This window comes from Microcebus murinus, chromosome 31 (genome assembly GCF_040939455.1).
Source record: "Microcebus murinus isolate Inina chromosome 31, M.murinus_Inina_mat1.0, whole genome shotgun sequence".
NCBI classification, from domain to species: domain Eukaryota; kingdom Metazoa; phylum Chordata; class Mammalia; order Primates; family Cheirogaleidae; genus Microcebus; species Microcebus murinus.
This window is the reverse complement of record NC_134134.1, coordinates 372513-444601: the sequence shown is the minus strand read 5'-3', so window position 1 is coordinate 444601 and position 72089 is coordinate 372513. Positions and strand designations below refer to the sequence as shown.

At 40.5% G+C, this 72089-nt stretch overlaps 1 protein-coding gene and 1 pseudogene across 1 annotated transcript; one reads left to right on the top strand and one right to left on the bottom strand.

Moving 5' to 3' along the window:
- Positions 1–11634: 11634 nt before the first annotated feature.
- LOC142865672 (uncharacterized) lies at positions 11635–13200 on the bottom strand (annotated as a pseudogene).
- Positions 13201–63274: 50074 nt separating this feature from the next.
- Positions 63275–70759, top strand: LOC142865709 (KRAB domain-containing protein 5-like). Its single transcript, XM_075998900.1, has 3 exons — positions 63275–63424; positions 70025–70151; positions 70650–70759. The coding sequence occupies exons 1-3, from the start codon at positions 63422–63424 to the stop codon at positions 70757–70759; spliced, it is 240 nt and encodes a 79-aa protein (XP_075855015.1). The 5' UTR covers positions 63275–63421.
- Positions 70760–72089: the final 1330 nt, after the last annotated feature.

Here is a 72089-nt window from a genome sequence, read left to right as displayed (position 1 = left end):
TCATTGTTTTAGATTTGGATTTTCGGTGGAAAGTTATGTCATATTCCCTATTTTCTGACAACTGTTCTTGGGGTTCCAAAGACATCCCCATTTGTCAGATTGTAGATGAGAGGGTTAAGTATTGGAATTAGGATGGTGTAGATGACAGAGACCACTTTTTCTGCCCAGGGGAATGAGACTTTTGTAGAAGGTACTTGGTAATGGAAGCCACATAGAATAGAGACTCCAGGTGCATGTGAGAGAAGTAAGTAGCCAGGGTTTCCATGTGCCCCAGGCTTGAGACTGTCACCAGTCGAGTGAACAGTATATATACATATGAGGCAGTAATAGCTAAGACAGGAGGGAAGAGAAAAATAACACATGGATAAAAAGACCCTTATATGGAGGGAAGTGTCAGCAGAGACTAGTTTAAATACAGCTGGTATCTCAGAAACTAAATGATGACCTTCCATGGAGGTGAAGTAATGGAAAGTCAGAGGCCAGAGCACATGGATCATGGCATTGAGCATTGTCCCCAGTGAAGATGGAAGCACCAGGAGAACACAGAGAACATGGGAAATGTGGATGGGGTAGCACAATGGGTGACAGATGGCCAGGTAGAAGTTCTAAGCAAGGACGACCAGCATCTGACACTCTGCTGCCAACAGGGTGATGTGGAGGAAGAGATGAATGCCACAGTCAGTGACAGAGATGGGATGATCCCTAGAGAGAAAGTTGAGGGCCATTTGAGAAACAAACATAGACTTAGAAAACTGGCACATGAGGGATGGCTTGCTGATCAGAAAATATATAGGGCAGTGGACAGGTGGGTTGGGCCGAATGAGTGTGAGCTTGGTGAGTTGTAGCTCAAGTGGAAGGAGCTGGGTGGAGAGTAGAAGGAAATGAGCTGAGGTCAGTAGAGAACAGGGGTCCCTACTGTTTATCTAAAACTTGGGGGCATGCAACCCTAATTCATGCATATGACAGTCTTTATTTATTATTATCTGTATATTAGCAAAGCATCATCACTACATTTAAAGGTAAAAGTAAACATCAATACAAGTTCTAGTATTCTTTCAATTTACCCCAATGTATCATTTGCCTAAGGAACATTAAGTGAGAGATTTTCTTTCCTTATAAAGTCTGAAAGTTGCCAGAAGAGATTAATTAAATTGAATGAATGGACCAAATTTTAGCCACTCAGAACATAGCAAAGCTTCTTCACAGCAGAAAGTTCCTGTAAGCAGTGCAAAGACTTCTATAACCGAGCCATTTGGAATGAAACTGTATAGCATACTTCTAAGCACCACTTTGGGAAAATCAAGCTCCTCTACTTCCTGTATAACTTTGAACAAGTTCTTTATGCTTACTGAATCTCAGTGTTCTCATTTGTGAAATGAGAGTTGGACTTAATTTTTTTTTCCTGAAATTTGTGACTGGGGGCTCCTAAAGAAAACAAGGTAAGTTATAAGTAAAGAAAATACACTACATTTTTTCTCTGTAGTAACACTTCTATGGACTGTAGCTAATTAGGCTCAGGAATTGGGAAGGAGTTCAGGAAAAAAAACCCACAATGTTTGTATGGGTAAAGTAGTAGAAAATGACATGGTGTATTTAGAACATCCATTTATTTGTAAATGGTGAGAGAGTATGGGGCATGTATAGGATCCTTCAGCAGTGGTTGGTGCATAGTAGACACTTAACCATTTATGAAAATAACACAGGCAGAGTGATGGAGGAGAGCATGGGAGGAAACTATCAGGAATTGGAGTCTATACAAAAGAGCTTTATATACTGATTCTGAGAGCTCAGAAACTGTGGCGGCCTCTGAAGAATTTATTGAGCCATTGATGTGATAAAACTGGCCTTTTAGCATTCCTCTACCTAGTAGAGGTGTAGAAGATGGGTTGGAGTGGCCAACTTTCAGGGGAAAGGCATGTTGGGAACCCATCAGACCAATCAAGGTGGCAGTGACTGGGGCCCAGCTGAGGCTTTGGAATGAGGAAGGAGAGAGGTAGATTCAGGTAATATTACAGGTGAGATGAAGTGCACAATGGTATTTTTTTTACTGAGGTAGGATCATATGAGTCAGGTAACAGAATATTGAGGAATCAATGGGACTTAAGCCTACTTACCACTTGTATAGGAGCATCGACTATAGTCGACAGCCACAGATGAAAACGGACAGCTGAGTATTGACTTTAGCCAACAGCCATGATATGAAGGTGCACAGCTGAGGTAGACTTTAGGCAACAAGCAAAATCTTTTACTTTTACAGCTTTTATCTCTGTAGTTGTAGTGTGTATGTTCAGCATATAAGTTACTACCAATCTGTGACCTTTTAACAAATCCTCTGTATGAGTTATTACAGTTGTTTTCCTAAAGCTGCCTGTAAAGTAAAACAAGCTTTCATTGCTTTAAAGCTTTCCTCATCACACAAGAGCAAAACGGATTCATCACCAATGTACAGCACAAACTATCCTGTGGACTATCAGTACCAGCTCCAGGCAAGGTTCACAGCTGGTGAGCGAGTACCAAAGTGGTTAAGAATTTGGAGTGAAGGATAGGCCTTGATAACGACTCTTGGACTTACAAATTCAGAGGATGAATGATTGTGGTGTCTTCTGCTGAGACAAGATGTTCTGAAGTACTATAGGGGGTTGTGAAAGAAGGTACAGTGTGAGCATAGCTTCCAACCAGCTAAGTGTGAGTATGGGTTTTCCAGGGAAGGCAACCACCTCTGGGTGGTGGTTTACCATGTGGACCTGAAGCTGCATTTTAGCACTTGTAGCATTTAGGGGGAGCTGATGTGACAGGACTAGATAAAACTGCCCAAGCAGTGTGCACAGTGAAGAGTGGAGGGTAAGGTTGTTTTATCAGGGGAGCAACACAGGCCTAAAAGCTACTACCTGTGAACTTTCAAAGGTCTAAAACAATATCAGCAGCCTGATGTAAAACCTCTAGCTTGTTAAAAACAAACCAAAATACAAACAAAAAGAAAACATGAAAACCTTGCAAAATATAATTATTTGCAAGGAGATATTATCAAAAGCCATTCTGTTTTATTCCTACAACATTATTGAATCATATTGTGGATGAATTTTCATATAGCTAATATGTGTAATGTACTGTGGAATGAGAGCCCTTCAAAATTTTTTTTTTGAAGTCTATGAAAGAGGTTGGAGCATGCAAAAAGGCGTCTTTTCTTTCACTGGCACCTGCAACCCCCATCCCCCAGCCCCTGACACCTCCTTCCTGGGGTCCCCTCTCCATGCTTGCCCATTGTACCAATCACCACATTTCTCAATTTTGGAGGGGATTTCTGTAATGCTGAGTATAGACTTTCTGCATTAGTAGCTCCTTGTGGTACTCTTCCCAAAAGATTTAGTTCTTTTTTAATTTTTTTTAATTTCAGCATATTACAGGGGTAAAGATGATTAGTTTATGTATTGCCTCAAAAGAGTCAGAGCTTCAAGTGTGTCCATCTCCCAGATGGTGAGCACTGTAATCATTGGGTGTGTATATAACCATCTCCTTCTGCACCCTCTCATCCTTCCAATATACGATCAATTTAGTTCTGATGACTATCATCTTAGATCACTTTCTCCCTCTGGTGTGCCATGGTGGCCTTACCATTGCTTCATCTAGTCCAGGGCTCTCTCAGTACTCTCTGGCAGTTGGCCTGGTCCAGGATCTTCTGTTGTCCCAGACAAAAACATTCCTGTGCTACTACCCTGCTGGCTGCCTGGGAGTGTGACAAGTCATCACTATAATTTTATTCTTCTGCTTATATCATTGCATAAACCATTGCATCATACAGAAACAAACAGATCTCATCACATGCTGGCTGAGCTAGTGAAGAAACTCATGTCTGAGTATCCTTACCTAGCACGGACTACACAGACCAATCAAGTAAAGGCTGGTTTATTGAAAATATCAACACCCTGGATAAACTTCTAGCTAGATCAATCTAGGGGATAAAAGAAAACACAAATGACCAATATAATGAATGAAGGTGGAACTTCATTAAAAATCATACAGATTTAAATTTATTATAAAGAAATAGTACTAACAATTTGATCAATACATTTGACAGCTTAAGACAAATGGGTAAGTTCTGTAAAGATATAAATTTTCAGAAATTATAAAACAAGAAATAGAAAACCTATATAGGCCAGGTGTGGTGGCTTACACCTATAATCCTAGGTCTCTGGGATGCGAAGGTGGGCAAATTGCTCAATGTCAGGAGTTTGAAACCAGCCTGAGCAAGAGCGAGACACCGTGTCTACTATAAATACAAATAAATTAATTGGCCAACTAATATATATAGAACAAATTAGCCAGGCATGGTGGCACATGCCTGCAGTCCCAGCTACTCAGGAGGCTGAGGAAGGAGGATTGCTTGAGCCCTGGAGTTTGAGTTTTCTGTGAGCTAGGCTGATGCCACGGCACTCTAGCCTAGGCAACAAAGTGAGACTCCTTTTCCAAAAAAAAGAAAGAAAGAAAGAAAGAAAGAAAGAAAGAAAGAAAGAAAGAAAGAAAGAAAGAAAGAAAGAAAGAAAGAAAAGAAAACCTGCATAGCCTTGTATCTAGTTTAAGAAATCGAATTTGACACTAAAAACATTTTCTACAGTATGACCCTCTGGGTTCAAATGACCTTATTAGTTAATCTATTCAACATGTACAGGAGTCACCCTTCTTCATAGGACATACATTTTAAGACTCTCTGTGAATGATTGAAGCTACAGATATACACCAAACCAATGTATACTTTGAATTTTTTTCTATATGTGCATACCTTTTATAAATTTTAATTTATAAATCATACACAGTAAGAGATTAACAATAATTAACATTAAAATAGAGCAATTACAGCAACATACCAACATTATTACTCTTGTGTTCTGTGTTCGTTATTCAGTAAAATAAGTGTTACTTGAAAACACACATGTTGGTAGCACGATAGTCAGTCTGATATCTGCGATAGCAACTCAATGACTAATAAAAAATAGTGGCATATATAGTGTGGACAGGCTGGAGAAAGGGATGATTCACATCCCAGGTGGAATAGAGGATGGGGAAGAGTTGAGGCAGAGCTGTGGGAAGATCAGTTGCCTTTCCCCGTGAAGCCTGGTCCCTTAGATAGGGGTCACCACAGAGGATAAGAAAATTGATAGGAAATAGAATAAAAGAATATACAGAGACTAAGGTATAGTTTATAGTTTTATATAAAAAGATCAGATATAACAGTGGGCTTATTCAGTAGACTAGACATATCACCATGAATGTCTAAAAGTATGGTTAGACTTACATAGGTTCTTATAATCACAGATATCAATTACCAGTTTTCAGGATAACATATTTAGATATCAGGCCATGCAGTTGCTATGGAAGACAGGCAGTTGGTTGGGGTCAAAAGTCTTTTCATAGGGTTTCTAGTCTATCTAGGTGAACAAATAGGTACAAAGTCTTTCAAGGGCTAAATTCTAAGTTCTAAGACATAGTCATCATTTAACAAAGGTATAACAAAAGAGGCATAGTGACATATTTTTTGATCTAGTTGTTGTGGACTTAAAGGTAAACAGTGAGGAGAGAGCAGGAAAATGATCTCTATGAACAGATTGTTTAGAACACAGGGGCATCTCTATGGGCAAAGGGCACTCATTCTCTGGCTCCCATCCTGTGAGTCATATTTGCCCTGCCTTGTCTTCTAAGGAAACAGGGAAGCTCACAGATTTTGAGATACCAGGAAGCCTTTCTGGAAAACATCCCTATGGGAGCCATGAGAGCCCACCCTTGATAGCAGCTTCTGATAAGTGAACCATTGAGTTCACACATTCTTTCAGGGCTAAACCCTGCACACTCCTGTTTCTGTGTTTAATATAGTAACACAGGGTGATACTATAATAGTCTTATGAGCTACACTTCATTAATTCCTCAATCATGTTTTTCCAACAAATTCCCCCTTTTTTTTATTTTTATTAGACATGAGTTGATGCAGTTGTATGGCCATCACGGTGAGGCGTGGGTCCTCTGCTGTTTTTTTGGGGTTTTTAAGAGTTTTCTCCAGACTATAAATAAGCACAGGTAAATGAGTAAAATAATGTTACAAGTTATTATGGTGGAATTTTTATAGATTTTAAGATGAGAAAGTGGATCAGCTGACTCCAAACAAGATGAGATGCCAATAATAGTGTCAGACTTAGAGAGTAAATTCAGTTTGTGACTGAAGGTATTTAGGATTTTTTTGTTGTAAATTTCCAATCTGTTCAGTCAGACGTTCTTGATTGAGTAGATGTTTTTTAATGTTTTCCCAAGGAAATACAGTTTGATTTTATATAGAGAGACAGAGAAAGAGAGAGAAATACAAATGAGTAATATTCCAATCACAACAGAGCCTAAGTTGCTTTTGCAGACTTATGACCTGGTCTCCCAGTAAGGTGACTGCTTGTTGTAAGGCAGCCACTTAGGTAGCCAATTTGCTGTCAATTTGATTCTGAGTGAACCATAATTGATTTGATTTGTGATGCAAATTTTGAACAAATTCAGTGGTTTGAGCTGTTTGGTGTAATGCTACACTGGCCTTGGTGGCAGTTGCAGTGACTGCAATAATTCCCAAAGTAGCTGCTATTAATAGACCAATCAATCTTTTGGTACATTTAAGAATCTGGGTAAGCAGTTTATGCAAAGCAAACTTTGCTGGGGTTTCCTGCCAAATTCTATTCATTTTAACAGGTAACTACAGCCCTGCTCTGGCTTTAAGAATATAAAGTGCTTCTTTATGAGGATTGAATTTTATGGATTAATCGATACAGGAAAAATAAGAACAGTTGTTATAAGTCACTAGGAAGGAAGGTGCATCATAGATAGCATATTCAATCATGAATAAGTAGGGCAATTTAACACAAGGTTGAGTATAATGAGTAGAGTTTAGGTAAAATTTCACTCTCAGATGCTGTTTATATCTAATGTGCTTGTGGTAATCCAGGCCTGCAAAGGGTGTAAAGCTGCCAATAATTTCCACAGTTGCTGATGAATAGGGCCATCTAAACTATGAGGAGCTGGAGTGCTCATACCATAATTAAGCCATGTAACATGACTTTCAAAGTTAGTGTCTGTTATAGACATCGAGGTGACAGGTTTTTTATAACGAAGTTTTTTAACTTTATAAGATGAGGCAGGATGCCCATAGGGACTCCAGTCTAATTAAAACATAACCTCAAGAAGGTGAGCCAGTACGAATGCGTCCCATGTGACTTTTACAATTTTTCCATTGTACCCAGGTTTTAGAGTCAGAAATTACTACCTCCTTACAGATGGGTACATCAGTAGGTGCAAATTTAGTATGTCCAGAAGCAGAAAAAAGGTTGCAGTTAAAAGAAATAACCAGGCTTTAGTTTTATCATGGTAGAGTTGCAGGTGACTAGCCAGATTGGAGTAGCAGGTTTTAAACAATGAATACCTTTATGGATACATATGGGAGGGCCTTCTGTTTCAGCTTCATATTTTTTAATTATAGTGTCCTGCTCGTTGAGTTTCATTGGACCACAATAATAATAATGTCCTGGTAGCCAATTAGTATCATTATTAAATACTAAGAAAGGAATGTCAGCCCAATTGACAATTTTATTTAAAGGTGAATTGGGAATATAGGCCTAGTAATGATAATTCTGGTTATTGAAGATTCTTACCGCCATTCTCAGTATCCAGATCATGGCAAGAAAGAGGTTTACAGATGTTTTAGATACAGACATAGACTTCAGTATTCTGTCTGCTTCTTCATAGGTCCTCTTCAGCTGTCCACATGTCATGATCAGTGGCTGGCATGTTTTCTTGCTTCAGCACTTCCTATTCTTTATTTTCATCCTTTTAAAGCCCTCAACCAGGGCCTCCTTACCTTCTGGTGGTCTCCTCCATTTTTTCCCCTCCTGTTTCCACTCTGGGTTTGATTCTTCTGCTTGGAATCCAGACTATTTGTCCATCAGCTCTCAAAAGACAAGGAAATGCCTCTCCCTCACACCTTTGCCCATCCTTCTTTCCATTTATTCTTCTATATCATCTTTCTACCAGATAGGCTGGTGAGGGAAAGGATCTGGTGGATGGCTCCCTTTCCAATACTTCTCTACTGCTGTTAAATCATCTTTTTTATGATAACTCAAAAAAATTTAAAGTAAATAAGGCTTAATTTTTTCTATTCTGGGGGAACATATACCTCCCCTTTTTGTTTAAATAACATATTTTAAGGCTTGATGAGTATGTTTTTTACTATTTTAGGTAATATCTATTGAGTTAAATGTAGAAACTGGAATAATTTATTTTTTGGATAATGATTATCAATTGTTTCTATAAAATCAGATATATGTGATTGCCAATCCAGATTTTGCTGATAAGCCTTTTGAATTTGTGAATTAGTAAGGGGAATAATACTTTATTCAGGATCTTGGCCACTCAGTTGTTCTAGTCTGTTGCTGTTTTTGTAGGTTATTTACCAAAATTAAAGAAAAAACTTATGTAGTCATAATTTTAAAATTAAAAACAAAACATGTTAAAGAATTAGGATAAGTATATTATGCCATTTTATTAAGAGTATATTAATATTAACCCAAATCTTTGTTTTAGTCAAAATTTCTTAATAAATGTCCTTTCATAAACTTTATCTCATCGTGCATATATCACACAGCATCTATAACACCTTCCATAAAACTTTGTGTTTTGTCCTAAAATTCCTTTTTCCTACATAATGAATCATTTTAGGATAAAAAATTCTATGCAAGATCCTTTCTTTACATTATCTTTTCTTTAACCTTTCTAAATAAAACTTTAAATTCTTTGATATCTTACATCTTTTTCTTTAAATAACCCACAAATTATACAAAGATATATATTTTAACAAGAATACATTCTGTTTCTTTTATATTTCTTCCTATTAATAACATCTTATTATATGGTATATCTTATATGTAGAATTACATGCATTGAGTATGACAGTGAGAATATTGTAGCCCAAGCACAGGCAGAAAGAAGACTGGCTTAGATACAGTTGTAGAACAGAATGAAGATAAAAAAAAATGGCAAAAAACTGGAGATAATTATGCAATGAAAGAAGCAGAATTTCCACTTATAAATTCCAAGAGTTGGTTGTTCTGCCAGTTCCTTCGCTCTACATGCAAAATCAGTGACTTTTTACCCTGGGCATTTTCAATCTCTTCTCTGGAGCCACAAGTTCACTCCCACAAAAATATTATAAAGCATCTATTGGTAATTATAAAGCATCTATTGCCTATCTAACACTGTCCTGTACTTATTTCTTCTATTTAAATATAAAATCAACTCCATAATTTATAAATCCTTCTTAGTGTTTACCTGAACAAAGTAGCCTGATAAAGTCAACAAATCAATTAGTTCGATGACCAAAAGTAAAAAAAGGAGTAACCAAAAAGTGCTTTCAATATGCTTCCCAAATTAGAATGAAAAGATAGAATGTACTAAGTGAAATGATATTACCACACTGTGCAATTACTAATACATTCAGATAATTTTATGAGCACCATTAAGTTTTATAACAATCCTTGCTGGAATTGCAGATCAGGTCATATAAACGATACGTAATGAACTTTGAAATAATAAAATAACATAGTAGGCCTATCAAGAGCAATAAGTATGTAAGAACAGAGGATTGGAATGGGCAGATTCCCATTCAGAAGCTTTAGGGTTTAAAACAATTAATTAAACATGAAGCAAACAAAATATTTCCTTTCAGAATCTTTGAAGTTTCTAGTTTTCTAGTAAATTCTCGACACTTGAAATTACCCATTTTTTTCTAACATTTCTTCTTTTCTGTTCAAAATAGGCATACATCCACAAACACAAATATAATTCCTTAGTCTGTAAATATACTACAACTATAGTTCAACTTAACCATGATGTATTTGTATATCTGATTCAATATAAATAAAAAATATGCTTATTTCTGTTTCACTGGCCAGGCAGGTTGCATGTTGAAAGAAAACTGTAGGATAGAATGTAACATCTAGTCATTCTGTGTTCAGAAATGTATGGCTTTCATTAAGTGCAAAATCTTTATTATAAGCATTACAGTAACAATGTAATTACAAAGGTAATGAAAAAAAGCTTTGGGAACCTTACTCTTTAAAGTACAGCCACTGATAAAATGGATCACAAATTAGGTCTTTGTATTGTGTAGCCCGACAGTACATTTTTACAATCGATTTCCTCCAACTTTTTTTTTTTTTTTTTTTGAGACAGAGTCTCGCTTTGTTGTCCAGGCTAGAGTGAGTGCCACGGCGTCAGCCTAGCTCACAGCAACCTCAAACTCCTGGGCTCCAGTGATCCTTCTGCCTCAGCCTCCCGAGTAGCTGGGACTACAGACATGCGCCACCATGCCCGGCTAATTTTTTCAATATATATCAGTTGGCCAATTAATTTCTTTCTATTTATAGTAGAGACGGGGTCTCGCTCTTGCTCAGGCTGGTTTTGAACTCCTGACCTTGAGCAATCCACCCGCCTCGGCCTCCCAAGAGCTAGGATTACAGGCGTGAGCCACAGCACCCGGCCGATTTCCTCCAAATTTGAGTAACATGGGATAGGTTAATGTTGGTGGCATAATAACACTTTATTCAATCTACAACATGTTGGAAACAGTAAAAACATTTTTAATTTAATGAAATAAATTAAGTTTACATGTAATCTAAAAATATTCCAAATTACATTCTATTTTATTATCATAACGTGCAGTAGTAAAACAAGTTATTTTTAATATTGTAATTTTTACATTCTGATTATAATGAGAAGAATATTAGTTTGTAGACTTACATCATATATCACTTAAAATACTGTTTATTATAAGAAAATCCTTGGTACCTATCCATTTCATAGATCTTACATTTCAGTGTTTTTAATTTTCCATGGAAACGTACATGAATAATGCCTACTTAATACAAAAGACTTCTAATAAATGTGATGTAGCTATCATTAAACACACATTCACATACACACTAAGAATAAAAGCATACCAACTACGGTATTTAAAGTTGAATAATATCAGTACTTGCTTGCAAAAAATAGCAAAAATGTATACTTTATTACATTTTCACCCCACCCGGACCAGAAAGTATATTTTACATGGAATTATAACTCTCACAAAATCTCTCTCTTTTTTAAAGCTGACATACAATTAAATCAACTAAATATTTTAACTGGGTCGTTCTCTATAATCAACAACCTGGTTTAAAGAAATGAGTGAATGTGTTAGTGCATTAGTGTATTGCACTGTGAGCCCTCTGATATATGTTTAGACTGATTCTAGATTAATTGCATTCTGAAATTTATTAAAGTATTTTAAGTATCAATTGTTCATTGTTCTCTAAGGTATATCTTTTGCATAAATATTTTTTCATATTCATTATATTTGTAAGGTTTCTATTCCTTAAAATTTTTGTGATGATGAGCAATGTTTCAGAAAATATTGGAGCATTATTTTCAGTGTAAGTTCTCCCATGTCCGATAAGATCTGTTATAACTAATGGTATTGTCAGCAGTCTACATTATTAGTTTTGCTTTAAGTATAAGTACTGTTGTGCATTTTAAGGCTAATCCTTTGGTAAAGCACTTACACTCATTACATTTATCTCACTTTTATCTAGTCTGATTTCTTTGATGTAGAATAAGATGTAAACAGTTATTAAAGACTATGTCACAATTTTCACATTCATAGAATTTTTTTCTGATATGAATTCTTTTATGTAGATTAATGTGTGAGCACTGGGAAAATGCTTTGCCACATTCCTCACATTTGTATGGTTTCTCTCCTGCATGGATTCATTTATGTTGAGTGAGGTCTCTGAACGGGATAATGGCTTTGCCACATTCTACACATTTTTAGAGTTTCTCTCCAGTGTGAATTCTTTTATGTCGAGTAAGGTTTGTGCACAGGGTAAAGGTTTTACCACATTCCACACATTTGTAGGTTTTCTCTCTCGTATGAATTCTTTTATGTTGAGTAAGGTGTGTGCAATAGGTAAAGGCTTTGCCACATTCTTCACATTTGTAGGGTTTCTCTCCAGTATGGATTCTTTTATGTCGAGTAAGGTTTGGGCACAGGGTAAAGGCTTTTCCACATTCTTCACATTTGTAGGGTTTCTCTCCAGTATGGATTCTTTTATGTCCAGTAAGGTTTGTGACCTGGGTAAAGGCTTTGCCACATTCCTCACATTTGTAGGGTTTCTCTCCAGTATGGATTCTTTTATGTCGAGTAAGGACTGAGGACTGCTTAAAGGCTTTGCCACATTCTTCACATTTGTAGGGTTTCTCTCCAGTATGAATTCTTTTATGTTGAGTAAGGGATGTGAACTGGGTAAAGGTTTTGCCACATTCTTCACATTTGTATGGTTTCTCTCCCATATGAATTTTTTTATGTAGAGTAAGTTTTGTGCAACACCTAAAGGCTTTGCCACATTCTTCACACTTGTAGGGTTTCTCTCCAGTGTGAATTCTCCTATGTATAATAAGTTTTGAGCAACAATTGAAGGGTTTTCCACATTCTTCACACTTGTAGAATTTCTCTCTTGTATGGTTTTTTCTATGTCCAGAAACATTAGAGCTGTGGTTATAAGTTTTGCCACTTTCATTAAGTTTGAAACATTTCTCTCCAGTATGTCTTGTCTTGTGTCTATTTAGATTTGATGATTTGCTAAAGACATTTATACATTTATAACATTTGAATAATTTTCTGTGGCAAGTTGACAAACATTGGGTAAGACCATCATAACATGCTTTCTGCCTCTTATACTCACCCACACACTCCCAGTCTCTTCTTAAATGTACATATTCAAGGCCATTTCTTCCATATAATCTCATTATTGATTTCTGAAAGGGGTCTTTTATACCCTGCTCAGGCAATGGGAAGAGAGTTCTGAAAGAGATGAAAATAACAAAGTATCTCACTAAGCAGACTCTGGTAAATATACTTAAAAATTTGAATAGATAAAACTATAGAAAGTACATTAGAAAGAAAGCACAATAGAATACCATGGTCTTACTTCCATCATAGATGTATGAACTTAATAATATAATTACAACCATGATTCTTTTAAAAATCATAACTGCTAATAGTTCATAGCACCCCAATTGAGAAAAACACCAAGAACCATAGGAAGGGGAAGGAAACTTGGTTGTATTTACCCACCAAAGCCCTTCCTCCATGCTGACACTGAGTTATCAGTTTAGTAGTAAAATCCCATCTCCTGGATTCCCTTTCAAAAGAGAATGAAACTATGGGCATATGTCCACACATGTGTTTTTTGTGGCCTTTCCAAAGGCTGGTTTCCACCTCCTTTGACAACTACATAACTCTCAGAGAAAAATATGCACATATCAAGAATAAAATTCTGCATTATCATAATGATGGTGCAAAATATTTAATTATGCTATAAAATTTGAAAGGCAAAATAAAAAAAAGATCATTGCCATGTGTTAATTTCTATACAATATAAAAAGACATAATTATTGATATCGATATCATAAAGGTGAGGGCAGATGTAAAGATTAAGAATTTTTATATGCAACTGAAGTAGTTATTCATTTAACATAAGTTGCAAGTTCAAAAGGTTTTATATAGTTCTCACAGTGAACATCAGAAAAAAATGTTTACAGAGAAAAAAGAAAGCTAGGCAAAGAAACAAAATATGTCACTAAAAATCAGTGAGGCACAATGCAGGACAGAGGGAGAGGAAAGAAGAAAAGACAGTGAAAAAAGTTATATAAAATAATTAACATAAGAGAAATTGTAAGTCCTTCCTTTGAGAAAATTATGTAAATATTTATGTACTACTGTTCCCAGTCAGAAGGCACAGTTAAATAAAGAGTTAAAAAAAATCCAACAATATTCCATCTAAAGCGACTTGACTTCATACTTGGTGAGAACAATAAACTACAACTGGCAGGATATAGCAAGATATATCAGAAAAACATTTAGCATCAAAGAGCAGTGGAGTTCAAAATTATATTAGGCACATTATTTTAAAGTGAAAAACGTTATAATTTTTAAAATATACTTTAAGTCAAAACTGTCACAAGAGGGGGGCGGAGCAAGATGGTGGACGAATAACACCGCCAGACAGAGTGTATCTGCAGAAAAGACAGATTCTAGCAGAAATTAGAGGAAAGAAACAAGAAGACGAGCATACAGCGGAAAAGGGCCGGAAGGAGGGGTACCTGAGACCCCGGGAGACTCCACGGGAGGAGGCTGTGGAGGAGAACTGGAGGCTGAGACCACTGGATCAGCCCAGAGACCAGCGGCAAGGGTAGGTGGATTTGCTGTTTCCCCTCCCCTGCATTTGGGACTGCTGGTGGGCTCCCCAGCGGGTGGAGAGACCTGCGGACACCAGCCCAGAGACCGCTGCCACCAGCCAGCGGTGAGCCTGTAGCAGACGTGGCACCAGGTTCCCAACTTCCTCCGGGCACCTCCGTGTGCACAGACCCGAGCCACGCAGCAGCACCATATTGTCTCCTCCTCCCCTCCGCTGACCCTACCCGTGGCTGCCCAAGGAGACAATACAGCCAACAGCCAGAGGCACCTCCAGGGAATGGGACCTTCCCTTTTGGGACCCTACAGCTGACTCAGGGGAACTCAGACTGTGAGCTCCCTACCCGCCAGCCCTCCCAGGTGCTGCTGGCACGGTGTTCACAGGACAACTGTGCCGACTCAGAGGCTGAGAGACATAGACCCAGCTTGGGCTCCCTGTGGGTGAATTGGGACTGGAACTCCTCTCCCTGGTGGGGATACAGTTTGAAATCTGGGACCCAGATCCTTTCACAGGATAACAAATCATAAAGCAGAAAACATAACATCTCCTTGTGGTGATCTGGGATTTCTGTACCAAATACCAATATCACCACGACACTCACACATTTCAGACATGATGTAATAAATACAGAGAAATTAAAAAATGGTTTGCAGACAGATGTGGTGGCTCATGCCTGTAATCCTAGCACTCTGGAGGGCCAAGGGGGGGAGGATCGCTTGAGCACAGGAGTTGGAGACCAGCCTGAGCAAGAGTGAGACCTGGTCTTTACTAAAAATAGAAAAATTAGCCAGAAACTGTGGCACATACCTATAGTTCTAGCTACTCAGGAGGCTCAGGCAGGAGGATCACTTCAGCTCAAGAGTTTGAAGCTGCAGTGAACTACCAAGATGCCATTGCACTCTACCCAGGTTGATAGAGTGAGACTCTGTCTCAAAAAAAAAAAATTTTTTACCATAGATTTTCTCAAATATACACACATATTTCCATGTCCTACAATGGAATGGAAAGCAGTCAGTACCTGCAGTCCCTTATAAACCATGAGCAGGGCTTTTGTTCTCACTCTAACCTTAAATTAACTACACTGAAGAGAAATAAAGTCCTTAGATAATTTAAGAATAAGGGACAGGGAAGACTGTATCATAGATTAAGATAAGGAAACTCAGACTTCCCAGAAAACATTTCCATTGAAGCAGAGTTTTCCAAAAGACTTTTCAAGGTCTGGCTTCCTCCTTGACCTTTGGACCTCTCTCCTGTGTCACCTGCTTCATTCACTGCCACCTACCTGAGTGTTTGGCGACAGTCTCATTTGTCTTCACATTCCAGGGCTCTTTTTTTTGCTCCAGAAAGGTGATCAGGTCTGGCTTAGAGGCAACAAGACCTGTTTTATTCAAAGAAAAGTGACATGACATTTTTGAGATTCTTCCATTACCAATCGAGGACTGTGCTCAGTAGAGAAACGGGAACAGTACAGAAGACTCTAAAAGAAAATTAATCCCCAAACACTAATGCCTGTCAGACATTTTATAATATTTAGAAAGTACTTAAAATTTGAGGGTCCTTAGCTCCATTACCCAATACTTGTGGAATCAAATATTGGTGGTGGATATTGGACTGTAAACTGTGAGCAACAAAATCTTATACCACCAAATTTTTGGAATTATCACTAACAAAGAGTGAAAGATACTGATCAGTTCAGGAAAGGGAAAGATTAATGTCAAGATAAAACAGATTGAAGATTTTCTTTCCTATACCAACAAATCCCAATTTTTCCTTGGAAACAAACATCTGAACTTTACTCATGCAAAGCAGAAAATCCCAGAAAAATTCTGCAAAGGTAGAATATAAAATTCTTAGTGGGGAATAAAAATTATGCATTGAAAAGATCTTTACCTATGAACACCAAATCTCTGTAGTTCTCTAACATCACATCCCTATACAAATTCTGCTGAGCATTGTCAAGACATTCCCACTCCTCCAGAGAGAATTCTATGGCCACATCCCTGAATGTCAAAAGTCCCTGAAAAAACAAAACAAAACGAAACACATATTTACCAAGTGGTCATGTGGGGAATTCTTAATTTCACTGCTGGTGAAATAACAGAGTAAAGAGAACTGAGTAAAGAGAACTGGTTTTGACTCATATGAGTAACTGGAATTATTCAAAAAGACAATTTTTAACACAGAAATATTATGTAGGCCGGGCGTGGTGGCTCACGCCTGTAATCCTAGCACTTTGGAGGCCGAGGCGGGCGGATTGCTCAAGGTCAGGAGTTCGAAACCAGCCTGAGCAAGACCCCGTCTCTACCAAAAATAGAAATAAATTAATTGACCAACTAAAAATATATATAGAAAAAATTAGCCGGGCATGGTGGCGCATGCCTGTAGTCCCAGCTACTCGGGAGGCTGAGGCAGTAGGATCACTGAGCCCCGGAGATTGAGGTTGCTGTGAGCCAGGCTGACGCCATGGCACTCACTCTAGCCTGGGCAACAAAGTGAGACTCTGTCTCAAAAAATAAATAAATAAAAATAAGATTAGGGAGGCCCATGGACATGCATTAAGTAGCATACAAAGCAGATTTCCTTAAAGATAATATTCTTCATTACTGCCAAAGCCTTACAAAGCTTCTCATTAAACATCTGACATTGAGGCCGGGTGCGGTGGCTCACGCCTGTAATCCTAGCACTCTGGGAGGCCGAGTCGGGCGGATTACTCGAGGTTGGGAGTTCGAAACCAGCCTGAGCGAGACCCCATCTCTACTAAAAATAGAAAGAAATTAATTGACCAACTAAAAATATATATATAAAAAATTAGCCAGGCAGGGTGGTGCATGCCTGTAGTCCCAGCTACTTAGGAGGCTGAGGCAAGAGGATCACTTGAGCCCAGGAGTTTGAGGTTGCTATGAGCTAGGCTGACACCATGGCACTCACTCTAGCCAGGGCAACAAAAGTGAGACTCTGTCTCAGAAAAAAAAAAATTTACATGAAAATTAATTAATTTTAATTAAACATTCTTTTTTTTACATCAAGCTTCCAGGACATGTCAATATCAAAGATCATGACCTGCACCCTAGAAAGTATATTTATTGAAAATATTATTTAAAAAAATTTCCTCTAATCTTGTGCAGAGAATCCAGTCACGTATTGTTGACCAGTCCCTGTGCTGCTAAACTGAAGATCAATGTCTCTTATAATAATTCACACTTCTATACTGCCTATAAATTCAGCATTCCCATAACTCCCTTCTCAACTCCACTAATGTGATATAACTACTCATGGAACTCAGCAAAACAATTTAATTACACTTTCCAGTTTATTAGAATTGGTACACGCAGGAATGGCCAAATGAAAGAGATGTGTAGTGCAAGACAAAGTGGTGGGGCAAGACGGCACTAGAAATTAATGCTGGTAAATAGCTGTGATTAAAGAAATCTCCCATCCTTTTTGTTCATTAAGAGCAGCTCACTGCAAAGAAACACCCTCTTTATAAATTAGATAATGCTCCCTATTTTACCTACCACAAAGCCAGACACAGACCCAAAAAATTCCCATTTTTGCTTCACAAACAATTAGATGAACAATTCTGTATTCACTAGTGTAAACAGAATACTTGCTAACCATATGTGAGTTAAGTTACTCTCCTTTTGCCAGGCCCCTGAACTGTCATCCTCCCTCAGCCTTAACCAGTATATAACCCCACTCTCTGCCCCTCCTAAGAATAGTCTGATTTCAGGGTAAATCATTCTCTGATTTACCATCTAATTGTGTCACCTGACATCCTGACATCTCCCTACAATGCTTTTTCTAATCTTTTTTACTCTTTTCCATAAAAAGAAGCCCCTTTCTGCCTAAACTTTGAGATGCTTGCAGATCTTATATTTGGTGCTTCCCACAGTTGCAATACTCCTTCACAATAAAGACACTTCTCACCTAAATCTGAAATGGTTGTATTTGCTAATGTCAAAAACAGCCCCAGGCCGGGCGTGGTGGCTCACGCCTGTAATCCTAGCACTTTGGGAGGCCGAGGCGGGCGGATTGCTCAAGGTCAGGAGTTTGAAACCAGCCTGAGCGAGACCCCCGTCTCTACCAAAAATAGAAATAAATTAATTGACCAGCTAAAAATATATATACAAAAAATTAGCCAGGCATGGTGGAGCATGCCTGTAGTCCCAGCTACTCGGGAGGCTGAGGCAGTAGGATCGCTGAACCCCAGCGACTGAGGTTGCTGTGAGCCAGGCTGACACCACGGCACTCACTCTAGCCTGGGCAACAAAGTGAGACTCTGTCTCAAAAAAAAAAAAAAAAACAGCCCCAGGACAAATAACAGATGCACTCCCAGAAGGGGCATTACAGTTTTCCATCCCTAAACCAACCAAATCTTCCAGTGGGTCCTGGTTCCCAGCTTTCCAGGGATCTGTAGCTTCTCTCAGTATAAAGGGCTCCTTCTGTGGCTGGTATGAGTAGGCTAGAACACCTGAGAGTGAGGCCCCTTAGGAAAAACTCACTGGGCCTTCAATGACCTCCTTTTACAGGCTCAAGATTGGGGTAAGCTTGGAGGCCCTGGTTCCATGCCTCTGCTTCTCATTTAGGCTTATTCATTTCATTGTAAATAAAAAAATACCCAGTGTTTGAAGAATCTAGCAAAATTACTTAAAGTCAGTGCTTAGGTGTTGTGGCAATCTGTACAGCTAGCGAGCCGTTATAGTTCTTGTTACAGCTCTTATTCATTTGACCAGGGAAAGAACCAAGAGGCACACAGAAGAGTTGGAGAACAGCCTTTATTCTTCTACAGCAGGCTCAGCACACCTAGTGTTACAGCTCTCTTCGTGTCTTCCGATCTTCTGAGCCTTCAGCCCCTTTTGCTCCTGCTTTTATACCCTTGGTAGGGCTCAAAAAGCATCCAATCAACTACAAGCTTTAACATCCAATCAACAACATGCTTTAGCATCCAATCAACAACAAGCTTTAACATCAAATTAACAACAGTGGGATTCAAAAAGGTAAAAAATATAAAAAATAAAAAAAAAACAAAAAAACAGTGGGATTCAAAAATTACCCAATCAGGATCATGCAAGCAGTGTGGCCTTGAAACAGGCAGCAGCCTGTGGGCCTGGGGTCATTCCAGCACGGCCTCAGCAGCCATGCCTTCCAACGGCCACATGCAGCACTGGTCCACAGAGTTCCGTAGCTACAGGGAGGCAGCAAGAGGCCACATCCCGGCACCCAACATTTTCTGCATCATAGGTTTATACAAGGGAGTACAGTTCTGAAGGGAAAATACTCAAACCACAATATTTTTCCTCTGCTCTCACACCGCAACAATCAACACGGAAGATTTATGAGAACAAATGTGCACAAATTTCTCCCTAATAACAAACAAGCAATCAATTTTGTTGCTAAATGTCCTCAAATACAGCTCAATCTGATACTGTTTGACTGAAGATAGTGTCAAATCACACAGGTTTAGGATTCAACCCCCAAAACTATCCCCCCTTTCAGACACCACTTGCATGTCCAGGACTCCAAATCTTCTGATAGATCAGCCTCAAGTAGGAGTTCCATGACCTCCTCTGTATATTTAATTCATTTCCCAGACCACCTCACAAACCTCAGGAAAATACTTATCATATTCACTGGTTTATCATAAGGGATATCTTGAAAGATATAAACAAAAAGCCACATAAGGAGATACATAGGGCAAGGTATGGGGAAGAAGGGGTGCACAGATTAAAGCCCTTGACAGATTCCCCACTTCCAGGGACCACCACCTGTTCAGCTATCTAGAAGTTCTCCAAACCCTGTCCTTTGGGGTTTTTATAGAAGCTTCATTTATAAGCATAATTAGTTTATCTGTATAAGTCATTTACAATCCACTTAACCTTCAGCCCCTCCCTGCTCCCCAAAGCTTGGGAGTGGGACTGAAAATTCCATCCCTCCAAACAAATGGCTGGTTTCCCTGGCAACCAGCCTCCCACCCAGGGGTTTCAGTGAGTTTTGCAAAAACTGCCTCATTAACATAAGCTCAGATGTGTTTGATAGGCTAATTGTAAAGAAAGAAAAGATTTTCTTTCACCTTTGCCATACAGGAACTACTTCAGGAACTAAGAAAGAAAGGCCAAATATGTTTTTTAAATATATTCTTATTGCTATAGTCATTTAGCAAATAACAAAGCCTACAGGAGCTGAGAGCTAGGAATCATAGATAAAAAAACCAAAATAACAGGCCGGGCGTGGTGGCTCACGCCTGTAATCCTAGCACTTTGGGAGGCCAAGGCGGGCGGATTGCTCAAGGTCAGGAGTTCGAAACCAGCCTGAGCAAGACCCCGTCTCTACCAAAAATAGAAATAAATTGACCAACTAAAAATATATATACAAAAAATTAGCCGGGCATGGTGGCGCATGCCTGTAGTCCCAGCTACTCGGGAGGCTGAGGCAGTAGGATCACTTGAGCCCAGGAGTTTGAGGTTGCTGTGAGCCAGGCTGATGCCATGGCACTCACTCTAGCCTGGGCAACAAAGTGAGACTCTGTCTCAAAAAATATATATATATCATAATATCACAGAAATTATAAGGCACTTAAATTTCATACTTCTACAGGAAAACCAAAAGTATTTATCTCTTTGAGATATAAGTAGGTCATTTAATTATTATTTTCATGATAACAAATCATTTAGTAAACAATGCCATGTGAACTATTCTCAGAGTTGCAAAATCCCATCTCAAAGGCTTTATTGGTAAACTCCAACATTCAGATAACAGGACACAAAAGAGAGTGAACCCCTCTTACAAATCCCTCCACCCCCCAAAAAGAAATAGGAGAAGAAATAGTTGTTTTGATGAATCATTGTCGTTCATTAATTTTTTCCCCACACTTCCTTGTAGAAATGTATTCATTTTTCTGCAACCAAAATGGAACAAAGATTTGTTTCTATTTCAATTCCTGGGTACACTTGCCAAAGCAAAGCCCTGAAATTCTATTGAAAATCACCTGCAAATAAGCAACAGACCTGAGAGACCTACTACACTTACTCTGGGGAAGAAAATAGGTACATAATAAGTTTTTTAAATGCAAAATATAAATAGACTTTTCCTGAAATCTACCTTTTTATGACGACATAACCACTACACAACTGTAACCTCTCAATTCTTAAATCCGGTTTGCTGTCTCCTGCACTTTATGAAAGTCTTTGCTTCAAGCCCCCCTGGTGGACCCCCAAAACAAACCATGGACGACTGCAGTCTGATCCATAAATCCTGTTTGTTCTAATAAACTCTCTTTTTTTTTTTTTTTGAGACAGAGTCTGGCTTAGTTGCCTAGGCTAGAGTGAGTGCCCTGGCATCAGCCTAGCTCACAGCAACCTCAACCTCCTGGGCTCAAGCAATCCTGCTGCCTCAGCCTCCCAAGTAGCTGGGACTACAGGCATGCACCACCATGCCCGGCTAAATTTTTCTATATATATTAGTTGGCCAATTAATTTCTTTCTATTTATAATAGAGACGGGGTCTCACTCTTGCTCAGGCTGGTTTAGAACTCCTGACCTCGAGCAATCCACCCCCCTCGGCCTCCCAGAGTGCTAGGATTACAGGTGTGAGCCACCGTGCCCAGCCTTCTATGTTTTTAAGCGGTGCCTTAGTTTAATTTTTAACACCAGAGTGGAGTGGTGGGACCGCAGTGGCTACAGCCCCTCCCACGCATGAACCCCGCACCCCAGCCGAAATTCCTCCCTGATGACCCTGCGTAGTCACCACACAATGCAGGGGAGACGCAGGGCTGCATCACACAACTACCCAGACGACTCCCACTGGGCCACAGATGCCTGGGAGGATGAGACAGGAGGCTCCCAGGTCCAGCTGCGGCCCAAGCCCGCTCTCAGCCCCAGGGACTGAAGGCCGAGCTGGGCTAAAGGGTCCCCAGGTCTGCAGACTCCGGGTCCTGCCACAGCCAGTTCCTCAGGGTTTCAAACGCCCTAGGACAGCTGGCCGCACACTCACCATTTTGCGACTTCTGTGGTGCCCAGGGATTTGTCTTGCAGACGTTTCAGAACCCGCAGGTCAGAGGTTGACAAAGGATGAGGGTTACCTGAGTTTCCCAAAGCAAAGAAGGAGCACTGAACACAAGGGTGAGCATGGAGGACCAGCAGGTGACAAAAACCCAGCAGGCACCGGAAGTCCCGCCCTCCCGCTGCGTGCCTGATTGGACAGTTCCAACCAAAGAATTTGTGATTGGGTAGGGCTCTAGGCCACACCCCTCAGAGCCCTGACTGACACATAATGGGATCCCACCTACTAATGGCGGCAACCAGGGCTTTCTCTCTGCACTGGGACCTGGCACCACCTGGAGGGTATTTGCATTTAACCTTGTATATAGGTTATATCCAAGCCTGGCATGGTGGTTCATACCTGTAATCGTAGCACTCTGGGAGGCCAGGCAGGAGGATTGCTTCATCTCAGCAGTCTGATACCACCCTGAGCAAGAGTGAGGCCCCGTGTTTACTAAAAAATTAGAAAGAGGCCTGGCGTGGTGGCTCACGCCTGTAATCCTAGCACTCTGGGAGGCCAAGGCGGGCGGATTGCTTGAGGTCAAGAGTTCGAAACCAGCCTGAGCAAGAGAGAGACCGTCTCTACTATAAATAGAAATAAATTAATTGACTAACTAAAAATATATATACAAAAAATTAGCCAGGCATGGTGGCACATGTCTGTAGTCCCAGCTACTTGGGAGGCTGAGGCACGAGGATCGCTTGAGCCCAGGAGTTTGAGGTTGCTGTGAGCTAGGCTGACGCCATGGCACTCACTCTAGCCTGGGCAACAGAGTGAGACTCTGTCTCAAAAAAAACACAAAAATTAGAAAGAAATTAGCCAAATAACTAAAAATAATAATAATTAGCCAGGCGTGGTGGCGCATGCCAGTAGTCCCAGCTACTCAAGAGGCTGAGGCAGGAGGATCGTTTGAGTCCAGGAGTTTGAGGTTGCTGTGAGCGAGGCTGACGCCACGGCACTCTAGCCCTGGGTGACAGAGCGAGACTTTGTCTAAAAAAAATGTTATATCCATTTATAAATAATTTATGTCATATTCAGAATTGGAAACTGTATGATGACGAACATTTTAAAATTTCAGATTTACTGAAGGTTGTATTTTTTATTTTTAACTTTTCTTACACACTCTGGTAGGTTTGGGAATTTTCTGCTGTCCTGATCTGTTTGTCTGCTTTCATCAACCCCACACTGCTTTAACTATAGACCATTTTAATGTGTTTTAATATCTTATTGGAGCAGAACACCTCATTGTGTGTTTTCCTCAGGAATTTGGCTATCCTTATACGTTTGTTCTTCCATGTGCAATTTACAAAATCATTGTTAGCTTTAAAAAAGCTGACAAAAATCTATTATGAAATACAATGCAATGTTGAAGTTAGCTTAAGGATAAAGGACCTTTTTATATTGTTGATTTTGTTTCTTTTTTTTTTTTTTTTTTTTTTTTGAGACAGAGTCTCACTTTGTTGCCCAGGCTAGAGTGAGTGCCATGGCGTCAGCCTAGCTCACAGCAACCTCAAACTCCTGGCTCAAGCAATCCTCCTGCCTCAGCCTCCGAAGTAGCTGGGACTACAGGCATGCGCCACCATGCCCGGCTAATTTTTTTTTTTGTATATATATTAGTTGGCCAATTAATTTCTTTCTATTTACAGTAGAGACGGGGTCTCGCTCTTGCTCAGGCTGGTTTCGAACTCCTGACCTCGAGCAATCCACCCGCCTCGGCCTCCCAGAGAGCTAGTATTACAGGTGTGAGCCACCACACCCGGCCTCTGATTTTGTTTCTATCTAAGAACATGATATGACTCTCCATTTTTTTAAGTCTTTGTTCATATATTCCAGGAATTCTTTATTATTTTGTTTATATAGTCTGCACGTTTCCCATTAAATTTGTTACAGAGTAATTGTATTTTGATTTTTAAAATTTACTTTATATGATACTCTTCCATTGCTTCCTCACACTGTACTGTTGAGTAATTGTGAATTATACACAGGCTATTTATTGTCTGGCTTCCTGCTGGTGGCCTCATCCCCTGCAGGGCAGGGCAGGGAGGGCACTAGTTAAGTAGGTAACAAAGTATGCATCCGGGTGTTAATACAACCAGCACTAGAAGCCTGTGGGAGGCAGGGCTGCAAGAGCAGGAATCACAGCAGCAGTGGGTTACCTATGCCCCACATCCTCCAGGAAGCCATTGTGCCAGCCCCAAGCTGGCACTGCAGGGCAGGACCCATGGCACCTACAGCGACCTCAGGTGTCACTGGTGACCACCCACAGGCGCCGCACTACTGAGAGGACTCTGTTGTGGGCTGGTGTGCCCTTTGCTGAGAGTCAGAGAAAGGAAATAAAAGGGAACGAGAAAGAATGTAGCTTGGAGGAGGGGTCCTGAATGGCCAGGCCTGCAGTGGGGGGCACCCATGCTCGAGGCAAAGAGCTATGATGTGCCCTGGGCCGGAGGAGCAGAGGGCACCTGTGGGACTGTCCTCTGGAGCAGCCTTGCCAGGTCAGAAGGGTTTGTACAACCGTGTGGAGCACTGAGCGCTGGTCACAGGGGACCTGCCAACCTCCTTCTCGGTGTGTATTTCCCTCACCCCCAGTCATCCCTGGCTCCCCACCTGGAGTCTCCATGGTGGCCTCAACCTTGCTCATAACCACTTCCAGGGAGTCCACCCGTACTTGGTGGAAGGTGAAGCCACGATCTGTGGGAGTCCCCAAAAGTGCCTGGTTTGTGTATCTCATTAGGCTGGGCTGCCACAGTGAAAACATAGAGAGGAAGCAGACCAGGACAAGAGGAAAGGAGAGTAACCCGCCTGGACTTGACGGCCCAGGACATGAGCCCAGGGGGCATGGGGAGTGTGAACCAAAATAAGATCTTAAGGCTCTCCCCCACTGGCTAACTGAATGTACCCCCTCTTGGCCAAGGGGATAACCTAAACCTTAGTTACTAGCCATGAGAAGGGTGGTCAGAGGTGCCTTATTATGGCCCCCTCCTTTCTTGAAGTTATCCTTTGTAACTCATTATCAGGCCTAAGGCTATGTAAGACAAACCTGTAGGGTCCTCAAATTCTACAAGAAATAGGTAGCTTGTCTCTGATTAGCAGACTTCCTTAACTTAAAACATTCCAAGCATTGAGACAAAGCTTCATTTCTTTAACCAATTACAAATCAAAGAGTCTTTAAACAAACCTATAACCTATAAACACCCCCTTTTTGAGATGTCCCACCTTTTCATGCCAAACCAATGTATGCCTTCTATACATATTGATTTATGATTTACCTGTAATCCCTGTATCTCCCTGAAATGTATAAAATTAAGCTGTAGCCCAACCATGGCAAGTACACTTGCTGGAGGCTTATTGGGCATTGCTTGGGCCATAGTCCTCAAATTTGGCTCAGAATAAACCTCTTTAAATTATTTGGCAGAATTTTGCTTCTTTTCCATTGACACCAGGCACCAAGCTGCAGGCCAACCCTTCAAGTTCTCTATCCTGGAGTCCCTGGACCAGATAAAGGAGACATTCCGGTTCCTGTAGGTGCAGTATCACCACGTGCAAATTGTATGTGAGAAAATGGGAAGTGAAACACAGAAATGCAGAGGCACTATGTGATATATTATGAAATGTCATTTGGATTAAACACTGAAATGCACAAACAGGCTGAAATCACCAAGAAATTGAATGTGACATGCACAAGTCATCCGATTTCTGTCCCAGGAACATCAACAACAGGTGACCCAGGCCTTCAAGCCTGCCGAACTACTTACCATGGCAGAGTTGAATGTCATCCTTGTGCTATAGCAGTTGCAAGATCCGTGTCTGTCACAGTGCCACAGACCACCAGTACCCCTAATGTCTCAGGCTTGGGGACCTCTTCCTCCAGAAATCCTGCCCATCTGGGGCAGTCCCCACCTTCTGGCACTGTGTAGTGCTCTGAGTGGGCGGTCTCACTTGGCATTAAAGGATTACAAGAAGCACCACTATGCAGAGCACCACAAAGATAGTGTCAAGCACAAATAATGCCCTCTTTGGCCCAGTTTAAAAGGCACAGATAAATGCATAAATGTACCAGAGTTTTCTGACTAATTCAAGAAAATGAAGGTTAATGATAAAGACTCCAGCTTTCACCAGTGATGGTGACAAATAATGTGACACCTTACGTGTGGATGTGTCTTTTGAGGACCCGCCTCAAAAAACAATCACTGTCTATTCACATTTGGAAAACCAAACTAACAAAAATTGTAAGCCAGGCCGGGACGGTGGCTCACACCTGTAATCCTAGCTCTCTGGGAGGCCGAGGCGGGCGGATTGCTCAAGGTCAGGAGTTCAAAACCAGCCTGAGCAAGAGCGAGACCCCGTCTCTACTATAAATAGAAAGAAATTAATTGGCCAACTGATATATATATATATAAAATTAGCCAGGCATGATGGCGCATGCCTGTAGTCCCAGCTACTCGGGAGGCTGAGGCAGAAGGATGGCTCGAGCCCAGGAGTTTGAGGTTGCTGTGAGCTAGGCTGATGCCATGGCACTCACTCTAGCCTGGACAACAAAGCGAGACTCTGTCTCAAAAAAAAAAAAAAATTGTAAGCCAAAAAAGATACTTGTAGCAGCCCAGCCTCCATGGCCCCCTTGGGAAGTTCCAATTCTTTGAAATCCAAAGAAAGGAGCTTGCGTGAAAAAACCAGCACACCTGTTCTTGAATACAGCACACCAATACCTCAAAGTGATGTGCCAATGCTGGGCATCAATGCCCATCCGGGAGTTGGTCCAGGCCTCAACATGCCTCCAGTTAGGGACCACCTCATTAACTAAATGGCAGCTCGTTTGAGAACACACCTGGAAATGACCAACTCTGAACACTGCTACATTTGGGATGGTCCCCAAAACTAGTAAGAACAGCAAGCTGACCAGAACAAGTGCCACTTACAAAAGGCTGCACATCATGTTTCCCCAGATAAGTGTGGTGGCTGCAGGAATGGCCTAAGTATGCTTCCCAATGAGTGGGGTTTGATCCTCTACCTCACATGAGAGTACCTATCCTGACTCCAAACTTAGTAAGAATCCCTAGGTGGAAACCTTCATATTCCTTCTACATTACTGCAATGTTTCTGATGCAACCTGTTCCCTTTAACTTCATGCCCTCATTGGACCTTGAATCCCTCAGAATGCTCACCAGATCAACATCCTCAACCACGATGAACATCCACAACCCCACGAGACATGTGTACATGAGTAGGAAGGGTTGCATCAAGATCTGGGACATCAATCCCCTGGCAATAAGAGTTCTGTTTCTCAGCTTTACTGTCTAAATAAAGATATTTATATCCATTTATATAATTGCTACCTGATTGTGGGACTCTGGTAGTGAGGGAGAGGCCAGTACTTTGCCCATTTGAGACCTGGCAGGTCAGACCTCATGCCTCAAAGCAGAACTGACGTCCTCAGCTGCTACCTGCTATCCCCTGGCCATCAGCCTGAATTCCAAGGTCTGCTTCTCATGCTGTAATGTCACAGATCTGCACAACCAGACACCAGCGAGATAGTTCCAGGGCCACATAGATACAGTCAGGTGTATTGACATTTGTAATGATGGCACCAAGTTCTGGGGAACAGTTTGGACAGCACTGTCAGATCCTGGGAATTGTGTGAGGATGACAGCTGCAGCAGAATGACTACACCTCCCAGATCTTCTCTCTGGGATACTGCCCCATTAGAGAGTGGCTGGCTGTGGGCATGGAGAACAGCAATATGGAGATGTTGCCAGTATAATATGGAGATGGTCCTCTCATTTTCAGAGACATGGGACCCCACCCACAGCCATCTTTGACTCTTTTGTAAGGGAAACAAAAGAGTCCCTTATCTCTTGTAAGGGAAACCCTAGACCTCAGGCCCCTCATGAGAATTATAAGATGTGTGAGACCCAGGGATCTGTCAGTCATCTCCAGCCACAGTCCTCAGAATCTCCCATACTTTGGGTGGGGCAGGAGGTTCTTTTTTCAGATCCCAAATTCACTCTTTTTTTAGTTGGCCCTGGTGTTTGTCATCCTGATAAGAATCAGAGAGATACCTCCTTACACAGAGGAGGCCATGAACTTCATATGATGTCTAGTGTGAGTGTCTGCTTTCGGAATAGAACTGAGACTTAGGTACTGTCATCTGCTTTGTTCATTAAATTATGCCAAGTATCTATAAAAATGCCTGTACAAAACACCTGGTTAATGAATGAACCCAAACTAGAACCTTCCCAAATATCTATCTAAGCCTGGAGACCCTCTTGTGGTACCCTGGGACCACTGTTCTGTCTATCAAGAGTAAAGACTAGCTAAAAGGAAACCCAAATATTCTTTAACAATGGGAAATCATGTTTGCTTTCTATGTGCTTTTCCATTATCTAGAGAAATATGGACCATTGAAGCATGAGGCAGAAAGCTTCTTGAGTAAAGGAGGAGAGGAAAAATAATAAATATGAACAACTACAACACACCCCACAGCTTTTCCACAGAGTCAGATGCTAGGGGCCTGCTTGCCATGCTGTAGGCTATTCAGTCCCTACAGGAACCCTATGAGGTTCATCTTCTGCCCACACTACCTGTCAGAGGAACAGCAGTGATATCCTAAGGACACAGCTGTTAGACAACTCAGTCACCATTGTGCCTCAGAGTGAATGGACATTCACCTGCTGAACAGGTGCTATGAGAACTTTTTTCTGAAGATAGAATTCTAGGTTGATAAATTCCACCAATACTCATTACTTGCATATGTAATCCTGCTGTCAGCTGACTTGATGAGAAATCAGCTTTTAACTTAGCAAGTATGCTTTGCAAATGAAAAGTCATACTGGGCCCAGTGTCAGTGAAAAAAAAAAAATTAAAAAAAAAAAAAAGAAAAAAGAAAAGTCAAATCTCTCTTACTGCCTTCAACATTTTTTTTGTCTTTGGCCTTTGACAGCTGAGTTATAAAGGGTGAATCTTTCTTAGATTATGGTATTTGGAGGTCATAAGGATTCTTGGAGTTGTGCAATTTATACCTTTCCATAATGATTTAAGTGATTATTCTTTAAAAATAATCTTGCCCCTTTTTCTCTCTTCTCTCCATCTTTGAATTCCATAATGCCTGTGTAGGTACATTTGAGATTCAACTGCCTGTCTCTTAGGATAGGTTCATTTTTCTTCCTTTTTTCCCTCTTTGTTAGTCAGACTGAATAATTAAAATTAAACTATATTCAAATGTGCTGTTTCTTTTCTCTGTATGCTCAAATCTGCTATTTAATAACTCTCTTAAGTCATTTTTATTTTACTTATTGTACTTTTAAGATTCATAATTAATTTTGGCTCATTTTTAAAAATTCCCACCTTATGAAAATTCTCTATTTGTTCCCAAGATCAATGGCTCTGTTCTTGTTCCATTGCCAGGCTGATTTAGTTATTATTGCTTTATAGTACAGCTTAAAATCTGCAAGACTGACACCTCCCAGTTTGTTCTTTTTTCTTAAGGGTGCTTTGGCTATACGAGGTCTTTTCTGGTTCCATACCAAATGAATGATTATTTTTTTTCTAGATCTGTAAAGAATGATGATGGGACTTTGATGCGGATTGCATTTATTCTGTAGATCACTTTAGGTACCATTGACATTTTAATGATATTGATTCTACCCATCCATGAATAAAATAGATTTTTCCATCTGTTTCCATCTTCTACAATTTATTTTTTTAGCATTTTCCAATTCTCCTTGTATTAAATCTTTCATATCGTTCATGAAATATATTCCTAGATATTTAATTTTCTTTGGGGCTATAGTAAAAAGTATTGCATTTTTTATTTAAATTTTGGCTTGACTGTTATAAGCATATATGAATGCCTCTGATTTGTGTATATTGATTTTGTAACCTGAGACTTTACCGTATTCATTTATCAAATCTAGGAGTCTCTTTGACGAATCCATGGGATTTTCTAGATATAATATGATATCACCAGTAAAGAATGAGAGTTTGATCTCATCTGTCCCCACTTGTATGCCCTTAAAACCCCTCTCTTGCCTGATTGTTATAGCTAGGACTTTGAACTCTATACTGAATAGAAGAGGAGATAGTGGGCATCTTTGTCTAGTTCCAGTTGGAAGTGGGAATGGTTTCAATTTTTCCACATTCAGTATGAGTTTGTCATAAACGGACTTGATAATTTTAAGATATGAGCCTCCTATGCCTATTTTGTTAAGAGTTTTTATCATAAAGGTGTGTTGGACTTTGCCAAATGCTTTTTCTGTATCTATTGAGATAATCATATGGTCTTTGTTCTTGTATTTATTTATGAAGCAAATGGCATTTATAGATTTGCATATGTTGAACCAGCCTTGCATCCCTGAAATAAAGCCCACCTGGTCATTCTCTTTTGAATAAATGATGCTGAGAAAACTGGATATCTACATGCAGAAAAATGAATCTGGATCACTACCTTTTCCCTCTCACAAAAATCCACTTAAGATGGATAACAGACTTAAACCTAAGGCATGAAACCTTTAGAATCCTAGACAAAGATGCTGGGAAGACCCTTTCAGACATTAGCCTAGGGTAAGAATTCTTGAAGAAGACCCCCAAAGAAATCTCCACAGCAACAAACATAAACAAATGGGATCTGATCACATGAAAAAGCTTCTGCACAGCCAAGGAAACTATCATTAGACAACCTACAGAATAGGAGAAATTATTTTACCTCTACACTTCTGATAAAGGTCTAATAACAAGAATCTATGTAGAACATAAAAAAATTAACAAGAAAAAATTGAACAATCCCATCAAGCAATGGGCAATGGAAATGAACAAAAATTTTTCTAAAGAAGACAGAATAATGGCCAGCAAACATATAAAAAAATGCTGAACATCTCTAATCATTAGAAAAATGCAAATCAAAACCACAATGAGATATCACTTAAACCCAGTGAGATTGGCCTCTATCAAAAAAAATCGAGGCCGGGCACGGTGGCTCATGCCGGTAATCCTAGCATTCTGGGAGGCCGAGGCAGGCGGATTGCTCAAGGTCAGGAATTCGAAAGCAGCTTGAGCAAGAATGAGACCTTGTCTCTACTATAAATAGAAAGAAATTAATTGGCCAACTAATATATATACGAAAAAAATTAGCAAGGCATGGTGGTGCATACCTGTAGTCCCAGCTACTTAAGAGGCTGAGACAGGAGGATTGCTTCAGCCCAGGAATCTGAGGTTTCTGTGAGCTAGGCTGATGCCATGGCACTCACTCTAGCCTGGGCAACAAAGTGAGACTCTGTCTCAAAAAAAAAAAACCAAAAAAACAGCTTTGTTCTTATTTGCCTTTTTTGTGTTGTTATTGAAAAATATATTAAATTTAAATTTGTAATAGGTTCAACAATAAAATTATACTCATATTTTTATATAATTTCTTAGATGAGTTAAGATAGGAAATGAAAAGAAATGGGCTTTTATACTATATTTTATAATGACATAATTACTTTTGTCTGTTGCTTTTTCTTATTTTATGTGAATTCCAATAAGTATCTATGATAAATTGCTTTTAGCCTATAAAAACTTCACTTTAATATTGTCTGCAAGGTGGGTCTGCTAGCACTAAATTTTCTGGTTTTGCTTGCCCAAAATATGTTTATTTTGCCTTTATTATTGATAGATAGCTTGCCTTGATATGAGACTTTTGGTCAACAGTTTTTTCTTTCATTTTCCTTTTTTCTTTTTTTCTTTTTTTTTTTTTTTTTTTTTTTGAGTCAAGGTCTTACTCTGTTGCCCAGGCTAGTGAGCCCTGGTGTCAGCCTAGCTGACAGTGACCTCAGATCCCTGGGCTCAAGCAATCCTTCTGCCTCAGGCTCTTGAGTAGCTGGGACTACAGGCATTCATTGCCTTACCCAGCTAATTTTCTCTAGATATTTTTAGTTCTCCAGCTAATTTTTTTTTGCATTTTTAATACAGAAAGGATCTCACTCTTGCTGGTCTCAAACTCCTGACCTCCAGTGATCCTCCTTCCTTGTCCTCCCAGAGTGCTAGGATTACAGGTGTGAGCCATTCTTCCAGACCAACAGTTTTTATATGTGGGGAGTTGACAAAAGAGTTTAAAGTGGAGTTGAAATCTTACAAGACAGCAAACAAATCAAGACCTAAGAAAGCCAACTGCATTGAGAAATGAAGTCATATTGATGATAACAAATGATATAATGGACTGGGTTGGAGATGGAAGAAAGAATTAAACTTTTTGTACAATACAAGTCTGTGAAGCTAGTGGTTCTGACTGAAACCAGATGGAAAACTTATTTTTTAGACGATCATAGATGGCATGTGACAGCACATCATGCTGAGCACCAGCAGTCTGAGCTCTACCCTATGATAATGTCCATAGGTTGATAACAAAAACATTCATAATTTTAAAATTAGATAATGTTTGATAAAGTGAATCATGAATCATAATTATGATTAAGTTGAAGTTAGGTTTAACAATAACAGAAGTGTTTCCTATATGAGCATCACAAAAGAGAGAAATAGCTATTGCTAGATTGTGGGTGCTCTACTGCTGAGTGTTTGCAATAAAAATTTCCTATGAGTAGAAGCATCAGGTAAGACCGGGAGTTGAGGTTGTGGAACACACCATCAGAATAGCTTAATACCTCACATATCACTAGAGTGTCTGAAAGGGTACAGTTCACAACACAAAACTCATGGCACTTGGAATCAAGTTATTCTCCTGTTCTTAATAAGTGCACCTGGACAAGTTAGTGAAAAGAAAAAGTGAATAACAGCCCACTTTTTGTTTTTTCATATCTAGTGCCCTGGCTCAGAGCTGTGTCCTCTGGGGAACAGAGCACTTTGCCTATGTAGAGCTAATAGAGGTGGTATTTTTCTGATTCCCCCAAAGGTACTTTTGGTCTGGTTCTTACCCTGAAAATTAGAGAACAATGAGGAACATATATGCAATGCATGATGAAACATTTGAACCAGCGGGGATGCACTGGGAAATCTGACAAGCTCTTCAACTCATTTCGAAGATTGTATTATTGGGACATATCTGTTTTGTTGACAAGGACTGAGATCATACAATTCACTGGGCCTAAGTTATCTAGAAAATGAGCTCACATGGGGAAAAGTTGGGAACCCTGCTGTTCCTATTTTGTTTTCTGGTAATTAGGTAAGTTCCCTTTTCCCTTTGGTGGCTCCCTTTGTAACAACCACAAAGCTAGTCCTTGTCTCCCTTCTGTAGCTGCCTTAAAAAATTATTGGCCTGGGGAGAGATGAGCTGATGTCATGACTTCTTTTAAATCATATTTTGAGGACTTCATCTCTCACACGTGGATGTACTTCAAGACACAGCTGGGTGAGCATCTATTTGTCAGCATTACTAACAGAGAGAGCTCAATATTCAGCTGGGTGGTTGGGTGTCAGAATTTTCTTAACAAATTACTAAAAGAATTGTCTTCTCATAATCTCAGTATTATAGTTCAGAGAATAATAACTAAATATACTAGATGTTTCCAAAATCAAAGATAATTTTGTACATTTTATGAGGCTATACATTTATAAATTTGAAAGGCTTTTGTAATTTTTTACTTGCTGTTAAAATTCAAATTTTGCAATTTGCATTTTAATTGAGATTGTATTTTACTTTTTTTTTAGTTTGACTTATGGCATGTACATCGGTAAAATTTTACATTGTATAAGAAAAGAAATCTGAACCACTGCAAAAGGATATAGTCATTCTTCATTGTTCTTTTAAATTTTTTTAATTTAGAAAAACTATAGTGCCTTTATACGGTTTACAACAATTTAAAATTAAGATGTCATAATATATGAAATAATTTTTTCAACATATTATATTAATTATATCTTAGCAAATGATCATAAATATCATTTTTTTTACTCTGTTATAATAACTGCTCATACAGGATTTATTCCTGGTTGTTATGAAATTAAAAATACCTCCTTTTGCCATTTATCAAATGTATGTAGTGTTAATTACTACATGACAGATATGAGAGATTGTAATATTAAACATGTTTACAAATACCTATATGAATATAGTTTTATTATTTTATATTTTTTATTAAACTAAAACTTATAAAATGTTATGTGTATTAATATAGGTCATTTTATAGTAATGGAAGAATAATACTTTGTACAATTTGAGAGGCAGAATATTTTTTTACTTTAAAAAAATTGTAAATTTTCTATATTTACAGTCTCCTCTGAAAGTTTCAAATTTGGAATTTGCTTATTAAAACATATATTCACAAGTGTGATATTTCAACTCATTCTTGAAATACACAAATTAATGACTGATTTCAGGAGGGATATTTCCATTCTAATGTCTGGTTTTTAAAATGGAAGGCAGAGAGAATGAGGTAAAAGTAATGAAACAGAAATAAAAAGTAATAATAATGATGATTGCACATTTGTGACCAATGATGGCATCAAAGCCTCAAAAAAATTTAACAGTACAAAATACTTTTGTCTTTGAACATGAGACAAAGGAATGAAAGTATTTTTAAATGCTGTAAATGTCTTGATTTTATTGGTTTAAGAAGAATAATGTCAGGGAAAAATAACCTCAAGTATCTTTAGTCAATGTACATGAAAAGAAAAGAATGCAATCCAGCAAATTTCAATTTCTAACTAAAAAATATGTCTCTAAATTTAGTGTTTGACACAGTTATTATGACTCTCATCATCTCTCTACTGTAAGGCACAGGGACATGATGGTACAAGAACGTTCAAGCCTTTAGAAAAAAAAGAGTTTTACACTCACTGGCATCTTTTTGGGTGGGATAATCAGAAAGCAAACAAAATAGAAACCAAGAAAACTTCCAACATGTTTAAGGTTTTCCAAAATTGGGAGCACAGAATTTTTGATCAAGTCCCTCCAGTGGTTCTCTGTCTCTGACTTCTGCAGTGACACTTTCCCTGCCTAATCTTTCCCACAGGACAGCTGATAATTAAATATTTTGTAATTATCAATATCCTTGTGAGCAAAAGTTGTACTTCCAACTGTACTGTAAATTAAGTTCAATTTCTAAGGAATTGTTAATTCATGCATTGCAATCATAAAATGATATCTAATGCTTATCATATTTATTCCTCTGACATGTATGTATCTCATAAGATATTTTCATGGAATTAACCTTGGTGGGTATGTATTCTGCTTTTCTGAGTTTGCCTGCTATGTTTCCTTTTTTTTTTTTGAGACAGAGTCTCACTTTGTTGCCCAGGCTAGAGTGAGTGCCGTGGTGTCACACTAGCTCACAGCAACCTCAAACACCTTGGCTCAAGCAATCCTACTGCCTCAGCCTCCCAAGTAGTTGGGACTACAGGCATGTGCCACATGCCTGGCTAATATTTTTCTATATATATTAGTTTTCTATATATATTAGTTTTCTATATATATTAGTTTTCTATATATATTACTATATTATATATATATATATATATATTAGCCAAATAATTTCTTTCTATTAGAGTAGAGACAGGGTCTCGTTCTTGCTCAGGCTGGTTTCGAACTCCTTACTTGGAGCAATCCGCCTGCCTCAGCCTCCCAGAGTGCTAGGATTACAGGAATGAGCCACTGCGCCAGGACTGCCTGCTATATTTCTTATGATGCAACTTATTGACACTCATCAATCAAAACCCATGACTTGGAAATTAAAATCCTCATAATCACTTTTTCCTGTCAATGATCAATCATAGATCTTATAAGACTGTTCAATGAATATGGGGAAATTTATAATAAAAATGGCAATTTTAATTAATATAGTAATAAAACATCTGATTTTTATTAAGTATATCATATTTTTAATTTTAAATAGGCAGAGTACAAATATCATTTTCGAGTGCCATCATTGATAAATAAAATTCATAATGTTTATAAGTAAAATTTATGAATTTGTCATAAAACTAATAAAATAACACTACTATAAAAATTAAATATTGTGATAAAGATAAGAATTTAGATTTTCCCAAACTAGTTTGTCTTTAAAATTTCTTATTCATTCTAGCTAAAATAGCTGTTGGTTTCCTATAAATTATTCCCTCCTTTGATTATACATTTTATCTTTACTTCAAGTGTCTGATTCATACCCCGTATGATGAGTTTTTTTCTTGGTGCATTTAATCATGTTATTTTCCCCACCATTAGTCATAATTATGTATCCACTTTGGGACTTATAATATTGAGACTAGTCTAAGGTGAAAGTCAGTCAGTGAATGCAACCTGCATTATCTTTCTACAATGAGTGTTCAAGAGCTTCACTCTAAGCCCCAGCAGCCTCTGGTTGTCACTTCCCATAATGAGAACTAAGATGTGCATTCCAATTTTTTAAATGTACCAGTTAGAATCCAATTCTTTGTTGCACTTTAACCAAAATATAAGTAATGTCTGTAGATTTTTCTTCTATTTCATTGCTCCTAATTTATCAACATATTATTACAAATCCTATTGTTCTCCTATAATAGAGTTGTCATAATTACCAAATTAATATAAAGGACAACCAGTTTAAAATTTGAATTTTTTTTTTTTTTGAGACAGAGTCTCACTTTCTTGCCCAGGCTAGAGTGAGTGCCATGGTGTCAGCCTGGCTCACAGCAACCTCAATCTCCTGGGCTCAGCGATCCTACTGCCTCAGCCTCCCTAGTAGCTGGGACTACAGGCATGCGCCACCATGCACGGGTAATTTTTTTTTTGTATATATATTTTTAGTTAGTCAATTAATTTCTTTCTATATTTTGGTAGAGATGGGGTCTTGCTCAGGCTGGTTTTGAACTCCTGACCTCGAGCAATCCGCCCGCCTCTGCCTCCCAGAGTGCTAGGATTACAGGCGTGAGCCACCGCGCCCGGCCTAAAATTTGAATTTTGAAGGTAACTATCTGTTTAATTCTGGCAGTTGAGATAAATTTCAAAAATATAATACAGCATATTTATTATTAAAATTAATTATTTGTACACCCTATTCCATGGGGACCATGATTCTTTTCTGTGCAGGCTCAGTGGCAATGTCCTCAAGAATCTCATGGAGAAATACACCATTTGATGATCCAGAAGATAAAGTCTTTTTCAATATGTAATTTTACATATACATTTACAAAGTGAAGGGCATGAATTAGAGGGGGTGAGCTGATTATCTGTTGGTAGAGACTAAAACACTAAAATTATTATCTACACTATCTAATGAAGTAATTTTCCATATATCTGTAGTCCATGCCCAAATATTCTTTTATTAGTACTGGAGTATATTAATATGTGGGGAACATTAAACCATTTATTTAACCTTATGGCAATAAGCCTCTTTGTTCTCAATTGATTGCAGAATGCAACAGTGCCAAGAATGCCACTACATATGGGTAGAAACTACTTGTTTTGTTCTTTCAGCTAAGATAAATATATTCCCTTACTAGATTAAGATTTTGGAGAAAGAGAAAGAACCATTTAGTCAACTATAAAATGTATCCTTTGTAAAAGTGTATATGTCAAATTGTTTTAGAGCAATTTTCTACCTCACCCATTAATTCCTTTTTACTATCAAAGAATGTTGGTTGTGAACATTTCTACACTTTCTCACATATTCATATTTATATAACAGTAGAGTGATAAGTAACCTTGAAAATATAGTTGACATACTTTTTTCTCAGAGTGTGTATTTTCTTTTATTCTTCAATGCCATAATAATAAGTTGTTCTAATCCCTGGGTTAAATTCAATTGATAAAATAATGATGCCTGAGTCCAAGCTAAGTAATCTGACAAAATAACTGCAAATTTATTCTGTGAAATTTTACAAGATGTTCTGGTTTTGGAAATATTCTAACAAAACTTTAGTGGAATTATCTTTACTATTGAAGACAGTATTTTACTAGACACTTCAGAGTATCCCTGAAGTCAGTGAAGTCTCAGGAAAGGAATAAGCATGTGATCACATTGATGCAACCTCATTGTTATATTAAATTGATTAAAAGTGTGCTTTTTCTCGTGATAACTGAGAAGTGGACATTAGTAGTCTTGTACTTAGATTTAAAAAGTATCATAAAGGATCTATGTCCCACTGAAGAATTTGTATTAAAAAAGAAAGAGTAATACAATTTAAAGATAAAAATAAAAGTAAGTAAAAAAATAAATAAATAAAGGATCTCTGAGGAAAATAAACTTGGAGAGAGCCTGGACAATTTTTAGATAATACAGTTAGCAGGTTTCTGGTAAGCACAGTAATGGCCACCACCCCAAAGATGTCCAGATTAATTTTCAGACACTTGCAATACATTACAATTTATGCAAAGGAAATATAAGATTTCTTATGTAGTCAAGAGGGTAATCTGTTGATTAAAGCATATGGACATTGTCATTAATTATTACAGTCGGTCCAGTAGAATCACCACGGTTCAAAACTGTGAAAGGGTGATGAAGAATAGAATGTCTTAAGGTGAAGGTTTGTGAGAATGAGTTAACTGAATTTTAAATTCTTTCTACATGCACAAAAACTTTCTTTCAATTCAACTACACGAATATCACTGAGTACTTTTTTTTTTTTGGTGTAAGGACAAGTTTACATTGAGTAATTTCATATGTTCATTGCTATTCTGGGTGCTGAATGTAAAATGAGGAAATACAGAATAACAACAATATAATTTCTAAAAGGGAGGCTCAGGCATATTAAGAGTTGAGAAAGTATGCACTCTATACAGGCATTATTGCAGATATGTTAATTTTGTCATCTATGTTATTTGATGTAGAAAATACTGCAGAGACAGTACTATCCAGAATTTACATGAGATAGTTAGAATTAACCAAAAATCAGTGGGTCAAATTAAAATAATAATAATGGTGATCATTTCAAACACTGAAGAACAAACATTAATGATGTCAGATTTATTGGTTTTTTTTCCTCCAGATATAAGAAATATATTTCCTCTACACCATTAGCATGGACATACTTTCCAACCATTGTATTATTGAAAATGCGTTTTTTGTCCAAACTGCCATTGGATTTTCAGCCAATATCTTTTTCCTTTTCTTCCATATTTTCATATTCCTTCAGGATCACAGGCCTAAGCCTCATGACCTCATCAGCTGTCACTTGGCCTTCATTCATGTAGTGATGCTTCTCACCGTGGTATTTAATTTGTCTCAAAATACATTTGAACCACTGCCTTTTCTGAATGACTTCAAATGTAAAACTTTGTTCTTCATAAACAGAGTGTTGAGGGGCCTCTCTATCTGCACCACCTGCCACCTGAGTGTGTTTCAGGCCATCACCATCAGCCCCAGCACCTCCTGGCTGGCAAAGTTTAAACATAAATTCAGAAATAATATTATCGTTGTTTATTTATTTCTCTGGTCCATCAATTTGACTTTCAGTGGTAACCTGATATTTTTCACTGTGGCTGCTTTCAATGTGACCCAGACCAATCTACTTAAGGCCAGTAAATACTGCTCAGTCTTTCCCATGACTGCTGTTATCAGAGGAGTATTTTTAGCCCTCACATTATCCAGAGATGTCTTTTTTGTAGGAATCATGCTCATCTCAAGTACATACATGGTGATCTTTTTGTCCAGGCATCAAAGAGAATCCCAGAACCTTCACAGCACCAGCCTCTCTCCAAGAGTTTCCCCAGAGAAAAGGGCCTCCCAGACCATCCTGCTGCTGGTGAGCTTCTTTGTAGTCACATACTTGGTGGACCTTATCATCTCAACCTCTTCATACCATAGACGGATGTACAGCACTTTCATCCTGAGTGTCCATATTCTTGTCAGTAATACCCATGCCACTGTTGCTCCTTTGGTACAGATATGCTCTGATAAAAGAATGATCGATATTTTCCAAAATATGCAACCACAGTGCAACCAATTTTGAGCAAGTTAGTGAAGAAAAACATTTTCTGAAATATAGTTTTTTTTTCCTATAGTTAAATTGTTCAAGCAGCCCAGATTTTTTAAATCTAACTTAAATAGAATGCATGGAATTACACTTTTTAAATCTTTAAATACTTTTGAAACTGATGCATCCAAGGACTATGTAATTTCTTTAGTTCAATGTCCAGCAGAGTTGATATTCTCATATTAAGTCTCTTACACATTCATTTTCATTTTAGCTTCATACCAGGAAATGTTTCTCTCTACTCAAGGTATAATATTAATAATCTCCTATTTATAATTGAGTCTCTCAATATTTTTACCTCTGAAGATATTTATTGGCTCTTATTTATTAAGATATTTTAGCCATATATCCAATTCTAGTATTTACACCATGCTTGCTCATTAGAACTTTCCTGACTGCAAAAAATTTTATTAATTTGGATTTTACATATCTAGAACTCATTTAAAAGAATTTTAAATGCAATTCACATGTGGATAGATTTATTTTGGTTCCAATTAATATTTTCTTGACTTTATTTGTGTATGACTGACAAGTAAATATATATATATATATACATATATATATATATATTAAGGTGCATAATGTGATGTTTTGATATATGTGTGCGTTGTGAAATTATTACCACAATCAAGTTAAATAACACATCCATCACTTCCCATAATTACTCATAATTCCCATAATTCCCATAATATAACGTGTATGATATATATCATATTATGTATTATAAATATATATAAATACATATATATCACATTTTATTAATTGACTCATGTGTTGATGGACATTTAGATTGTTCTCCTTTCTTGTCTATTGTGAATAATGCTGCAATGAACTTGGGAGTGCAGATATCACTTCAAGATAGTGATTTTATTGGACATGTACCCAGATGTAAGATTGCTGAATCATATGTTAGTTCTTTTTTGATTTTTTGATTATCCTTCAGTTTATTTTTCATAATGGCTTTATCAATTTACATTGCCATTAACAGTGTATGAGGGTTTCCCATTCTCTACATTCTTGCTAATTGTTGTTTTCTTTTGATATTTTGATAAACTTTACCCTGACATGTGTGTGAGGCATGTGTGAGGTGATAACTCATTGTGGTTTCAATTTGCATTTCTATGGTAATTATGAATGGTTTCTCTGGAAAATATATCTGTCTACATATCTTTTCTCATTTTTTAAAGATCAGTTATTTAAAATTTAAGATAAATTTTTCTAGTTCTGTGAAAAATGACATAGGTTTTTTTTATAGTAATGGCATTAAATCAGTTGATTACTTTGGGCAGTATGGATATTTTAACAATATTGACTTTTTTAGTTCATGAGCATGGGATGCACTTCCGTTTATTTGTGTCATGTACAGTTTTTCTCATTGGCGGTTTGTAGTTCACCTTGTAAAGATCTTTCACCTCCTTGGTTAAGTATATTTCGAGGTATTTTCATTTTTGCAGCTATTATCAATGGGAATGGGTTATTGATTTCATTCTTAACTTGGTTGCTGTAAATTTATAAAAATGCTACTGATTTGTGTACATTAATGTTGTAACCTGACTTTACTGAATTCACTTATCTATTCAAGGACTCTTTTGAAGTAGTCTTTAGGGTTTTTTAGGTATAAAATTTTATCATTGAAAAACATAACTTGAGTTTCTCTTTCCCAATTTGTATGTCATTTATTTGTTTCTCTTGGCTGATTGCTCTGGCTAGAACTTCCAGTACCATGTTGAATAGAAGTGGTGAATGTGGGCATCCTTATCTTATTCCAGTTCTTAGGGGGAATGCTTTCTACTTTTTTCCTTATGCAACATGTTGTTAGATGTGTCTTCATTATATATTGCCTTTTAAAAAATTTTAGGTACGTTTTCTCTATGCCTAGTTCATTGAAGGTTTTATCATGAAGGGATGTTCTATTTTTCAAAATTTTTTTCTGCATCTATTGAGATGATCATATGGATTTTGTTCTATAAATCTCTTTGTGTGGTGAATCACATTTGTTGGTTTGTGAATGTTGAACCATTCTTGCATCGCTGGGATGAAACCCATTTCATTGTGATGAATAATTTTTGATGTGTTTTTTTAATTCATTGTGCTAATATGTTGTTGAGAAGTTTTGTTTCCATGTTTATTAGCTATATTGACCTATAGTTTTCTTTTTTTTTTCTTTTTTTTTTTTTTTTTTTTTTGAGACAGAGTCTTGCTTTGTTGCCCAGGCTACAGTGAGTGCCCTGGCATCAGCCTAGCTCACAGCAACCTCAAACTCCTGGCTCAAGCAATCCTCCTGCCTCAGCCTCCCAAGTAGCTGGGACTATAGGCATTCGCCACCATACCCGGCTAATTTTTTGTATATATTAGTTGGCCAATTAATTTCTTTCTATTTATAGTAGAGTTGGAGTCTCGCTCTTGCTCAGGCTGGTTTCGAACTCCTGACCTCGAGCAATCCGCCCGCCTCGGCCCCCCAGAGAGCTAGGATTATAGGCGTGAGCCACCGCGCCCAGCCAGTTTTCTTTTTTTTGTTGTGTGCTTTCCTGGCTTTGGTTTCAGGATGATACTGACATTGTATAATGAGTTAAGGAGACTTCCCTCCCTCTTGATAATTTGGAACAATTTCAGTAGGATTGATAATAGTTATTCTTTGAAGTTCAGGTAAAATTGAGCTGTGAATCCATCTGGTCTTTGTGCCTTTTTAGTTTGGATTTTTAAAAATTACTGATTCAATTTGCTACTAATTATTAATCTTCCAGAGGAGTTTGTGTGCTTCTAGGTTTTTATCCATTTCCTCTAGATTTTCTAGTCCATGGGTGTAGAGGTGTTCATACTAGTGTCAGAATATCTTTTGTATTGCTGTGGTATCAGATGCCATGTCTCCTATCTCATTTCTGAGTGAGCTTATTTGAATCCTCTCTCATTTTTCTTGGTTAAACTAGTTAGTAATATTGATTTTGTTTATCTTCTCAAAGAACTAACTTTTCATTTCATTGATCTGTTTAATTTTTGGTTGTTTTGATTTCATTTAATTATGGTCTGATCTTTGGTATTTCTTTTTTTCTGCTAACTTTGTTCTTGGTTTATTTTTGTCTTCTAGTTTCTTGAAGTATGATTTTAGGTTGTTGATTTGTGATATTCCTGTATTTTTGATGTAGTTTTTTAGTGATATAAGCTTCTCCCTGAGCACTGTTTTTTCTGTGTCCTAGAGTTTTTTTAAACATATATATATAGAGAGATAGATATAGAAATACATATAGATATAGATACACATATAATATATATGTTATATATATTTATATATTATATATATAATTTATACCCCCATATTTTGGGGGTACAAATATTTAGGGTACGTTGACCTTGCCCTCCCCTCACCCCTACTCAGAACTTTAAGCATATCCATCCACCAGAAGTGGTGCACATCACACTCATTATGTATGTATATACTAATGCCCTCTTCCCCCCTCCCAGCTGCCCAATGCCTGATAAATGTTATTCCTATATGTGCAGTTATGTGCTGATCAATGAAACCAATTTGCTGGTGAGTACATGTCATTTTATAGATTTTGATAACTAGTGGCCTTACTGTCATTCATTTTGAAAAAAATTCACGTTTATCTTAATTTTATCATTGACATAAAGGTTGTTCAGCAGCAGGTTGTTTAATATCCATTGTGTTCATATGGCTTTTAGAGATATTCTTGTAATTGATTTCTAGTTTTTTTTCTACTGTGGACTGAGAAGATAGTTTGTTTGATTTTAATTATTTTCAATTTGTTGAGACTTGTTTTGTACCTTAATACATGGTATATTTTGGAAAATGTTTCATATGCTGATGAGAAGAACGTATATTCTGCACTTTGGGGATAAAATGTTCAGAAAATATCTGTTAGGTACATTTGTCCTAAATTTCCACTTAAGTCTATAATTTCTTTTTTGACTTTTTTCTTGTGCTCTGTCTAGTAATATTAGTGGAGTGTTGAAATCTACCATAATTAATGTATTACTGTTTATTTATTTTGTCAGTTCTAATAGTATTTATATTATGAATCTGGAATCTCTGATGTTAGGTGCATTATATATGTAGAAAAATTGTATCTTCTTGTGGAATCTATTCCTTTATGTGATGTGTTTTTTGTATTTTTTTTAACTGTTGCTTATTTACAGTCTATTTCTTGGCTGGGCACAGTGGCTCATGCCTGTAATCCTAGCATTCTGGGAGGTCAATGCAGGCAGATCACTCAAGGTAAGGAATTTGAAACCAGCCTGAGCAAGAGTAAGACCTCATCTCTACTATAAATAGAAAGAAATTAATTGGCTGACTAAAAATGTATAGAAAAAATTAGCTGAGCATAGTGGTACATGCCTGTAGTCCCAGCTCCTTGGGAGGCTGAGGCAGAGGATCACTTGAGCCCAGGAGTTTGAGGTTGCCCCCAAGGTGGCCATTATGACAGGCTGGGAAGCATCTCCTTCATCAAAGAGCAGAGAAGGGAGGGGTAAGACAGAAATTTAAGCTCCAGGTTGGCCAAATATGCATATTTAACAAATTATAGGAGGATCTATAAATATTCACGAAGGCGGCCATAACAAATATGTATTGAACAAACATACATGTTGCATATGACACATGTTCGCCATGGGATGGGGAATTAACGTGTCAATATATTACAATTAGGCCTTTTACATCAAAAGGTCTTTTTTAGGACACAAAGGCACTCAAGTGTGCAGCCTCTATAAAGCCAGCCAGCACCAGTCCAAGGTCAGTGGTCTTTGTATCAGGAGAAAGTTACTGAAGTCAGTCTCTTGTCCAGTCCAAGCTGTGGTTATGGCTAATGGAACAGGGAGCGAGGCTCAGCATCTGTCAGTGGAGCTAAAAATTGTTTTAATGTTACTCATATGGAGGCCAGTGCTTACTTAGCTGCTAGAGAAAAAGAAAACCTGGTGGCAGTTAGAACATAGCTGATTCTTTAAGTGCAGGGGCGTGTGACTTAACCCTGGTCTTACATATCTTAGGCTCTGTTTATAACCTGGTATCTTATTGCCATGTAGAGTCCATTCTGTCAGTCTTATGATCTCTATTTTAACATTAATAATGCTGCTCAGTTGTCATGTCTAAACCCTAAAAGGTAGGGAGTATAATGAGGGCTGTCTGACCTCTCAGACCATCATGTTTGGAAACTCAGATTTTAAGGTCCCCTTGGCCAAGAGAGGGTTCATTCAGTCAGTTGGGGACTTCAAATTTTATTTTTAGTGTATAGTATCAAAAAATATTATTTCCCAGGAAGGCACAAATAAATAGTAGCAGCTATTCACAAACTGGAGGGGTGGGATTGAGCACACACACAGAGCCCACACAGCAGCCCAGGGTGGCCATGAAAAGCCTGTGAGCACCTGCAGAGGGGTGGCTGATTACCAGGAACTATATAAGTTTCCTCCAGCCATACATGCTGTTGTCCCAGAGGTGGCTCAAATATTGGAAAGGCTGTCTACTTATTTAGGTAGAAGGCATAGTGTCCTAGATTTAGCAAATGCTTTCTGCAGCATACCCTTAGACCCAACAGGTAGTGGTGACATACGCCTGTAGTCCCAGCTACTCGGGAGGCTGAGGAAGGTGGATCACTTGATCCCAGGAGTCGGATGTTGCTGTGAGCTAGGCTGACAACATGGCACTCTATTGTGGGCAACACAGTGAGACTCCATCTCAAAAAAATAAACTCTGAAATAAGAGAAATAATACAAAATAAAATTCATGATAAATATAAATAAATAAATATAAAATCCATACGCAAGATAAAAAGCAGGCAGAAAAGCTATCCCCAAGATGTCTAAGATGTTCTGAGCAGACAAGGATTTAAAAGCAGGCATTATAAATATATTCATAGGTGTAAAAGAAAATATTCTAATGAATGAACAGGTGGAAACCTCAGTAGAGAACTGGAGATTATTAAAAAGTCCAAATAGGCCAGGCGCTGTGGCTCACGCCTGTAATCCTAGCTCTTGGGAGGCCGAGGCGGGTGGATTGCTCACGGTCAGGAGTTCAAAACCAGCCTGAGCAAGAGGGAGACCCTGTCTCTACTATAAATAGAAAGAAATTAATTGGCCAACTGATATATATATAAAAAAAAATTAGCTGGGCATGGTGGCACATGCCTGTAGTCCCAGCTACTCGGGAGGCTGAGGCAGGAGGATCCCTTGAGCCCAGGAGTTTGAGGTTGCTGTGAGCTAGGCTGACGCCGCGGCACTCACTCTAGCCTGGACAACAAAGTGAGACTCTGTCTCAAAAAAAAAAATAAAAGTCCAAATAAAAAGATAGTAAAAGAAAAAAAATAATTTTGAGCTTATCCACAGATTAAACAAATTAGACAAAGCAATAGATATTATTCTATCTAAGGAAAAGTGTTTTAAAAATGTTGAAAAAATGAACAGAGCCTTAGAGATCTGTAGAATAATTGAGTCTGAGAAGGAGATGGGAAAGACAGAAAATTTAAATGAAGTACAAAAGTACATCAACACCACTAGCTGAAAACTTCTAAAAATTGTTTAACATCTAAATATTTATATCCTAAGGGTCAACAACCTTCAAGAAAATACAAATAATACCATAAAAAGGCCATTTTGTCATTTAGAAAACAGGCTTTCCTTGCTTTTGTGTTGTTGTTGTTGTTGTTGTTGTTGAGATAGGGTTTCACTCTGCTGCTCAGGCTGAAGTGAAGTGGTACAATCATATTCACTGCAGCCTGGAAATCCTGGGTTTAAGCGATCCTCCCGACTCTTTCTCCCAAGTAACTAGGAGTCCAGATGCATGCTCGGCAGAGTTTCAGTGAACTTGATATGAGTTCTAATTATTACTAATTTTAGTAATAGAAAATTTTATCTTTAGAGCTTCTTTTATTTTTAATTTTAATTCCTCATACAAACTCTGACATGTCAGACATGTGTTGCTGAGAGTTATTTAAGCCAGATTATTTTCCAGCCTTGTTTCCCAGTTTAATTTCTTACCTTGGAAATCACTCAATTTGTGTCTTTCAAATCTAGAAGTAAAATTGATGCTCCAGGCATGTGTACCATGGATATTCTGCTCTTGTGGTGACTTCCTGCACAGAATTGACATTGCACCTACTCCAGTTTCAGAAGTATGTAGTGGTATAGAACTTAATCTGAAAAACTAAATGGAAAATGGAATTAAGAAAATTGACCAGGCACAGTGGTTCACTCCTGTAATCCTAGAACTCTGGGAGGCTGAGGCGGGAGGATTGATTTTGGTCAGGAGTTGGAAAGTAGCCTGAGCAAGAGTGAGACCTGGTCTCCACTAAAAATAGAAAACTAAGGTGTGCGTGGTGGCCTGTGCCTATAATCCTAGCTACTCAGGAGACTGAGGCAAGAGAATTGCTGAGCCCAAGAGTATGAGATTGTTGTGAGCTAGGCTGACGCTAGGGCACTCTAACCCAGGTGACAGAGCAAGATTTAAAAAAAATAAAAGAATTGTTGTGGCCCATTTGCAGGACAGAGGATGAACATCGAACACAAAAAGACACACAGACACACAAAAAGTCCGTTACAAGACTGCAGTGCTGAATGCACCAGTCATTTTATTTTTATACCCCCAAAAATCAAAGTTACTTTCTTGTACATGACCAACCAGGCCTTGTAGCAATGGCCATACATTCCGGAACACGTAGTCTAAGGACACAGATGTCCCCTGACTGTAGTTTTCCAGGCAGTTGCTCAAGGCACCAGGCATAGATCACAGACCAAGATTAGCAAGGTTGGGGAAGGCAGCCACAGGGGGCATTTTTTGCCCCTAGTTCCTCTTAGGTCGATCCCCTGCAGCTGTGCTGTCTTAGGTCGCCCCTTCCTTGAGGGGACTTACCCATCATTGACTAACCAGCCATCTTATGGGGCTAAGCAGCAATCACAGGAAAAATGTGTTTATTGTGTGGCCTCCAGGTATCCACTTATAGTGCTGGGCAGTTCTTGACTCAATGCAGAAACTCGGGTCTATAGTTATGCCTCCAGGCAGCAACCTCGTTTGTCAAAAGGACCTTGTCTGGAACACATTACTTTCAAATGCTCTGCGCAGAGCATGTACATTATTCACTGAATTTATTTCTTAAACCAGGAAAGTATAATGTCAGTCCCCAACATGAATTAAGGAAATTAACACTCTGAAGTTCCAATAGCAAATTATTAAAAATGGTTCCAAACAATATTTAATAGGGAATATCAAAAGAGTTTCCATGGGAGCATAAGTCAGAATAGAAATGTAGACATTGTATATTACATCCGTATGTAAAGTTTCTTAATATTTTGGGAAGGACCAAGATGCACTTTGGGTCCTTTTGGCCTGTGTCAATTATGGCCCAGAGGCCCAGAGTAGGAAACCCAAGTCCTGGGAACCAGCCTCAGTGGGGGTCAGACAAGTGGTGCATGTGGCCCCAAAGCAGCTTAGGGGGTCCTTCCTTGAGTCTCCTAACTGTATGAAGCAGGGATCAGACCTTTCCCCTGTGTTTTCTCCTATTTATAACTGACAAAGGGGTATCACTTGGAGACCTGACTCAGGTGTGGGTCATGCAGCTAGCCCAGGGGTCCAACAGGTGCAGAGGTGGATCTGAGACACCCCAGAAGGATCGAGAAAATGGTGGCTTTGAAAAGGCAACTACCAGATTATCAAGAACTAGGTATTATCATTTTAGAAGTGAACTGGCATTTCTGACACTTTCCAGGGAGTTTTCTGTCTGGGTTCCCAAAAAGCCTGAGAACTACCAGGGCCATGGGCAGTTAACCCCCTTCCTAAGGAGGACAGTTTTGTTCGTGTCCAAATGGAAATGGACGAGAAGGAGGAGAGGGAAATAGTGGTGCTGAGAGAAGGGGAATATGGCAAGGGTGGAAAGAAGTGTAGGTGGAGGGCAGAAGCAATGGGCTGGGAGGGCAAGCATAACCATGGAAACCCTGAGCAAAGTTGAGACGCCCTGTCCCCTTGCTGGTTTGTGAAGAATCAAACTTCAGGAAAGCCAAGTCAGAAGCTGGCAGCTACTGGAGAGGCAGTGTCACAATTACACAGAGAGATGATCATCCTGATCAGGCTAGCTTCTGGCAGTCAAGAGAGGTTTCTGAAAAGCTATGCCCATGGCAAGCTGGAGAAACTGGTATGAGCACGCAAGTAGGCCAGGCAGAAGGAGGGACATTCACATAGCACACTGGGAAGTGTAGTCCATTAACTCTCCAAGCCTGTTGGTCTCAAAGCTATGGGACTACAATCCCAGCATTTATCGACCTGAGAGGAGGTCCACAGTACTGGAAGGGAGGGAAGAATGGTGGCCTCACCAGGCATGCTAGGAGTAGTAGTTTCTACACCACCACCAGACCCTGTCTGTCTCAAGGTTGCAGTACTACAATCCCAGGATGCATTGGGATTGAGGGCAGTGCATGCTCCTGTAGGGAGGGGCAAGATGGAGCACTCCCTGCAAGGCATGCTGGGAGCTATAGTCTCTTAAGGACTTCGAGCCCATTGTTTGCAGAGCTGCAGGATACAATCCCAGCATGCATCAAGCTCTAGGGCAGTGTGCCAAAATGGCAGGAAATTCAAGGAGGTGCTTGCCTCATGTGGCATTCTGGGAGTTGTAGTCTCTTGTTTACTCTCAGCCCATTGTTCCCGGGGCTGCAGGACTACATTCTCAGGGTGTGCAGAGGTAGGAGTCGCTGCAGCTGGAGGGGCAGGGGCAGGACAGTGAGCTCTTTAAATTTTCAAAGTGCTGCTGGCTGCTAGTGGTTCCCTGCCACAGTCTGGGGATGGAAGTCAGTCTGGAGAGGGTCAGGTGGGGCAGGTCCTGGCAGGACAGTAAGGACAGTGTGAGGCTGCAAAGAACACCTAGCATTTGTCTTAATATGGTGGGTCTCCCCCTGGCTCAACCTCCTGCTGTGCAGAATGATTTCCTTTCCCACCTGCACCCAGGGGTCTTTCCACAGCATCCATCTCCTCCAGCCCACAGAGCTGCCTGCTTTCCCAAACTACTATAGATAGGCACTAGCCTTAGAGCCCAGACATCATCCACTGTGCTGCTGCCCCTGCTTTCTCCAGCTAGAGTGCATGTTCGGCCCCTTGTTGGAGAAATTCTCTGCATGGCTCACCTTTGAACAACTTCAGAGCTTTGCAGGTGGTAACATGGACTGTGGCTTCATGGAAATGTCACCTTCACTGGCTCCATTTTTTATCTCATGTGGACATTTAGTCATGAGGGAGCATAATTATTGGGTTACCCAGTTTCTGGTAAGAGCAGAGGAGAATACAGTTCGCAGGCATGTGTCTGTGGGTGATTTCCACCAATCCGTTTAAGTGGACAGACTTCCCAAAATCCACCTGAAGGTGATGATTGTTTAGGCATTTCACACTTGAAATTTTAAGCCCCATCTCTACTGAGGCCTGAGAGGCCAATGTCTTAGAGTCACAGATGGTGACCTATTCCCTCAGAACACATGGTGTTCCAGCTTTGGGGAGTGAGTTTTCAGGTAGAGAGCTCTTGCATGTTATTTGAAACCTGCCAGGCTTAACATCTCTGCCTTTTGTGAAAAGCTCAGAATTTACTTTAACTCCTGGGGTTGCTCTGTTGATTTTTTTTTTTTTTCTGTCTAGACAGAGGAACCTCCAGGAGGATTTTGATTTCTATGTAACCTCTTAATAATTGATGTCTCCGAATTCCTTATGCCCTCATTAATGATTCCTTCGATTCCTGGATGAAGACACATGAGTGTCACCCAAATGAGAAGGAGGAGTGTTTACCGACAGCTTACTATATATAATAAGAGCGTTGACTCCACCACAAGAAACCTCTAACACCACCATTTGTTTGCCTCTGGCAGGGACTTGAAGGCAGGCAGAGGAGAGGGTGAGCTGTGTGGGGGAAGAAGGGAAAGGAGAGTCCTGTTGGGAGGATGTTGCCTGCTTGAGAAAGGAGGCAAAGGCAGACAACCAATGACCACTCTATGTGCCAGTTGAGTGAGGACATGTTTGGCTCTCCTTTCCCCACCAGTTCTATGTTAGAAGCCACAACAAAAATTAGAGAAAGCCAGTGGCTAATGCCTGTAATCTCAGCACTTGGGAAGCTGAAGCATGAAGATAACTTGATACCCAGGCTACAGTGGGCTATGGTTGTGCCACTGCACTCCACCCTGGGTGACAGAGCAAGACCCTGTCTCTACCAAAATACAAAAAAAGAAGAAGAAGAAGAAGAAAATGAGGAAAACTGTCAGTGCAGTCCTGCCTACTTGGACACAATGGCTGAAGAGGTGTGGGGACTCAGGTTCTCTGTGGTGGTTGCTGCAAAGGTGCTGGGTCAGGGCCTTGCCAGAGTCAGATGCAAAAAAGCCCAGGGCTGTTATTCCCTCCTGAATGATCTTCAGTTGAACCAACAGGTTTTACAGATAAAGTTTATTCAGTGTCTTTGTAGCAACAACAACAGCTCTAGTTATGCTAAAATTGTAATAACTATTATTTTTATATTTCTGATAATAATTATTACTACTAGTACCACTAGTAAAAATCTCAGGAATAGTTCCTACACCGAACCAGTCACCCCCAAGGTCCCACACCCCATCAAGCACTGAGGATCCATCTCAGTTGTCACTTTCCAGCTGTCATCACCTGCCCCAGCCCTACCACCTGCTCCTTCACCCCCATTGTACCAAGTCCCTAAAGCTGGAACTTTAGGGGTACTGGTGGTTTCTCACATTGTGATACACCCTGAGCTTGCAAGTTCTTACACAAGGATGACATTCAACTCTGCCATGGTCACTGGTTTGGCAGACTTGAAGGCCTGGGCCACCTGTTGTTGATGTTCCTAGACAGAAATGGGATGACTTGTGCACAAGTCACATTCAATTTCTTGGTGATTTCAGCCTGTTTGTGCATTTCAGTGTTTAATCCATATGACATTTCATAATACATCACATCGTGCCTCCCAATTTCTGTGTTTTCACTTACCAGTTTCTCACATTCTATTTGAAGGTGGTGATACTGCACCTGCAGGAACTGGAATGTCTCCTTAATCTGGTCCAGGGGCTCCAGGATAGTGAGCTTGAAGTGCTGCCCTGAAGCTTGGTGTCTGGTGTCAATGGAAAAGAAGCAAAATTCTGTCAAATAATTTAAAGAGGTTTATTGTGAGCCAAATTTCAGACCATGGCCCAAGCAATGCCCAAGAAGCCTTTAGAAAGTGGACTGGCCATGGTTGGGTTACACTTCCATTTTATTCATTTCAGGAAGACAAGGATTAAAGGTAAATCATATATCAATATGTGGAAGGCATACATTTGCTTGGCATGAAAAGGTGGGACATCTCCAAGGAGGGGTGGTTACACGTTATAGGTTTGTTTAAAGACTCTGTGACTTGTAATTGGCTAAAGAAATGAAGTTTCCTATAAAGTCTTGGAATGTTTTAAGTGAAGTTAAGGAAGTGTGCTATTCAGAGACAAGCTACCTATTTGTTGTATAATTTGAGAATCTGCAGGTTTGTCTTACATATCCTTAGGCCTGATAATGAGTAACAAAAGATCTCTCCAAGAAGGGAGGGGGCCATGATAAGGCACCTCTGACCTCCCCTCTCATGGCTAGTAACTGAAGTTTAGGTTATCCCCTTTGGCGAGAGGGGGTCCATTCCGTTAGCCTGGGTGGGGAAGCCTTAAGATTTTATTTTATTTCACACTCCCCATGTCTGCTTGGCTCCCGTCTTGGGTGAACAAATCAGGGCAGGCTGTTCCCCTTTGCTCTTCTCTGGGTTCACTTCCTCTCTAGGTTTTTGGTGTGGTAGCCCAGGCTAACCAGATAAACAAAGCGGGCACTTTTGGGGGAATTCTGCAGGTCATGACTTCACCTTCCCCCAAGTGTTGGTTGACTCTCTGGAGGCAGTTGGAAGCAAGGGTGAGACCACCATTTAGGTTCCAGGCAGGGATCGAGGGATAAGGTGGAGGGGGAGCAATACACTGGGAAGCAGCTTGGCAGGCCTCCTGTGACCAGTGCTTTGTTTTCCCCACGGTTGCACAAACTATCTGGACAAACCAGGGCTGCTCCACAGAGTACAATCCTGCAGGCACCCTCTTTTCCTCTGGCCTAGGGCATGTCATGGCTCCCTGCCCAGCATGCATGCACCTGGAACTGCAGGCCTGGCCATTCGGGACCCCTCCTCCAAGCTACATTCTTTCTTGGTCTCTTTTTTTCCTTCCTCTGAGTCTTTGAAAAGGGCACTCCAGCCCACTATAGAGTTCTCTCGGTACTTCAGTGCCTGCAGGCTTCTGGTCACCAGGGACACCTAACATCACGGTAGGTGGCATGGGTCCCACCCCACATTGCTGCTAGGGGCTGGCCCAATCACTTCCTGGAGGATGTGGGTCACAGGCAACCCACTGCTGCTGTGATTCCTGCTCTTGCAGCCCTGGCTCCCACAGGCTTCTAGTGCTGGTTGTATTAACACCCAGATGCATACTTTGTTACCTTCTTAACTAGTGCCCTCCCTGCCCTGCCCTGCAAGGGATGAGGACATCAGCCAGAAGCCAGACAATAGCCTGTGTATAATTCACAATAACTCATCAGTACAGTGTAAGGATGCAATGAAAGAGTATAATATAAAGTAAATTTTTAAAAATCAAAATACAATTACTCAATAAAAAAATATAATGGGAAATGTGCAGTCTATATAAACAAAATAATAAAGCATTTCTGAAATATATGAATGAAGATTTAAAGAAATGGAGAGTCATAACTTGTTGTTGGATAGAAACTAAAGTAGATAGACTAAAGATGGCTCCTGTAAGTCTAAAATGGAGTCAGTCTTGCTCTAACTATTAGTAAAAGTTCAGAAAGTTCCAAGAGGAGGGAGAAGGGACTGGAGGAGGCCTGTTCTCAAAAAGCATAGAGAGGTCCTGTTCCAGGAAAAGTTCCTTGTCCCTCAATGTACCTTTCCATTGTTCACTTGATTAATGACTAACCACAAAGTTCTGCTTCTGTGATTGCTTACTTGCATAGCTGCCAGCCCCTAAGGTATAAGAAAACCACAAAGGCTTTGTTTATGGCTGCTTCTCCCTCCTTTCATGGAGTGCTGACAGCCCCTGTGCAGGTATCAATAAACTAATTTGGCTGATTGGATTCTGGTGTCTGAATCCCCTTGATCCACTGGTTACAACATTTGGAGGCCTCAGCGAGATCAACTGCTGAGCAGACCCAGATCGGAGGAGTCTTGGCTCCTCCTGGGCAAATTCTATCGGGGCAGGCCCTAGTCGCTGCAGGGGAGGCCATGGAGAGACGTTCCTCCGCCCCACTGTAAACTGGGGACCCCATTGATCAGTGGAGCCGCGACAAGGGACGTCTCTTGGTGAGTAGGTGTCTGTATAGAGTTTTCTGGGGGCTGGACCGGCTGGACGCAGCACTAGGGCCACCTCTGGTATCCTTGTGAGATGTCACTAAGGATACCCAGGTCAGGATAAGATAGTGGATATCCCAGGGTGTTGGGGAGAGGAATAGTTTAACCTCTGTATGCATGTGTGAGTGAAAGCAACTCAGTGACTGCTTGCAGCCACTGAGTCTGTGGCCCCACGGCTTTGGCTACAGGGTCTGAGTGGGTCCTAACCTACGGTTCTGTGGTGGCAGCATACGGCATAACAGCGATGCACTCCCCGTGATAGGGAGTGACCGGGCTGGGCTTTGTATGGGTTTGCATTAGCCAAGATGCACCTAAGTTCCCACGAGGGACGCAGCCAGGTGGACACCTGAAAGAAAAAACTCCCCCTCCTTTGTCTGTCTTGTGGCTCCATTCAAGTTGGGAAAGGGAAGGACAACAACATAAATGGGGACTTGTCTCCCCAGGGGCCAGTACTGTGTTGTTTTTACTGTGAGAAAAAGAAAAAGTGGTTGGGAGCCTCCGAGTCGGAGCCACCTAAACATATGACAAATCCACCACCATCTTCTCCTTTGCTGACCCGGACAGGACTTTGGGACTCCCCTCTCTGTGGGTCCTGGTGGATCCCTTCCTAGAACTAACTTCTAAATTCTCTCCCACTTTCGGCTGGCCTTTTCACTTTCAGGATGGGACAGGGTCCATTGGCTCAGAAAACCCCCTTGGGGCCAGGCACGGTGGCTCACACCTGTAATCCCAGCACTCTGGGAGGCCGAGGCAGGTGGACTGCTCGAGGTCAGGAGTTTGAAACCAGCCTGAGCAAGAGTGAGACCCCATCTCTACCATAAATAGAAAGAAATTAATTCGCCAACAAATATATATAGAAAAAATTAGCCAGGCATGGTGGTGCATGGCTGTAGTCCCAGTTGCTTGGGAGGCTGAGGCAGGAGGATTACTTGAGCCCAGGAGTTTGAGGTTGCTGTGAGCTAGGCTGACACCATGGCACTCACTCTAGCCTAGGCAACAGTGAGACTCTGTCTCAAAAAAAAAAAAAAAAGAAAAGAAAACCCCCTTGGGTTGTCTCCTGAAAAACTTCTCTGACTTTTCCAGGCGAGCCAGGGATTATGATGCCGGGGCAACACCCCACTCTTAGGATTTTATGTGAATTAGAGTGGCCTTCTTTTAGCACTCACTGGCCACCAGAGGGCTTCTTCAACTTATCGGGTGGTCTACAGTAACCCAGGTCACCCAGACCTTCTTCCCTATATAGATGTCTGGATTCACATAGCTACTGAAAGACCCCAATACCTAAGTAAGTGTGCTGACGTCAAACCCTCTCAAGTCTTATTGGCAGGCACTTCCATCCAGACCCCAGGGAGCAGACGTAGAACATCTCCGTTCCCTGATAAGTCTCTAAAGATGTGGTGGGATCCTCCTCCCTCACCTCAAACCGGTCCCCTGTCTTCCAATCCCAGAGTGAAGACCCCCTGTGTGATCCAGGGCGACCTCCGCCTTATGCTCCCTCTGAGGCCACACAAGACAGGGGAGATGAGCAGGATGGGAGAGGGGGTCGGGCCCTAGAATTAGTCAGGGGACAAGAGGCTCAGGGTGAGAGAGAAGCAACCCCTGACCTACGCTATAGCCCAACAAAAACACGTGGATGGGGACACCAACCCCCTTTGCCAGACTCATCAGGGGACCCCAGGCTATCTTACCACTGCGCCAGATGGCCCCTCTGCCCGGGAGTGACTGCCCTTTTATGCTTTATGCCCCATTCTCTACCAGTGATTTGTATAACTGGAAGGCCCCAAACCCTCCATTTCCCTAGAAACCACAGGGTCTCATTTCCCTCTTGGAAATGGTGTTTCACACCCACCAACCCATATGGGATGACTGCCAGCAGCTCCTCCAGATTTTCCTCACATCCGAAGAATGCGAGTGCATAAATTGGGAGGTGACAAAAGCTATTCTTGGCCCAGATGGGCATCCAGCATCCGATGCAGACTTCATAGACACTCGCTTCCCCAACCATAGACCAGACTAGGACCCTAACACTGATCAAGGTAGGGGGTTGCTGACCCAATATCACTAGACTCTGTTGCTGGGCCTCTGTGGAGCAGCCAGGAAGCTCACAAATATGTCTAAGGTTAGTGGATTGGCTCAGGGAAGTGGGGAAAGTCCGGCCACCTTCTTAGAGCGATTGTTCAAGTCTTACCAGATTTATGCCGCCATGGACCCAGAGGCCCCTAAAAACAATAGAGCTATTAATGTTGCCTTTTTGTCCCAGTTGCCCCAGACATCAGGAGGAAGTTGCAAAAATTAGATGGGTTTGAAGGGAAAAATCTCAGTGAGTTAGTGGAAAAATAGCTCAAGAGTTCTTCAATAACAAGGACTCAGCTGAGGTAGCAGCCTCTAAAAAGATAGCAAGAGTTGTCATTGCCACACTGCAGGAAACAAGGCCACCCTGAAGACAGGGAGGCCCCGCTCCAGGAAGCTGCAAAACTCCCTCAGGAGGACACTCCCGTAGAGGAAAAATGTTAGCCCCCGACCAATGTTCAGTCTGGAAGCAATTCGGGCATTGGAAAAATGAGTGCCCCAGCAGGGGGAAGCCAAAGGAGAGGCCTGCCCAGGTCCTCCTGGAAAGTGCCCAATGAAGAGGTTGGGGCTCCTACCCTCTTGGCCCCTGGGAGCCCATGATAACCTTGAAGGTAGGGGGCCGGCCTGTGGACTTTTTAGTTGACATGGGAGTTACTTTCTCCGTCCTAAAAGAGGCCGTGGGACCGCTAACCACAACCAAGACTCCCACAGAGGGGGCAATGGGGCAGCCCAAGATGTATCCATGGACTACTGCCAGGCCCACAGATTTAGGAAAAGGGGTCATCACACACTCCTTTCTAGTTATGCCAGACTGCCCATACCCACTGCTTGGGAGAGATCTGCTAGAAAAGTTGCATGCCACTATCTCCTTCAGTTTGGAAGGAACCACTCTGTCTCTTCCTGAGACCCCGCAGTGCATCCTGTACCCAACCCCCTTGTCTGAGGAATATGTCCTATTTGAAGAGGAAGCCTCACAGGCTTCAGGAAGCTCTGCCTTGTTGGCACAATGGAGGACTCAAGTCCTGGGCGTATGGGCTAAAACAAATCCCCCAAGCTTGGAAAAGCATTAACCACCCATAGTAGTGCAACTCTGTAGTACAGCAAGCCCAGTGTGAGTACGCCAGTACTCTATTTCTTTGGACACCCAACAAGGCATAGCAGTGCACATCAAGCACCTGAGGGAGGCAGGATATTAATCCCCTGTCAGTCGGCCTGGAAAACCCCACTGTTACCAGTTAAAAAGCCTGGAACTAATGACTATCGGCCAGTATAGGACCTAGGGGGGGGGTAAACCAGAGAGTGGAAACTATCCACCCCATGGTACCCAACCCCTACAATCTGCTGAGCCTCATTCCCTTTGACCTGGTGGTCTACACCGTCTTAGACTTTAAAGATGATTTCTTCTCCTTGCTTCTCTCCCCACTGAATCAGCCAATTTTTGCATTCGAATGGACAGACCCTGAAGGAGGTTATTCAGGGCAGTTAACCTGTACACGCCTTCCCCATGTGTTCAAAAACTCACCAACCCTCTTTGATGAGGCCTTATGTAGGGATCTACAGGGGTACCGGGAAAGACACCCCGAGGTCACTTTGCTACAGTATGTCGATGACCTGCTGATAGCTACTGAAACTGAGGAGGAATGCCAGCACGCCTCCTTGAGTCTCCTGCAAGAGTTAGAAAGGTTGGGCTATAGGGTGTCAGCAAAAAAGGCTCAACTCTGCACCAAGATGTCAACATACCTGGGATATGAGTTGACTGGGGGTCATCAAGCCCTCTCTCAGAGCAGAATCCGAGCCATATTGCAGATACCAGTACCCACCAACAAAAGGCAAGTCAGAGAGTTCTTAGGGGCGGTGGGATATTGCCATCTGTGGATTCCAGGGTTTTCAGACTTAGCCAAGCCCCTATACTTTAGTACTGGGGGCAAGGACCCATCCTTGGTGTGGAAAGAAAAAGAACAACAAGCCTTTGAGGCGCTAAAAGCAGCTCTCACTGCTGCACCAGCTCTGGCACTACTAGATGTCACAAAGCCGTTGCAGCTGTTCGTATCTGAGGCCCCAGGAATAGCCAAAGGGGTTCTAACCCAAACACTGGGACTGTGGTGGCAACCAATAGCCTACTTATCCAAACGGCTGGCCCCCACAGCCTCTGGGTGGCTGGGATGTATGTGAGCTGTTGTGGCTACAGCCCTTTTAGTAAAAGAGGGAAAGAAACTAACTCTGGGACAGGACTTACAGGTTGGTGGGGCACACACAGTAGAAACTCTACTGCGAAGCCCTCCTGATCAGTGGATTTCTAACGCTCGTATCACCCAGTATCAAGTCCTCCTGCTGGACCCCCAGCGGGTGAGTTTCTCACACACCACGGCCCTTAACCCAGCCACCCTTCTACCTGATGATGACCTCACCTTGCCAGTGCATGAATGTAAACAGGTTCTAGAAGCCTTATCTAGCCTAAGGCGGGACCTCCGAGATGAGCCCTTGCCAAACTCTGACCTGCAACTCTTCACAGATGGGAACAGTTTCATCTTGGATGGAGTGTGAGTGGTGGAAGCGGTGGTCACCACCATGACTGAGGTACTATGGGCACAGGCATTAGGGCATGACACTTCAGCTCAAAGGGCAGAGCTACTAGCTGTGACCCAGGCTTGAAGGCTGGCCAAAGGAAACACTGTCAATATCTACACAGACAGCTGATATGCATTCGCAACAACACACGTACACAGAGCTCTGTACCAGGCATGGGGACTCCTAACCTCAGGGGTCAAAAAAATTAAAAAAAAGCAAAAATCCTGGCCCTGTTAGAGGCCATTTGGCTCCCAAAAGCAGTAGCAATTGTCCATTGCCAGGGCCACCAAAAAGATAAATCAGACATAACTAAGGGCAATACCTTTGCTGACCAGAGTGCCAAGAAAGCAGCCCAAAGCCCAGTAGGGCCTATCAATGTTTTGCCTGTCTTGCCTGAAAGAATCCTGCCCCCCAAACCAACTTACTCCCACAAGAAGCAAAGGGTAGGGGCTGAGATAAATTATGTCCAAGGAGAAAATGGATGGATAAAGACCCAGCTGGAAGAATATTCCTTCCTGAGGCAGTAGGGCAGGAGCTTTTGCAACACCTTCATCAGGGATCTCACCTAGGAGCTCAAAACTTCAGCAGCTTGTGCCCAGGCATTTTATCCTCACAAATCTGGCTGGGATAACAAAGGACATTGCTAGTTGTTGTGTAACCTGTGTAAAAGTGAATAAAACTAAGACCCCCCAATACATTGGACAACGCCAAAGGGGACAAAGCCCTGGAAACAATGGGAGCTCGAGTTCACTAAAATAAAACCAGGAAAGTATGGGTACAGGTACCTCCTTATATTAGTGGATACTTTTTCAGGCTGGACTGAAGCTTTACCTACTAAAAAGAAAACAGCACAGGTAGTGGCTAAGTTCCTACTCACTGAGATAATCCCCTGATTCAGCCTCCCTCTAGCATTGGGGTCCAACAATGGCCTGGTGTTTACTACCCAGATCTCCAAAACAGTAGCCAAGGCATTAAAAATTACTTAAAAGTTGCATTGTGCATATAGGACTCAGAGTTCCTGGCAGGTTAAAAGAATAAATAGGACCATTAAAAAAAAAAAAAAACTTTGAACAAATTGCATTTAGAGATTGGCAAAAATTGGGTTAGCCTACTCCTCTTTGCCCTACTGCAAACCCGCTGTACTCCCTACAGGGCGGGAATCACCCCCTTTAAAATCATGTACCTAGTTCCCCTGCCAATATTGCCAAAATTAAGGCAAGAGGCACTGGCCTCCATAAGTAACCATAACCTTATTAGCTCTTTACAGGCCTTCCAGCATCTCCGATCGGACCTCCAAAAAGCTGTCTGGGCCCAGCAGGACACAAGGCCTCTCCCTCCTGGTCTGGATCCGCTTCACCATTTGGAGCCCAGTGATTGGGTGTGGATTAAGAGACACAACCTAGACTCCCTCAAAGCTCGGTGGGACAGACCATACCCTGTGATCCTCACTACTCCCACAGCTGTCAAGGTTGTGGGGAAAGAAGACCTGGGTCCACTATACGCAAGTGAAAAGGGCCCAAGATAGCCAGATACCAAAAACATGGAAAATAGAACGCACAGGCGTGTGTTCTAAAGGTACGTTTGTTCCGACACTCTCCATAGTCCTCCTCTTGCTCCTAGCAGCAACTCCCCTGGGTTGGACCAGTCAGACTTGGGGCACATCCCACTATATGTCCCCATATACCTGGATTTTGTTGCACATGGAGGATGGACAGGAGATTGCCTGGACAAACGCTACCAATCAGCAACCCTTTTTTGTGGTTGATCTGTGTGACTTCATGGGCCCAAACCTCCCTAACCAAGTACAGTGGTGGAAATCGTTCACGGGAGGCTATGGGGTGAGGCCACTGGTGCAGGCATCACATTGCAAAGATCACAATCTAAACAATATACAGGTCTACGCATGCCCAGCCAATGCTATAGGCTGTGGAGGAGCCACATATTACTACTGTAAGCACTGGGCTTGTGAAACTATAGCCCCCTGGAAAAACGCTGACGCCAAAAACCATATTAAAATTTGGTATGACTTCAGTTTTTGTTCCAACAACCCTAGTATCTGCCCTCACAGGCCCCTTAATTCTTCTTCTCCTAGGGCTTACTTGTGGCCCCCTCATAATTAACCCTATCATGGCATTTGTGCAAAACCAGGTGCAAGCAGTCAAGCTGTTGGTCTTAAGCACCCAATACCAAACATTACCTGACACAGATCACCTTGTAGAATCAAGAATTTGATTAGCTAGTAAGACCAGTGGAGAATAAAGTAGATAGACAAAAGATGGCTCCTGTAAATCTAAAATGGAATCAGTCTTGCTCTAACTATTAGTTAAAGTTCCTGGAGGAAGTTCCCAGAGGAGGAAGGGAGTCAAGGAGGCCTGTTCCCAAAAAGAATAGATGGGTCCTGTTCCAGGAAAAGTTCTTTGTCCCAGGAAAAGTTCCTTGTCCCTCAATGTACCTTTCCATTGTTCTCTTGATTAACGACTATCCACAAAGTTCTGCTTTTGTGATTGCTCCCTTGCATAGCTGCCAGCCCCTAAGGTATAAGAAAACCACAAAGGCTTTGTTCATGGCTGCTTCTCCCTCCTTGCATGGAGTGGTGACAGCCCCTGTGCAGGTATCAATAAACTAATTTGGCTGATTGGATTCTGGTGTCCAAGTCACCTTGATCCACTGGTTTACAACAAAACAAAATCAATAATATAAAGACGTCCTTTATCCTTAAGCTAACTTCAACATTTATTGGATCTCATAATAGATTCTGTCACATTTTTAAAGCCAGCAATGATTTTGCAAATTGCACATGGAAAAACAAACATATAAGGATAGCCAAAATTCCTGAGGAAAACACACAATGAGGATTTTTGCTCCCATAAGATATTAAAACACATTAAAATGTTCTATATTTCAAGCAGTGTGGTGTTGAGGATAGTAGACAAACAGATTAGGACAGCAGAAAATCCCCAAACCTACCAAAGTGTATAAGAAAAGTTAAGAAATAAAAAAATGCAACCTTTACTGAATCTGAAATTTTAAAATGTTTGTCATCATACAGATTCCAATTTCGAATACAAAATACATTATTCATAATTGGATATAACCTTTTTTTTGGGGGAGGGGACAAAGTCTTTCTCTGTGACCCCTGTCTAGATTGCTCTGGCATCAGCGGGGCTCACAGCAACCTCCAACTCCTGGGGTCAAGGGATCCTCCTGCCTCAGCCTCCTGATTAGCTGGGACTACATGTATGCATCACCATGCCTGGCTAATTTTTTTTTTTTATTTTTAGTTGTTTGGCTAATTTATTTATTTATTTATTTATTTATTTATTTATTTATTTATTTATTTATTTATTTAGAGACAGAGTCTCACTCTGTTGTCCAGGCTAGAGTGAGTGCCGTGGCATCAGCCTAGCTCACAGCAACCTCAATCTCCTGGGCTCAAGCAATCCTCCTGCCTCAGCCTCCTGAGTAGCTGGGACTACAGGCATGCGCCACCACGCCCGGCTAATTTTTTCTATATATGTTAGTTGGCCAATTAATTTCTTTCTATTTTTTTTAGTAGAGACGGGGGTCTCACTCTTGCTCAGGCTGGTTTCGAACTCCTGACTTAGAGCGACCTCCCGCCTCGGCCTCCCAGAGAGCTAGGATTACAGGTGTGAGCCACCGCGCCTGGCTATTTTTATTTTTTTAGTAGAGACAAGGGTCTCCCACTTGCTCAGTGTGGCCTTGAACTCCTGAGATGAGTGCTATGGTTACGGGCGTGAGCCACCATGCCTGGCTTGGATATAACCTACATACAAGGTTAAATGCAAATGTGCTGCAGGTACCAACAGGTCCCAGAGCAGGCAGAAAGCCCTGGTTGCCGCCATTAGTAGGTGGATCCCATTATATGCCAATCAGGGCATGAAGGGGTGTGGCCTAGAGTCCGAGCCAATCAGAAATCCTGGAATGGGAACTCTCCAATCAGGCACCCAGTGGAAGGGCGGGACTTCCGGGACCTGCGGGAGGGGGGAGGGGGAATGGGAGGGGCCTTTGTCTCCTGCCTGTCCTCCACGCTCCTTTTTGTCTTCAGTGCTCCTTCTTCTTTGCTTTGGGAAAGTCAGGTAACCCTCAGCCTTTGTCACCCTCTGAACTGCGGGTTCTGAAACATCTGCAAGAAGGATCCCAGGGCACCACGGAAGTTGGAAAATGGTGAGTGTGTGGGGCCGGCTGTGCCAGGGTATTTGAAACCCAGTGGAACTGGCTGGGGCAGGACCCCGGCTTCCCGCCAGACCCGGAGTCTGCGGACAAGGGACTCATTAGGCCGGCTCGGCCCTCAGTCCCCTGCGGCTTAGAGCAGGTTTGGGCCGCAGCTGGAACCAGGGGCGCCCTGTCTCATCCTCCCAGGCATCTGTGGCCCAGTGGGAGTCGTCTGGGTAGTTCTGTGATGCAGCCCTGCGTCTCCACTACATTGTGGGGTGACTACAGGGTCATCAGGGAGGAATTTAAGCTGGGCTGCAGGGTTCATGCATGGGAGAATCTGTAGCCCCTGGGGTCCCCACCACTCCACTCTCATGTTAAAAGTTAAACTAAGGCACCGCTTAAAAAGGTGACAGTATTTATTAAAGCAAACTGTCATTTATGGTTCTGAGAGCAGTCATCTATGGTTTGTTTTTGAGATTCATCAGGAGGGCTTAAATCAAAGACTTTCAAAAAGTCCAGGAGACAGCAAACCAAATTCAACAATTCAGTGGTTATAGTTGTGTAGTCTTTATGTCATCATAAAAAGGAGTCATATAAAAGTAGATTTCAGAAAAACTCTATTTATATATTGCATTTTTAAAACTAATTTTTTTTTTGAGACAAGAGTCTCACTTTGTTGCCCAGGCTACATTGAGTGCTGTAGTGTCAGCCTGGCTCACAGCAATGTCAAACTCCTGGGCTCATGCAGTCCTCCTGCCTCAGTCTCCCAAGTAGCTGGTACTAACGGCATGCGTCACTATGTCCGGATAATTTTTTCTATATATATTAGTTGGCCAATTAATTTCTTTCTATTTATAGTAGAGATCCGCCCCCCTGGGCCTCCCAGAGTGCTGGGATTACATGCCTGAGTCACCACACCCGGCCTGCCAGTGATTTTTAATAGAATGTCAGGACTTTGCTTTGGCAAGTATACCCAACAATTGAAATAGAAACAAATTTTTGTTCCATTTTGGTTGCAGAAAAATGAATAGGTTTCCACAAGGAAGTGTGGGCCAAAAATTAGTGAGTGACAAAGAGTCACTACACACCTATTTCTTCTTCTTTTCCTTTTTTTTAGGGTTGAGGATTTGTGAAAGTGGATCACTCTGTTTTGTGTCCTGTTATCTGGATATTGGAGTTTAAGGATAAAGTCTATGAGATGGGATTTGGCAACTCTTAGAAGAGTTCACATGCCATTGTTTCCTAAATGATTTGTTATAATGAAAAAATAATTAAATGACCTACTTATTGTCTAAAAGAGATACTTTTGGTTTTCCTTTAGAAATATGAAATTTAAGGGCCTTACAATTTCTGTGATATTATGATAGATATATTTTGGTTTTTTATGCATGATTTCTGGCTCTCAGCTCCTGTAGACTTTGTTATTTTCTAAATGTCTATAGCAATAACAATATCTTTTTGTTAAAATATTTGGCCTTTCTTTCTTGGTTCCTGAAGTAGTTCCTGAATGGTAAAGGTGAAAGGCAATCTTTTGTTATTTATAATTAGCCTATCAAACACTTCTGAGCTAATGTTATTAAGGCAGTTTTTATAAAACTGCCAGAAATCACTGGGTGGGAGGCTGGTTGCCAGGGAAACCTGCCATTTGTTTCCAGGGATGGAATTTTCAGTCCCATTCCCAGCCTTTGGGTAGCAGGGAGGGGCTGAAGGTTAATTGGATTGTAAATAACTTATATGGGCAAACTAATTATGCTTATAAATCAAGCTTCTATAAAAATCCCAAAGGACAGGGTTTGGAGAACTTCCAGATAGCTGAACAGGTGGTGGTTCCTGGAAGTGGGGAGCCTGTCAAGGGCTTGAATCTGTGCACCCCTTCTTCCCCATACTTTGCCTTATGTATCTCCTGACCTGGATTTTTGTTTATATCTTTCAAGATATCCTTTGTGATAAATCAGTAAATATAATAAGTATTTTCCTGAGCTTTGTGAGCTGGTCTGGGAAATGAATCAAATATACAGAGGAGGTCATGGAACTCCAACTTGAGGCTGGTCTATCAGAAGATTTGGATTCCTGGACATGCAAGTGGTGTCTGAAAGGGGGGATAGTTTTGGGGGTTGAATCCTAAACCTGTGTGATTTGACACTATCTTCAGTCAAATAGTATCAGATTGAGCTGTATTTGAGGACAGTTAGCTGTAAAAGTGATTGCTTGTTTGTTATTAGGGAGAAATTTGTACACATTTGGTCCTATAAATCTTCTGTGTTGGTTGTTGTCCTGTGAGAGCAGAGGAAAAACACTGTGGTCTGAGTATTTTCCCTTCTGAATTGTCCTCCCTTCTATAAACCTGAGTTTATAGAAGTTTTGCTGAGTTTAAGAAACTGAGTTTAAGAAATTTTGCTAGATTCTTCAAACACTGGGTATTCTTTTATTTACAATGAAATGAGTAACCCTGAATGAGAAGCAGAGGCATGGAACCAGGGCCTCCAAGCTTACCCCAATCTTCAGCCTGTAAAAGGAGGTCATTGAATGCCCAGTGAGTTTTTCCTAAGGGACCTAACTCTTAGGTGTTCTAGCCTACTCATGTCTGCCAGGGAAGGAGCTCTTTATAGTGAAAGAAGCTACAGACCCCTGGAAAACTGGGAACAAGGACACATTGGAAGGTTTGGTTGGTTTAGGGATGGAAAACTGTGTGATACCCCTTTTGGGAGTGCATCTGTTATTGTCCTGGGACTGTTTTTAGACATTGGCAAATACAACCATTTCAGATTTTTTTTTTTTTTGAGACAAAGTCTCACTTTTGTTGCCCTGGCTAGAGTGAGTGCCATGGCGTCAGTCTAGCTCACAGCAACCTCAATCTCCTGGGCTCAAGCGATCCTCCTGCCTCAGCCTCCCAAGTAGCTGGGACTACAGGCATGCACCACCATGCCCGGCTAATTTTTTGTATATATATTTTTAGTTGGTCAATTAATTTCTTTCTATTTTTAGTAGAGACGGGGTCTCGCTCAGGCTGGTTTTGAACTCCCGACCTCGAGCAATCCGCCCGCCTCTGCCTCCCAGAGTGCTAGGATTACAGGCTTGAGCCACCGCGCCTGGCCCCATTTCAGATTTAGGTGAGAAGTGTCTTTATTGTGAAGGAGTATTGCGACTGTGGGAAGCACCAAATATAAGATCTGCAAGCATCTCAAAGTTTAGGCAAAAAGGGGCTTCCTTTTATAGGAAAGAGAAAATGAGATTAGAAACAGCATTTCAGGGAGATGTCAGGATGTCAGCTGGCACAAGTAGATGGTAAATCAGAGAATGAATTACCCTGAAGTCAGACTATTCTTAGGAGGGGCAGAGAGTGGGGTTATATACTGGCTAATGCTGAGGGAGGATGACAGTTCAGGGGCCTGGCAAAAGGAGAGTAACTTAGCTCACATATGGTTAGCAAGTATTTAGTTTACACTAGTGAATACAGAATTGTTCTTCTAATTGTTTGTGAAGCAAAAATGGGATTTTTTAGGGTCTGTGTCTGGTTTTGTGATAGGTAAAATAGGGAGCATCATCTAAGTCATAACATAAAAGGTGTTTCTTTGCAGTGAGCTGCTCTTAATGAACAAAAAGGATGGGAGATTTCTTTAATCAGTCACAGCTATTTACCAGCATTAGTTTCTAGTGCCGTCTTGCCCCACCACTTTGTCTTGCTCTGCACATTTCTTCCATTTGGCCATTCCTGCGTGTACCAATTCTAATAAACTGTAAAATGTAATTAAAATGTTTTGCTGTGTTCTATGAGTAGTTATATTGAATTAGTGGAGCTGAGAAGGGAGTTATGGGAATGCTCAATATATAGGCAGTTTAGAAGTGTAAATACTAAAGAAACATTGATCTTCAAATTAGCAGCACAAGGATTGGTCAACAATACCTGACCTGATTCCCTTCACAAGATTAGAGATATTTTTAAGGTTTGTTTGTTTTTTATTTCAAAATATTATGGGGGTACAAATTTTAAGGTTTCAAATAATGCCCTTTCCCCCCTCTCCCCACAAGTGTGAGTTTCCAGCATGACCATCCCCCAGATGGTGCACATCTCACTCATTATGTATGTATATGCCCACCTCCCTCCCCCCTCCCACCTGCCCAATACCCCATTACTGTAGTTCCTATGTGTCCAATTAGGTGCTGCTCAGTTAATACCAGTTTGCTGGTGAGTATATGTGATGCTTGTTTTTCCATTCTTGGGATACTTCACTTAGTAGTATGGGTTCCAGCTCTAAGCAGGAAAATACAAGATGTTCTATATCACCATTGTTTCCTATAGCTGAATAGTACTCCATGGTATACATATACCACATTTTATTAATCCACTCTTGGATTGATGGGCACTTGGGCAAGTTTACACAGCCTTACAATTATGAATTGTGCTGCTATAAACATTCGAGTGCAGGTGTCTTTTTGGGAAAGTTTCATTGGATCTTTTGGGTAGATGTCCAGTAATGGGATTGCTGGATCAAATGGTAGATCCACTTGTATCACTTTAAGGTATCTCCATATTGCTTCCCACAGAGGTTGAACTAGTTTGCAGTCCCACTAGCAGTGTAGGAGTGTTCCTATCTCTCCACATCCACACTAGCATTTATTGTTTGGGGACTTTTTAATAAAGGCCATTTTCACTGGAGTTAAGTGATATCTCATTGTGGTTTTGATTTGCATTTCCCTAATGATTAGAGATGTTGAGCATTTTTTTTTCATATGTTTGTTGGCCATTCTTCTGTCTTCTTTAGAAAAGTTTCTTGTGTTTTGTAAGGGCAGGTCAGTATGGTCCATATTCTCACTGCTGCAGCAAAAATTGCTGGTGACTTTGGCAGGACAGAAAAGCTGTGGGCAGGAAAGGAAAAAAACCTCAAATTTTGATCTATATGTAGGAGATCATTGCTTCTGTCTCCTGTGATAAAGGACAGGGAAGTGTGAATTTTTCTGCACATGGTCGTTTTGCTGTGGGTGAGGTGGTAGCAGGGGAAATGTTGTGCGAACACCTTTAGATGCATATTCTCAAGATACATGTGTGATCTTTCCAGATAATCTTAACTAAGAAGGTATTTCTCGAAGGAGGAAGAGAAAGAAATGGCTGGTTCTCCTGGGAATGTGTCCCAGGTCAAGGGCTATGTTCACTTTTCCTCTTGTTATATCTTGTGTACAGACTTTGCATTGTTGTTCCTACCTAACGCCTTCATTTCAAACACTTTTTTCCCTCTTTTTCTTAATGATAGTCAAAGAGCTCTAAAAAATTATTCTCCCCCTATATGCCAGAGCCTTCTCTCCATCCATGCTTATGCACCATGAACAATTGTCACCATAAATTTAAAATTTGCAATATTGAAAATATTCCCTTTGTTGCTGTTAAACATCTTGGAGGCAGAATCTTGGATGCCCAAGATTACTATTGGAGATGAGTTCAATCCCCAGGATATCAGTGAAGAAGGGGTACATGTACGGTTTTTATGTTCTATCTAGATGCTCCATCAGTTCTGTGCAGAAAGAGATTAGTGGAATACACATTAATTGATCAGATAACTTAGAAAGTTCTGAGAAAAAGAATAATTAGAAGACACTAGCTCTCTGGGATACTAAAGAAAGACTGTTTAAATACATTATTTGAGATGACAGAACATGAGAGATAACTGTAGCTTGAACTTTGCATAAAACTGATGTTCATGATTAGATTCAGATGATAATTTACTATTTTTTTTTTGGCCAAAAATATCAAAATATCACAGCAGTGGTGGTATGTGTGTGTGCATTGATACCTGATAGTAATTTGTTGTATTATAGTTGGTATTAATTTTATTCACTTGGTTAATGTGTTCTCTATCATTTTTCTAGTATAGAGTTAATTATTTTCCTGTCAATTATGAAGTACCTTGTGAAGATTTACTTAGTGATGAGCATAAACCATCACAGTTTATGTGGAAGCTCTTCTTTTATATTAGATTCCATTTGCATATTACTTGCTCTGGAAAATAAAGTCTCTCATCTTTGTTTTCTGGAACCGTGAACTCAGATGAAGCCAGGCTCTGCTGCTTACTGAATGTTTGAAAAATATTCCCTTTCCACCAGAAGCAATGATGTCACTGCTGAGTTTGTTAGAAATTCAGAAACTCAGGCTTCACTCCAGATTTTTGAAATAAAAAAATTTGTATTTTAGGATTATTTCTAGTTTGTTGTTGTACGTATTAAAGTCTTTGCAAAATTTAAGAAGCATTAATACCTTCTAAGTCAACATGATTTTTCTATCTGAAAAATATACACAACTTATCCTGTATGATCTAAATATAGTACTCACAAATATAAATGTCTATGTTGGTGACTGGAATTTTATTCCTTATCCAGAAAATTATAATATCTACATGAGATTTGTGGACCTTATGTCATCCTCTCTCTCCAGAGTTACATAATATATTAGAGAATATTTTTGTGTTAAAATTTGTCTGCTTGAATAATTCCAGTTATTCATATGATTCAGAACCAGTTGTCTTCACTCCATTATTTCACCAGCTGTGAGATTAAGAATTCTCTACATGACCACTTGGTGAATATGTGTTTTTTTTGTTTTCTTTTGTTTTGTTTCAGGGACTGTTGACATTCAGGGATGTGGCCATAGAATTCTCTCTGGAGGAGTGGGCATGTCTTGACAGTGCTCAGCAGAAGTTGTATAGAGATGTGATGTTTGAGAACTACAGACATTTGGTGTTCATGGGTAAAGATCATTTCAATACACAATTTTTATTTCATACTACAGATTTTATATTCTAACTTTGTAGAATTTTTCCGGGATTTTCTTCTTTGCATGATGGAAGTTAAGATGTTTGTTTTCAAGGAAAAATTTGTTGGTATAGGAAAGAAAATCTTCAATCTGTTTTATCTTGACATGAATCTTTCCCTTTCTTGAACTGATCTGTACCCTTCACTCTTCGTCAGTGGTAATTCCAAAACATTAGTGGCATAAGATGCTAATGCTCACATCTTAAATTCCAATTTCCATAACCAATATTTGATTCCACAGTATTGGGTAATGGAGCTAAGGACCCCCAAATTTTAAATACTTTCTAAATATTCTAAAGTGTCTGTTAGAAATTAGTATTTTGGGATTTTTTTAAGAATCTTTCTATATTGTTCCCCTTTCTCTACTGAGCACAGTACTCAATTGGTAATGGAAGAATCCCAAAAATATGTTAACATTTTTCAAATAAAACAGGTCTTGCTGCCTCTAAGCCAGACCTGATCACCTGTCTGGAGCAAGGAAAAGAGCCTTGGAATGTGAAGACGAAGAAGACAGTAGCCAAAAACTCAGGTAGGTGGGAGTGAATCAAGCAGATGACACATATTAGAAGTTCAAAGGTCAAGGAAGAAACCAGACCTTAAAAAGTGCTTTGGAAAACTCTGCTTCAATGGAAATTGGATCTGGGAAGCCTGGGTTTCTTTCTCTTAATCTTTGATAGAGGCTTCCCTGTCCCTTATTCTTAAATTATCTAAGGACTTTATTTTCTTTATTGTTCTTTTAAGGTGAGAGTGAGAACAAAAGCCCTACTCTTGGTTTATAATGGACTGCAGGTACTGACTGCGTTCCATTACATTACAGGACATGGAAATATGTGTGTATATTTGAGAAAATCTATGGTAAAGAATTTTTTTTGAGACCGAATCTCACTCTCTCAACCTGGATAGAGTGCAATGGCATTGTGGTAGCTCACTGAATCCTCAAACTCTTGGGCTCAAGTGATCCTCCTGCTCTGTATCCTGAGTAGCTGACACTATAGGCATGTGCCAAAGTCCCTGGCTGATTTTTCTATTTTTAGTAAAGATGGTGTCTTGCTATTGCTCTGACTGGTCTTGAACTCCTGAGCTCAAGCGATCCTCCCCCTTTGCCCTCCCAGAGCACTAGGATTACAAGCACGAGCCACCACACCAGTCTGCAAACCATCTTTTAATTGCTCTGCATTTATTGCATCATGTCTGGAATGTGTGAGTGTGGTGGTGATATTGGTATTTACTTCAGAAATCCCAGGGTCACCACAAGCAGATGTTATATGTTTTCTGCTTTAGTTTTTGTTATCCTGTGAAATGATTAAATGTGTTTCTATAGAAATTCATGCTCATTATCAGAACACTAAGTATCTCCTTAAATATTAGAAAAGATAATGTTATTTTACTTCAAAATTCTGGGTTTTTTTTTGTGACTCTGATTAATAATTTAATTCTATGTGCCCAAATTTCTAAATTTTAATATAGCTTAATGTATGTACACTTTACATTTTTTTTTAGTCAGAGTCTACCTTCGTTGCCTGTGCTAGGGTGCTGTGGCATCAGCCTACATCACAGCAACCTCAAAATCCTGGGTTAGAGCAATCCTACTGCCTCAGCCTTTGGAGTAGCTGGGACTACAGGCATGTGCCAAAATGCTCGGCTAATTTTTTCTATATATTTTTGTTTGCCAATTCATTTCTTTCTATTTTTAGTAGAGATGGGGTCTTGCTCTTGCTCAGTCTGGGTTCAAATGCCTGACCAGGAGCGATTCGCCCACCTCAGCCTCCCAGAGTGCTAGAATTATAGGCGTGAGCCACTAAGCCCTGCAACACCCTACAATTGTGAAATATGTTTGGGGTGCATAGAACACTGCTGAGCATACATTAAACTC

Bases quoted from the DNA above. Each gene is read 5' to 3' on its own strand.
- LOC142865709 (XM_075998900.1), top strand. The intron at 70,152-70,649 runs GTAAAGATCATT...CAAATAAAACAG, and splicing joins CAGACATTTGGTGTTCATGG to GTCTTGCTGCCTCTAAGCCA.